Genomic DNA, 72089 nt, shown 5'->3' with positions numbered 1-72089 from the left:
AAAATGGTACCAATAAAAGCTTGAAGTCGTCCCGCAAAAAAGCCGTCATAAAACTGCATCGGCGTAAAAATAAAACAATTATGGCTCTTTAAGCATGGCGACACAAAAACAAATAATTTTGAAAAGAAAGTGTTTTTACTGTGTAAAATTAGTAAAACATACAAAATCTATATAAATTTTGTATCGCCACAATCGTAATGACCCACTGAATAAAGTTGTTATGTTGTTTATACCACACAGTAAACGGCGTAAATCTAAGACGCAAAAAAGTGTGGCGAAATTTATGTTTTTTTTCCATTACCCCCCCCAAAAAGTTAATAAAAGCTAATCAATAAATAATATGTACCTCAAAGTGGTGCTATTAAAAAATGAAACTTGTCCCGCAAAAAACAAGGCCTTATACATGTCGATGCAAAAATAAAAACGTTATAGCTCTTGGAATGCGATGATGGAAAAACGCAAAAAATAGCCTGGTCATTAAGGTCTAAAATAGGCTGGTCACTAAGGAGTTAAAATAAAAAAGTAATGTAAAATAATAATAATAAAAAAAAATTACTATTTTAATATAAAGTTATTTCACCTGGAGGGAGAACGCTGTAAAAGAAAGATCTAAAAAAATGCCCGAATTTTGGTCACCTGAGCCCCCTAAAAAAATGGAATAAATATTGATTAAAAATGTGTATGTACCCAATGAAAAATACATCACTCTGCAAAAACAAGCTCTCGCACCGCTCCGTCAATGGAAAAATTAAAATGTTACGGCTCTCAGAAAATTCCGACACAAAACAAATTCTTTTAGTTTTTTTACAGTAGTACATAATAAAAAACATATATAAATATGATATGGCTGTTATCGTATTGACCCACAGAATAAAGCAAAGATTTCGTTTTTCCTGCACGAGAAACGCCGTAAAAATGAAATCCACAAAATATTGAAGGAAACACAGTTTTCGTTCCCATTCCGCCCAAATATTTTTTTCAGTTTCCCAGTTACATGGTACTAATAATGAAAAACTACAACTCATCCTGCAAATATCAAGCCCTCATACAGCTATGTGGACGGAAAAGTAAAAAAGTTATGGAAGTTTTTGGAAGGCGGCGAAGAAAAAAACAAAAATGGCTGCGGTGGCAAGAAGTTAAGGGGTTAAACGACAGTCAATCTTGGAATACTGAGAGGAAATGGTCTCACTAACCCTATTAGTTAATTATCTGTCCTACAGATGGCTCTCCCGGTAATCCTCTTTGCAGTCACCTTAATCCATTTCAAAGTGACCACTCAGAAAGAATCAGATTCCTTTTTTCATGTGGATCAGTAAAAGAAGGGACCAGCGCCAGAACCGGGGAGCGTCACCGGAGCCGGACAATGGCTCGCTGAAAGGTTCTGTTCTGGATCCTGGGGATAAATTTTGTCGCATGTTCCCTTGAGAATGGGCTGAGAATTACAAAATTGGAGAACTCGGGTTGAACGTCTGTGAATTGGACTACTGGACAAAGGGGGACTAATTCACTGATGCAACTGTAACCAGGTATTATCACAGATAAATGACATTGTGTTATAAGGAGTATTTCAGTGTAAATAAAGCGGAATTATAATGACTTTCTCATAGATTTTGTGTTTTGATAAGATCTCTGCTTGCGATTAGTTGCTAGAAACATTCAAGGTTAACATTTATAGGATGAAAACCAGAGCTGGACTTGGATCAGAGCACTCTCTTGTAACAAACCCTGCAGCTGTGTGAACAGAATAGGATCGCAACAGGTTTTCTGGAACTCATGAATGTTTCATTTCTCTGGCAGCAAGCAGAGATCTTGAAAACCGAGGAATTGATGCACAAAATATATTAGAAAGTTCAAGATAATTCCTTTACGCGATGAATAAGGTGTATTTTCATAAAACCCTTTAAGTTTGCATCTTCTTGCAGATATATTGGGGCGGATTTATCGTTGTATTTATTCTAGCTTTTTCACTTTTTCCGACACGTTCGTTCATTTGTAGAAAATGAGACGAGGCATCAGTCATGCAGAACGAAACGCATTTATCCCAGCTTTTTTACTTAGAGCCTTGATCAGCAGGGTGTTTACCATGGTGGCAATATTGTTGCATGGTGCAACACACACACACACACACACACACACACACGCACACGCACACACACACCGTCGCACACTATAATACCCCCATAGTTCCCCCACACAATATAAAACTATCATAGTGTAACCCACACAACACATTGTATAATGCCACCACAGTGCCCCCACACAGTATAATGCCCCCATAGTGCCCCTACACAAAGTATAATGCCCCATAGTGTCCCCTACACACAGTATATAACTACTACTAACTACTAATTTTTCTTTATAGGGATTGGAACGCCATTTTCACAAATAGAGCTCCAAATCCCATGCTTCACTTCACACAGGAGATAATCAAACTGTGGCTGCCTGCAGCCACCACTAGGGGTTGGTCAGTGAACAAGGATTCATACAGGTATTAGGCTGGGTTCACACGAGCACATTAACGTCCGTAATGGACGGACGTATTTCGTCCGGAAGTCCAGGACCGAACTCCGTGCAGGGAGCCGGGCTCCTAGCATCATAGTTATGTACGACGCTAGGAGTCCCTGCCTCTCTGCAGGACAACTGTCCCGTACTGTAATCATGTTTTCAGTACGGGACAGTAGTTCCACGGAGAGGCAGGGACTCCTAGCATCGTACATAACTATGATGCTAGGAGCCCGGCTCCCTGCACGGAGTTCGGTCCTAGACTTCCGGCCGAAATACGTCCGTCCATTACGGACGTTAATGTGCTCGTGTGAACCCAGCCTTATTGTACTCAATAGAAGCTGTAAAAATCTCGACGCAGTGAGCTCCCCCTAGTGGTGACATTTCTCTTGATTCTAGACAGACTATGATTGTGTGGCAGGAAGCAGGAGAACCAGTTCTGTCCCGGACCCCATCCCACTACGGGCCCCATAGCAGAAACTAAGTTACACCACAGATTTTATTCAATAACCTCACATATCAAAACTTTGATGGAGAATAGGTGACCTTTACTGTCCATCGCAACCAATCAAATTTCAGCATTTATTTTCAAAACTGCACTGGAAAGATACATGTTGACCCAGGTTGGTTGCAACAAGACCTAAGAAACATGTGGCCCTCTGATTACATAGTTAATGGGCGGAAAATATTCATACCTCATCGGAGTTCCACTTTTCTTACTCAGAAACAGCAGTGGATACAGAAAAAGGCAAAAAACAGCCTTAGGCCTTATTCACACGAGCGTATTTCCCGTCCGTGTTGCGCGCGTTAAAACAACGGACGTCACACAGACCTATGTAATTCAATGGGGCCATTCAGACATCCGCGTGTCCGCTGCGTGAAACTCGCTGCATGTCCTATACCTGTGCATTTTTTGCGCATTACACACCCATTGAAGTCAATGGGTGCGTGAAAATCATGAACAGCACACGGACGCACATCCTTGTGCTGTCCGTGATTCACGCAACCGGTGCTAAAGAAATAATGAGAAAAAGAAAAACACCTCCTTCAGTTTTTTTGCTGACGTAAAAAACGTGTGAGATACGGATGACATACGCACGTAAAAAATGCAGACATGCACCGTACACGGATGTCACACGGAACTGCAATGGAGGAAAAACGCTGCGTTTTTTACGTGCCCAAAACGAAACACGTTCGTGTGAATAAGGCCTGAGGGTATGTTAACACGGCCTATTTTCAGATGTTTTTCGGGCTGTAAACCCCCCGAAAAATGGCTGAAAAAACAGGGGCTGAACCATTCCAAACATCTGCCCATTGATTTCAATAGGAAAAACGGCGTTCCGTTCCCACGGGGCGGTTTTTACGCGGCCGTTTTTAAAAACGCAGCGTAAAAAAGCGCAGTAAAAAAGAAGTGCAGGTCACTTCTTGAGCCGTTTTTCGAGCCGTTTTTCTTTGTGTCAATAGAAAAACAGCTCCAAAAACGTCCGTAAAAAAACGCATCAAAAAACGATTGATGCTGAAAAAACGGCTGAAAATCAGAGGCTGTTCTCCCTTGACAACAGCTCCGTATCTTACAGCCGTTTTTAGTCTAGCGTGTGAACATAGCCTTAAACTCTATAGTCCAATCTTTATAGAGCCAGGCAGCCTGTTCTGGACATATGCCAATGCTATAGTGTGTGAATAGTAGACAAATTCTAATTTACTTTTTCGGATAAATCTACAAATGAGACTGATAAATAAAACAAGAATTTGGTAGGTTGCTACGGGTAGCGTCACTATTTTGATTTACATTGGGTATCTTCCATCTTTTGAGTGCAACTGTTTCTGCAATGCTGTGGATGATATGAAGTTGCATGTAACTTTTTACAATTCACATGATGGTTGTTCCATGTCGCAGGCGGTGTCCCATATATGATATGATGATATAACATGTTTGTAATTCTTATAAAACAAAGAATGAAGAAAAGAACTCCACCTCATTGACAATGACTTGACCTTAATCCCCGGGGGAGCAGATGACCTGATTAACACTGATGTCTTCTGGGAAGAAGGATTAGCACTGGAAGCAGCTTCTGCGGCAGGGCAGAGGTGTAGCTCGGCTTTTCTTCACTCGGGGCAAAGATTCACTTACCAAATAATACCTCCTCCACACACTGACTACTTATTACAACCACATAGTGACTGAATATTACCACCATACAGTGACCATATAGTGGTAGATAACAGTTCTACACAGGCGCTCTGCAGACCATATAAGTGACTACAGTACAGTTACATCCAGTGACTTACAGGTGACTGGAGTCGGTAACTTTCCATTTTTTTCTCCATCCAGCCCAGACATCCATGATGACTTCTTCCAGCCATGGCGCATCTCTGCAAAATAGGCTGCAGGGACATTATGGCTCCTCACTTTTCAGCAACTTCCCCTCCTTCTCCGCAATCTCAACATTTATACTGGCCTAGATGTAATAGTACACTACACAGTAAAAATGCCCCCTTTGGTGCCCCATTTTGTCATCCACACAGTAATAGTGTTACTGTTAATGCCCCCTTTGGTGCCCCATTTTGTCATCCACACAGTAATAGTGTTACTGTTAATGCCCCCTTTGGTGCCCCATTTTGTGATCCACACCGTAATAGTGTCAACTTTGTGCCCCCACACAGTAATAATGCCCCTTTTTGTGCCCCCACAGTAATAGTGCTCTCTTTGTGGTCCACCCCCGTAATAATGTCCCCTTTGTGCCCCCACACAGTAATAGTACCCCCTTTGTGACCTCACACAGTAATAGTGTCCCCTTTTTCCCTATCCCGGTAATAATGCCCCCTTTGCGCCCCCGCACAGTAGTAGTGCGCCCACACAGTAATAGTGCCATTTTTGTGCCCCCATGCAGTAATAGTGCCCCACAGTAACAATGCCTCCTTTATGCCCCCACGGTAATATTGCATCCTTTGTGCCCCCCACTCAGTAATAGCGCCCCACCACAGTAGTAATGTTACCTCTTTCTGCCCCATACAGCAATATTCTTTTTGTGCCTATCATAAAATTAAAAAAAACTTTACCTCACCTAACCCTGTTCCCACGTTGAGCAGCAGGGTCCTTCTTCTGAGGTCTGCAACCCGGCACAGGCAACGCGATGCAGTGACATCATTGCGCCACCTGCGGCTGCTGACTTGTAAGTGTGCTGGCATTTCCGGTACACTCACAATTCAGATTGGTAAGTGTCCTATGCGCTGCATATTAATGCCAGCCCGGCACCCCCTACCACTCAATGCTTACTGCTCCTGGGGCACATGCCCTTCTCACCTCCCCCCCAGCTACACTCTTGAACCATGGAACCATACCTTGAAGTATCATGGACATGGCCAGTAAGATACGCTGCTCTTCTGCGTCACCCTGTCTATATCTGGCTATACGAATTTCCTATTCTATTCTACCGCGGGTACAATGTTATCATTCCTTCCTGGCAACAGCACTATTAGCAGCGCTCCATGTATGGGAAATTATAAAGTGATATCAAATTCATACAACATCCTCCCAGCCTGCCAAGCTATAAACACAAACCGAGGTTCAAATGGGGACAGATCCTGATTAACTGAGACTTGATGTAATTCAAGCCGAAACCACTTATCTTCTTCATTTGGAAAACATTCCACCAAAATATCCCCCACCCCCAACCAGCAACAAAATGTTTTACACTAAAAGTTACAGGACTTGAAGTGTCCGTTACATTTACTTACAAAAAAAAAAGTTTTGGGTTTAACAAAAAAATTGTCCTTCCCCATCTCAATTTGTGTGGTGGTGCATGACATGACCCAGTTTGGCCGGCCCAAACACCGAGCAAAGAGAAAAAAGTGGAGTGTAGTGAAAAGATAATGTTCCCGGCCCTAGCCCTGCATCGAAATACTCAGGCCATGGCAAGCCCAAAGACTTGTTGGCACCCTTCCTGGCCCCCAGCACCGGGGGTATATGGTTTCAGTAGCTACACTTGAAATAATTATTTCAACTCAAATAAATAGTATCAAAAAGTTAACCCCTTTACATATGTCCTATTAGCGCATATAAACATAGAAGGAGGTGCCCCTTCCGAGACCCCCTCTATGAGTCAAACCAAGGAGCCACCAAGCAAGAGCAGCTGCTGCTCGGGCAGACCTGGCCCATCCATGTAACAGTTGATCGCCGGGGCGGCTGTCTTTAGAGGAGGGGCTGTCTTCATGAGACAGACCCTCTAACCATATTCTGTCTAGTTTTATTGCAGCTACAATTTTAGAGGGAGTCAAGCAGATACAAGGAAGACACAGTCTATGTCTTCTCTGCCTCCCTCAATATTCAGATCTTTAATAATGACCTGGAGGTTGTTTGTCATGACCAGTCTGTTATGGGCCTCATTGACCAAGCCATTTTTCAGTTTTTTTCATCGTTGTATTTCGAAAGGCATAACTTTATTATTAATACCGCTGACATAACCGTGTGCAGTTTTTTTGTTTTATTCTTGCAGGAAGTTATATTTGATTAATGGCACCATTTCGGGGTACATGTAATTTATTGGTAAAAACTTATTTGTATATACAAAAACAGCAATTTCCCTATTGTTTTTTGCCTCTTAAATGTTTTGTCCACTTTAAGTAAATTAATGTTGTTTTTTGTATAATAAAAAGTTATACAATTTTCCAATATACTTCCAATATACTTCCTGTATTAATTCCTCATGACTTTCAAGAACTCTGCTTGTTGTCATTTAGTAGAAACATTCATTATTTACTTCCAGTAGATAAAATTTTGTCCATGATCATGTGATGGACACACACAGGTGCACGACTCGTTAGAAGACACGGCTCTGATACACATACTGTAACGAGCCCTGCACCTGTATGTCCTTTACATGACCATGTAACGAGCCGTGCACCTTGTGTGTCCATCACATGACCATTTAATGAGCCGTGCACCTGTGTCTATCACATGACCATGTAACGAGCCGTGCACCTGTGTGTCCATCACATGACCATGTAACGAGCCGTGCACCCTGTGTGTCCATCACATGACCATGTAACGATCCCAGCACCTGTGTGTCCATCACATGACCATGTAACGAGCTGTGCACCTGTTTGTCCATCACATGACCATGTAATGATCCCAGTACCTGTGTGTCCATCACATGACCATGTAATGATCCCAGCACCTGTGTGTCCATCACATGACCATGTAACGAGCTGTGCACCTGTTTGTCCATCACATGACCATGTAATGATCCCAGTACCTGTGTGTCCATCACATGGCCATGTAACGATCCCAGCACCTGTGTGTCCATCACATGACAATGTAACGAGCCGTGCACCTGTGTCCATCACATGACCATGTTACGAACCGTGCACCTGTATGTCCATCACATGACCATGTAACGAGCCGTGCACCTGTGTGTCCATCACATGACCATGGACAGAATTGTATCCACTGGAAGTAAACAATAAGGGCACGTTCACACGTGGCGGAATTGCTATCGAATTCCGCTGCGGACAGTCTACACTGCAAATCCGCAGCGGACAGTCTGTCCATAGGTTTCCACACCTTTTTTATTATCTTCGGCAGGCGTTGCGGACAAATCCGCTGCGGACCATAAGCCTTTTAAAAGACAGCAGGATGTACTCTTCACCTGAATCTGCACCGAATAATCCACAGCATTTTACTTCACATTTTAGGCAAAGGCGCAACGGAATCTGCAATGCGGATTATGTGCGGCATTGATGCGGACAGTGTCTGCAGAAATACGCCACGTCTGGCCATGCCCTAAATGTTCCTATTGAATGACAACAAGCAAAATTGTATTTCTTTTAATTATACAAAGAAAATAAGATTAATGTAATGGCAGGGGGTAGGGAGACGGACAAGTGAGCCCTAATCTACCCGCCACTCTGTCCCTGCCTACTTGCAACGACCCGCCCTAGGCGACGGGGTACAACTGGGCGGCGGTCCCTGCGCTCAGTAAGTGCACGACAAACACGACAAACATACAAGGAACACAAGCAAGGAAAAGGGGCCGTTGCCCACGGCAACACCGTGAGCAACCAGAGTAGTGAACGAGCCGAGTCAAGCCAGGAGTGTGCGAGGTACAAAACGAAAAGCAGAAGAGTAGTCGGTAAGCCAGGGTCTGTAAGGAGCAGGATCAAAAAATAGCAGGAGCTGTAGCTGGGCCAGGAAACCACAAGGAGGGAAACACAAGCAATAACAAGCACCGAGGGACAGGAAGTGCAGGCTTAAATAGACCGAGGGCGGGAGCTAGCTGAGTCTGGCCAGGTTACGATAGGCTCTCCCACTCCTAAGCCTGCCAGCCTGAATGGTGGAAGCAGGAGTCAGTCTCAGGGATGTATTCTCAGGTGCTGACTGATTAGTTCTGGGAGTTAACCCCGCTGTGCCTGGCAGATCCTTTACAGTACCCCCCCCTTTTATGAGGGGCCACCGGACCCTTTCTAAGTGGACCTGGCTTACTGGGGAAACGCAGGTGGAACCTCCTGACCAATACCCCAGCGTGAACATCCCGGGCGGGTACCCAAGTCCTCTCCTCGGGCCCGTATCCTCTCCAATGGACCAGGTACTGGAGGGAGCCTTGGACCATCTTGCTGTCCACAATCCTGGCCACCTCGAATTCCACCCCCTCCGGGGTGAGGATGGGAACAGGAGGTCTCCTCGAGGGAGCCAAGGACGGGGAGCAGCGTTTGAGGAGGGAGGCATGAAACACGTCGTGTATCCGAAAAGACGGGGGTAACTCCAGCCGGAAGGAGACAGGATTGAGGACCTCAATGACCTTATACGGCCCAATAAACCGGGGAGCAAACTTCTTGGACGGAACCTTGAGACGCAAGTTCCTAGACGACAACCACACCAGATCCCCGACCATAAACAGGGGGTTAGCAGAACGTTTTTTATCAGCCTGAGTTTTTTGTACGCTCTGGGACACCTCTAGGTTTTTCTGAACCTGGGCCCAGACTGTGCACAGTTCCCGATGAACGACCTCTACCTCAGGATTGTTGGAACTACCAGGTGAAACGGAGGAGAACCGTGGATTAAACCCAAAATTACAAAAAAAAGGAGAGACCCCTGACGAGTTACTGACCCGGTTATTAAGGGAAAATTCGGCGAGGGGAATGAAAGAGACCCAATCAAATTGACAGTCAGAGACAAAACACCTTAAGTATTGTTCTAGAGATTGATTAGTCCTCTCCGTTTGGCCATTGGTTTCAGGATGGAAGGCAGAGGAGAAGGACAGATCAATCCCCAACTTCATACAGAAGGCTCTCCAAAACAATGAAACAAATTGTACCCCTCTGTCAGAAACAATATTGACAGGGACCCCATGGAGACGCAGGATGTGTTTGACAAACAAGGTAGCCAACGTTTTGGCGTTGGGTAGTTTCTTGAGGGGCACAAAGTGGCACATCTTACTGAAGCGGTCCACCACCACCCACACCACCGACTTGCCTTGAGATGGAGGCAAATCGGTGATAAAATCCATGGAGATATGTGTCCAAGGTCTCTGGGGAATGGGCAACGAACGCAGTAAGCCCGCTGGTCGGGACCTGGGAGTCTTGGACCTAGCACAAACCTCACAAGCGGCGACGTAGGCCTTAACGTCTTTAGGCAACCCAGGCCACCAATAATTTCTGGTAATGAGGTGTTTGGTACCCAGGATGCCTGGATGGCCAGATAGTGCGGAGTCATGATTTTCCCTAAGTACCCTTAGCCGGAATTGCAGGGGAACAAACAGCTTGTTCTCAGGAAGGTTCCCGGGAGCTGCACCTTGATCAGCAGCAATTTCAGAGACTAAATCAGAATCGATCGAGGAAATGATTATACCTGGAGGCAAAATACAAGCAGGATCTTCCTCCGAAGGAGGGCTGGCCATGAAGCTACGCGACAGTGCATCAGCCTTAATATTTTTAGACCCAGCCCTATAGGTAACCAAAAAATTGAATCTGGTAAAAAATAACGCCCATCGAGCTTGTCTCGGGTTTAGCCTCCGGGCAGATTCTAGGAAAACCAGATTCTTGTGGTCGGTAAGGACCGTTACCTGGTGCCTAGCCCCCTCCAGGAAGTGGCGCCACTCTTCAAATGCCCATTTAATGGCTAAGAGTTCGCGGTTGCCAATATCATAGTTACTTTCAGTTGGCGAAAACTTCCTGGAGAAGTAGGCACAGGGGCGGAGATGGGTGAGGGAGCTGGTACCCTGGGACAAGACAGCCCCCACTCCCACCTCGGATGCGTCAACTTCCACGATAAATGGCTCCATTTGGTTGGGCTGAACCAGCATCGGGGCCGAGACAAAGCACTTCTTAAGGACCTCAAAAGCCTGGACAGCCTCAGGAGGCCAGTGGAGGAGATCAGCACCTTTGCGAGTGAGGTCCGTAAGGGGCTTAGCGATGACCGAGAAGTTAGCAATAAATCTCCTGTAATAATTAGCGAACCCCAAAAAACACTGTAACGCCTTCAGGGAGGCAGGTTGGACCCATTCCGCCACAGCCTGAACCTTGGCGGGGTCCATGCGGAATTCATGAGGAGTGAGGATTTGACCCAAAAATGGAATCTCCTGTACCCCAAACACACATTTTTCGGTTTTGGCAAACAGTTTATTTTCCCGAAGGACCTGGAGCACCTTCCTGACATGCTCCACGTGGGAGGACCAGTCCTTGGAAAACACCAGTATGTCATCAAGGTACACTACCAGAAAAATCCCCAGGTAATTTCTCAAAATCTCATTTATGAAATTCTGGAAGACCGCAGGGGCATTACACAACCCAAAGGGCATGACGAGGTATTCGAAATGGCCTTCGGGCGTGTTAAACGCAGTCTTCCACTCATCCCCCTCTTTGATGCGAATAAGGTTATACGCCCCCCGTAGATCCAATTTAGAAAACCATTGGGCCCCCTGAACCTGATTAAAGAGATCAGGAATCAAAGGAAGGGGATACTGGTTCCTTACCGTGACCTTATTCAGGCCACGGTAGTCAATGCATGGCCTAAGACCACCATCCTTCTTCCCCACGAAGAAGAAGCCAGCACCTACCGGAGAAGAAGAGGGACGAATGTAACCCTTGGCCAGGGATTCCTGGATATACACTCTCATAGCTTCACGTTCGGGACAAGAAAGATTAAATATCCTACCCTTAGGAAGCTTAGCTCCTGGTACCAATTCGATAGCGCAATCGTATTCTCTATGAGGAGGTAACACTTCGGAGGCCTCCCTAGAGAAAACATCAGCGAAGTCCTGAACAAACTCGGGTAGCGTATTCGCCTCCTTAGGGGGAGAAATAGAATTAACAGAAAAACATGACGTACAACATTCATTACCCCATTTGGTAAGCTCCCCAGTATTCCAGTCAAACGTAGGATTATGCAACTGCAACCAGGGAAGACCTAGAACCAAATCGTACGATAATCCCTGCATCAACGGTACAGAGCATTGCTCCAAATGCATGGAGCCAACAAGGAGTTCAAAAACAGGGGTATGCTGTGTAAAATAACCATTAGCAAGAGGAGTTGCGTCGATACCCACTACCGGGACAGGTTTAGGCAAATCAATAAGAGGCATAGCAAGGGACATAGCAAATTCCACAGACATGATATTAGTAGAGGACCCTGAATCCACGAAGGCACTGCCGGTAGCAGACCTACCACCAAAAGAGACCTGAAAGGGAAGCAAGATCTTAGTACGTTTCATATTTACTGGAAATACCTGTGCGCCCAAGTGACCTCCCCGATGATCACTTAGACGCGGAAGTTCTCTGGCTGCAACCTTACGCTTAGGACAGTTGTTCACTTGATGCTTGTCGTCCCCACAGTAGAAGCAGAGACCATTCTTCCTGCGGAATTCTCTACGTTGTTGGGGGGACACGGAGGCCCCGAGTTGCATAGGTATCTCTGAATCTTTCGGGGAGGAACGAAGCAACGGAGCTTCGGGAGGCATCATGGGGGAGTCGGAGGAGAAAACACATAAACGTTCACGTTGTCGTTCCCTGAGACGTCGGTCAAGTCGTATCGCTAAAGCCATAACCTGGTCTAGGGAGTCGGAAGAGGGATAGCTAACTAGCAGGTCTTTCAGGGCATTCGACAGACCCAACCTAAACTGGCACCTTAAGGCAGGGTCATTCCACCGAGAAGCTACGCACCACTTCCGAAAGTCAGAGCAATACTCCTCAACAGGTCTCTTACCCTGACTTAAGGTCACCAGCTGACTCTCGGCAAAGGCAGTCCTGTCAGTCTCTTCATAAATAAGTCCGAGAGCAGAAAAGAAACAATCAACGGAGGAAAGTTCAGGGGCGTCAGGAGCCAAGGAGAAGGCCCACTCTTGGGGCCTTTCCTGGAGCCGGGACATAATTATACCCACCCGCTGGCTCTCAGAACCTGAGGAATGAGGCTTTAAACGAAAGTAAAGCCTACAACTCTCCCGAAAGGAGAGAAAAGCCCTCCGGTCCCCTGAGAACCGGTCGGGCAACTTGAGGTGGGGTTCAAGAGGTGCGGTGAGGGGAACTACCAGGGTAGCATCAGGCTGGTTGACCCTCTGAGCCAGGGCCTGGACCTGTAGGGAGAGACCCTGCATTTGCTGAGCCTGGGTCTCACGGGGATCCATAGTGGTGTCAGGGACCAGGGGTAGACTAGGTATGGGCTTGTTATTATGTACCTGCCTACTTGCAACTCTCGGCAAAAGCTGTAGCTGGGCCAGGAAACCACAAGGAGGGAAACACAAGCAATAACAAGCACCGAGGGACAGGAAGTGCAGGCTTAAATAGACCGAGGGCGGGAGCTAGCTGAGTCTGGCCAGGTTACGATAGGCTCTCCCACTCCTAAGCCTGCCAGCCTGAATGGTGGAAGCAGGAGTCAGTCTCAGGGATGTATTCTCAGGTGCTGACTGATTAGTTCTGGGAGTTAACCCCGCTGTGCCTGGCAGATCCTTTACAATTAATTTGCTGAAAGCGGACAGCCCCATTAAATTTACATTGTTTATCATGTGATAGGAATAACATAATAGCTTCACACCAAAATTCTACCAAATTTATATTGTTTTTTTTCTCTTTTACTGCACAATAAAACACATTTCTTTAAAAAAAAAGTTTTTTTGTGTCGCCATAAGATTTTTATTTTTCCACCGATGTAGCTATATGATGGTTTATTTTTTGTGGTACAGCTTGTAGTTCTTATTATTTTACAACTTTTTTTATTGTTATTATTTTTCAATTTTTTTTACTTGGGATTATTCATTTTTTTATTATAAACTTTATTGATCTATTTTTATACTTTTTTTTTTTAGTCCCACTATGGGACTTCACTATGCAGCTGTTTGATGGTTTTTATAATACACTGCAACACTTCTGTATTATGCTTGCCAGTGTAAAGCTACCTCCGGCAGGGCCTAATACGCATACGGTGTTGGCAGACCTGGGTGTATTTATTAGGCCCCCGGCTGACATGGCAACCATCAGCGCCCCGTAAAATTGTATCTTGGGGGTGCCAAGGAGGTGGCAGAGGGAGACTCTACCTCTGAAACCACTTAGATGCCGCAGTCGCTATTGGGCTATTCGGCCAGAATCAGAGGCACCTTTGGACAGCCCGGCACCTGCACCCCGTGTTGGGCTTATAACACAGTGCAGTTAAAAGTCAGTTCTGTGGCATAAGAATCCTTAATGATCATCGTGAAAAGACATACGGGCAGTGAATAAGGGGTTAAATCAGTGTTAGCTGCCTAAGGCAATGCAGGGAAGACACAGATCCTATTTAACATGAGATAGTTATGGCAAACACTTAAGATGTAAAGTTTCTTGTTGTAAACTTCTCCCTCTCCTTCCATGAGTTCGGTATCCAATAGTTCCACTTGTCACTTAAATTAAATCTATGACCGCCTCAAATTTGGACATTTGATGCCTCTATGGAGCTCATGTAATGTGTCGGAGCCCATGTAATGTGTCGGAGCTCATGTAATGCGTCGGAGCTCATGTAACGTCTCGGAGCTCGTGTAACGTGTCGGAGCTCGTGTAACGTGTCGGAGCTCGTGTAACGTGTCGGAGCTCGTGTAACGTCTCGGAGCTCGTGTAACGTGTCGGAGCTCGTGTAACGTGTCGGAGCTCGTGTAACGTGTCGGAGCTCGTGTAAAGTGTCGGAGCTCGTGTAATGTGTCGGAGCCGTGTAATGTGTCGGAGCTCGTGTAATGTGTCGGAGCTCGTGTAATGTGTCGGAGCTCGTGTAATGTGTCGGAGCTCGTGTAATGTGTCGGAGCTCGTGTAATGTGTCGGAGCTCGTGTAATGTGTCGGAGCTCGTGTAATGTGTCGGAGCTCGTGTAATGTGTCGGAGCTCGTGTAATGTGTCGGAGCTCGTGTAATGTGTCGGAGCCCGTGTAATGTGTCGGAGCCCGTGTAATGTGTCGGAGCCCGTGTAATGTGTCGGAGCCCGTGTAATGTGTCGGAGCCCGTGTAATGTGTCGGAGCCCGTGTAATGTGTCGGAGCTCGTGTAATGTGTCGGAGCTCGTGTAATGTGTCGGAGCTCGTGTAATGTCTCGGAGCTCGTGTAATGTGTCGGAGCTCGTGTAATGTGTCCGAGCTCGTGTAATGTGTCCGAGCTCGTGTAATGTGTCCGAGCTCGTGTAATGTGTCCGAGCTCGTGTAATGTGTCCGAGCTCGTGTAATGTGTCCGAGCTCGTGTAATGTGTCCGAGCTCGTGTAATGTGTCCGAGCTCGTGTAATGTGTCCGAGCTCGTGTAATGTGTCCGAGCTCGTGTAATGTGTCCGAGCTCGTGTAATGTGTCCGAGCTCGTGTAATGTGTCCGAGCTCGTGTAATGTGTCCGAGCTCGTGTAATGTGTCCGAGCTCGTGTAATGTGTCCGAGCTCGTGTAATGTGTCCGAGCTCGTGTAATGTGTCGGAGCTCGTGTAATGTGTCGGAGCTCGTGTAATGTGTCGGAGCTCGTGTAATGTGTCCGAGCTCGTGTAATGTGTCCGAGCTCGTGTAATGTGTCCGAGCTCGTGTAATGTGTCCGAGCTCGTGTAATGTGTCCGAGCTCGTGTAATGTGTCCGAGCTCGTGTAATGTGTCCGAGCTCGTGTAATGTGTCCGAGCTCGTGTAATGTGTCCGAGCTCGTGTAATGTGTCCGAGCTCGTGTAATGTGTCCGAGCTCGTGTAATGTGTCCGAGCTCGTGTAATGTGTCCGAGCTCGTGTAATGTGTCCGAGCTCGTGTAATGTGTCCGAGCTCGTGTAATGTGTCCGAGCTCGTGTAATGTGTCCGAGCTCGTGTAATGTGTCGGAGCCCGTGTAATGTGTCGGAGCCCGTGTAATGTGTCGGAGCCCGTGTAATGTGTCGGAGCCCGTGTAATGTGTCGGAGCCCGTGTAATGTGTCGGAGCCCGTGTAATGTGTCGGAGCCCGTGTAATGTGTCCGAGCTCGTGTAATGTGTCCGAGCTCGTGTAATGTGTCCGAGCTCGTGTAATGTGTCCGAGCTCGTGTAATGTGTCGGAGCTCGTGTAATGTGTCGGAGCTCGTGTAATGTGTCGGAGCTCGTGTAATGTGTCGGAGCTCGTGTAATGTCTCGGACCTCGTGTAATGTCTCGGAGCTCGTGTAATGTGTCGGAGCTCGTGTAATGTGTCGGAGCTCGTGTAATGTGTCGGAGCCGTGTAATGTGTCGGAGCTCGTGTAATGTGTCGGAGCTCGTGTAATGTGTCGGAGCTCGTGTAATGTGTCGGAGCTCGTGTAATGTGTCGGAGCTCGTGTAATGTGTCGGAGCTCGTGTAATGTGTCGGAGCCCGTGTAATGTGTCGGAGGCCGTGTAATGTGTCGGAGCTCGTGCAATGTGTCGGAGCTCGTGTAATGTGTCGGAGCTCGTGTAATGTGTCCGAGCTCGTGTAATGTGTCAGAGCTCGTGTAATGTGTCAGAGCTCGTGTAATGTGTCCGAGCTCGTGTAATGTGTCCGAGCTCGTGTAATGTGTCCGAGCTCGTGTAATGTGTCGAAGCTCGTGTAATGTGTCGGAGCTCGTGTAATGTGTCGGAGCTCGTGTAATGTGTCGGAGCTCGTGTAATGTGTCGGAGCCGTGTAATGTGTCGGAGCTCGTGTAATGTGTCGGAGCTCGTGTAATGTGTCGGAGCTCGTGTAATGTGTCGGAGCCGTGTAATGTGTCGGAGCTCGTGTAATGTGTCGGAGCTCGTGTAATGTGTCGGAGCTCGTGTAATGTGTCGGAGCTCGTGTAATGTGTCGGAGCTCGTGTAATGTGTCGGAGCTCGTGTAATGTGTCGGAGCTCATGTTCCTTCCTTCCTTCCTGTCACAATTGTTAGGTATGGTTACGAACAATGAACAATCCTTCCTCCTTCTCTTTCTTTCTTTCTTTCTTTCTTTCTTTCTTTCTTTCTTTCTTTCTTTATCGTTAAGTATGGGGACGATCGCTCATCCCCATGAATTTGCATCATGTCGACAGCACGTCTGTCTGTCTGTCTGTCTATACACTAGGAACAATATTGTTTTCTTTTATGAGTATTTTCAAGTTGGGAAGAAAATATATTCAGTTTTGATCATCTAAAAATTGTATATAATATATACAGAAGTTGGTTTTGCAGACTTAAATCTTATTCTGGAGACCTTTCTCTATTGACTCACAGATTATAGGTTTGTCTCCGCTAAATCCTAAACCTGAACTGATAAGGGCAGTAAAAAAGTCCCCCCGGGTTAAATGTATTACAGATTCATCATAATAAGTGACTGTGCTCATCACGGTAATAATCCCTTATCAAACAGTGATGAATTTCATCGGCTGCTGTGGATAGATAGGGTTTGGTTATAAGTCAGCGAGCTTCGTCATTGCGTGAAACCTGTGATAGATGGGAGAATGTTTCCATTTGAGAATTGAATTGACATATTGTAGGTGTTTATATCAGGGGATTTACTTCTCCAGGTGTTCCCAGAGACAAAGCAACCTATAAAATAAAATTATGTTATTTCCCCCAAATAGGCGTAACTCGTCTTGTCCCTATAATTCATTTTACAGGGACATTTATATCAGTTTTAAAGGAATCACATGGTCCCCCCTAAAGACCAAGGTTTCCCATTCAATATATCCCATGGTATGGTAAAACATATTTAACCTCCAAATACAAGCCAGAGTACACATTTTGGAATAGACTCTGGTCATTGCCAAGACCAGCCTCTTCTGCAGGGATTTTATACTGATCGTCTATTTAGCAGTTTTGGAGGGTAGGGTGCTCTGTTACTGTGATGGGGGCACTGTGGCTGTGATATGGGCATTCTGGCTGTAATAGGGGCAATTTGGATGTGGTGTGGTCATTCTGGCTGTGATGGGAGCACTGTGGCTGTGATGGGGGCTCTGTCATTGTGATGGGGCACTGTGATTGTGATGGAGGCACTGTGGCTGTGATGGGGCATTCTGGCTGTAATAGGGGCATTTTGGGTGTGTTGTGGTCATTCTGGCTGTGATGGGAGCACTGTGGCTGTGGTGGGGCTCTGTTACTGTGACGGGGCACTGTTGCTGTGATATGGGCATTCTGGCTGTAACAGGGGCTCTGTGGCTGTAATAGGGGTATTCTGGCTGTAATGGGTGCTCTGTGGCTGCCATGTGGACATTCTGGTTGTGATGGGGACACTGGCTGTGAAGAAGGTACTGTGTCCTATGTGTGCTGCAGCTACTTTATCCCTAATGACTTTTCTCAAAAATGGACAGTTTTATATAAAAAGTTGCACTGCAGTTAATACATATAACAATACCACATTACATTACTATAATAATAGCGCTAGGTTTAAACTTAACGGAAATTTGCGAGTTTATTCCATGTGCTTATTTTAACAATCCAGTTATCCAGTTTAAGTGTCACTAAATGCAGTCTGGCTGCTCAGTTGGCAGCGTTTGGCAGACACCAGAATATCAAGATTGGGCAGCCCCTTTTTAGATACTGCCACAGTGCCCTCTGTAGATAATGCCACAGTGCCCTCCTTGTAGGTAGTGCAACAAAGACCTCCTTGTACGTACTGCCACACAGCCCCCCTCCAAGGTAGTGCCACACAGCCCCCAGTGTTTAGCAGACATAGGAACGTCAAGATTGGGCAGTCCCTTTTTAGATAGTGCCTCAGTGCCCTTTGTAGATGGTGCCACAGTGCCCTCTGTAGATAATGCCACAGTGCCCTCTGTAGATAATTCCACAGTGCCCTCTATAGATAATGCCACAGTGCCCTCTGTAGATAATGCCGCAGTGCCCCCCTCCCAGGTAGTGCCACACAGTCCCCCTCCCAGGTAGTGCCACACAGCCCCCTCCCAGGTAGTGCCACGTGGCACCCTCCCAGGTTGTGCGAAACAGCCCCCTTCCCAGGTTGTGCGAAACAGCCACCCTCCCAGGTTGTGCCACACAGACCAGCTCCCGGGCAGTGCCACACAGACCTCCACCCGGGTAATGCCACACAGACCCCCTCCCTGGTAGTGTGCGACACAGACCCCCTCCCTGGGAGTGCCACACAGCCTCCCTCCCTGGCATTGCCATACAGCCCCCTCTCTGGTAATGCCACACAGCCCTCCTCCCTGTAGGTAGCACCTTTGGGGCTCCCTCTAGGAGTGGAATCCCCAGTCAGAGCATTACCGACTCTCTGGCGGGGGATTCCTCTCTAGGAGGAGGCCTCGACATCACTGTCCATATATGGGTAGTCACTACCCAGAGTCGGCAAAGCACTGGCCGGGGATTCCGCTCCAGGAGAAGCCCCTGACGTCACTGTCCATATATAGACAGTAATGTCAGGGGCTCCCTCTAGGAGTGGAATCCCCGGCCAGAGTGTCAACAACGCTTTGGCTGGGAATTCCGCTTCAGGAGTCTCTGACGTCACTACCTATATATGGACATTGACGTCAGGGGCTTCTCTAGGAGCGGAATCCCCGACAAGAGGGTCGGCAACGCTCTGGCCGAGGATTCCACTCCTGAAGGAGCCATAATGGCTGCTAAGGCACCTCGGCTGCGGAGTGGGTCCGCGGCGGGTGCTGACGCCGGCCCTGCTCTATGTACAGGAGGGTGGGGGTGGCACTATCTACAGGGGGGTATGTAGCATTTTCTACAGGGTGGGGTGCGGCGCTACTCCTTCGGCCTGCTCTCTGGTGCTTCGGTGCACCCCTGAGACCCCTGATCTAGACAATGAAGATATTAATAGTTATCATTGTGTTAAATATGGGACACTATTGCAGCAACCTAGGGGATGTTGGGAGTAGTAGTCCTCTATCACAATCTGGTCACGTGGTTCACGATGGCAGGGTCCCTCCACTAGACCTCCCACACTACTAGGGCTGACACAGTGATGAGGGGGCTTGCACTTAGGTGATGGTGGTAGTTGTTCCCCCCGGGGCACTCTCTGTGTAGTGTCCCTTTGCTGATAGAAGGTGCCCTTGAAGTGTAGTGCAAATGATAGGCGGGAGACTGTAATGCAATATAACAGATAACTCTGGTTTCTTTACTTGTCAGGAAATGCAGAACACTTCTAAGATGGAGGTACACAATCTTACAAGGCAGTCATGGAGCAAGATTTCCCAAATTCCTCAAATAGTGATTCCTCTAGGTTGCAGTTCCCAACTGATTCGTACACAAATATCTTGTATTTTCTATAGTTTCTCTCAGTGAGTGCAGATATTCAAAGATGTGCAGCAATCAAATGTCAGGTGCCGATGTTGCTAAGCCAGGAAGTCTAAAGGCCCTATTACACAGGCCAATAATCGGGCAAACGAGTGTTCATATGTACGCTTGTTCCCGATCATTGCCCTGTGTAATCATGGCAACGATCATCTGATTAACGTGCAAACGCTCATTCATCAGCTGATCTGCTTTTTTAATGCAGAATTAAAAATCGTTGTCGGCAGCACGTCTCCCTGTGTAATCAGTGAGATGCGCTGCCGACATGATGAAAATGTATAGGGATGAGCGTTCATAGCAACGAGCGCTCGTCCCTATTCACTTCCAATCATTGCTCCGTGTGATAGGAGCAAATGAGCGCCAATCAACAAGCTGTCTCGTTTATCGGCGTTCGTGTACACAGCCCATGTCAGGCCGAGTAATAGTACCTTAAAGGGGTTGTCCACCTTCTGACAACTGGATAGGTCATCAGTATGTCATCGGTGCGGACACCGCACCAATAAGCCCCTCCGGTGGCCTGCGGGCACCAGATGTTGTGGCACATAATGCTGTGTATGGAGCCCGAAAGCAATTGGCTCCGTACATAGCATAGTGGCCGTGCTGCAGAACTGTAGGTCTGCTCCTATTCACTTGAATAGGAGCAGAGCTGCACTACTGCAGCTCGGTCGCTATTCTGTGGCCGGAGTCAACTGCTTCTGGCTTGTACGTCTGGTGCACGGAGGCACCAGACCAGCTGATCTGTGCAGGGCCCGGGTGTCGGACCCCCACAGATCATGTACTGATGACCTATCCAGTGGATAGGTCATCAGTTGTCAGAAGCTGGAAAACCCCTTTAAGGCCTAGCCTAAGCTGTGATGCCCTCACCCAGTAAAAATCTCCTCACAGGCTTGTCTCTAACTGAACTGAACTCACACTACACTGGACAGGAAGGGATCAAGCCCATGATAGTTGAGTTCTGCCCTCCTTCCAGAAGCATCTAAAGATACTCAATACAGAAGATAGGGACCTGCTCTAGCCACATCAATTCATGCCCAACACATTACAGTATTTCTCATAAGTAAAGGCAAACAGAGCAAACATTAATTTAAACCAGGTCACTGACTGGAATAAAGTTAAATTCATTCCTATAGATAAACAAATGACATATCACCTTTAGTAGTGTCCTAGTGGGACACTACACTATGCTTTAGTTTGATGATAGCATCCCGTTACATCTGATTTAGTGTACCAACTATAGGCACAGGCTTAATGTATAGCTGTCACCTTCCTCTGCATAATAATACCATCCTGACTTATGATAATCCCCTGTAAACCTCCTATATTTGTGACACGTTCTGTAAGGATAGTAGGGGTAATATTACTTCAGGGCAGTATGCAGCTGCAGAGAAATTTCAAATATAACTCTCACAATCTAGGGGTATGTGGACCCACTAGGCCGCTCCGCCGTAGCGCAGAGGCAGCTGGCCAAGTCAAAGTCTATGCAAGGTCTAAACAAAAGTTCGTAGGACAAGGGAACCTGAGACAGTTCAGACTGTGGCAGAGGCTTTGGCATGGATGTGGCTAGACCTGGCAGGTAGCGCCAGACGTGGCGGATGACACCAGACGTGGTGTATAACAGCAGATGTGGCAGGTGGCGCCAGACGTGGCGGATGACACCAGACGTGGTGTATAACAGCAGATGTGGCAGGTAGCACCAGACATGGCGAATGACACCAGACGTGGTGTATAACAGCAGATGTGGCAGGTAGCGCCAGACATGGCGGATGACACCAGACGTGGTGTATAACAGCAGACGACACAACACGACTCCAACACTAGAGAGGCTCAGAAACAAAACACAGCACGGGATACAGGATACTAGTAGCAGTGCACGGGAACACTGGGAGCAGGATAACACTAAGGGACACTTAGCAATACGAACATGGGTAGACAACAACAACGCTCAGGCAAGGAGTGGAAGGGCGGAGCATTTTTTATAGTCCAGGGTGATCTGGGGATAGGTTAGGGAAACTTTAGGGAGCGTACCCTATAGAACAGTCCAGGGCAGGTAGGCCGCGCCAGCTGGCGTCTCCGGGAAGGAAGATGCTGGCAGACGGCCAGGAGGTTGCGGTTGCAGCCGTTCACCGAAGGTGAGCTGTGGCGGTCTGCGGTCGCAGTTGTGGCAATAACCCAAGAAGGTGTACTGTGAGTCTTATTGTGACTTTATTAACCCTTTAAACAGGAAGTTCAGCACCAAAATCTGCACATCTGGTGGACCATAGAAAGTTTTTCTCTCGAGTCCTGGACAATAAAGCAGAGTTTTGAAACTTGATTATGCTGTCACACCTCTTAATAAATTTGGCTCATCTTAGACCCTCCTAAAGATAGATGTGTGCTACAATTTGTAGCATTTTCTGTTTTTAGTAAGAATAAATCTGTCGGAACGTTGTCAGCCTCCCGAATAACCCCAAGCACTTTTCTCTCGGCTTTTAAAAAATAACGAGTGGTGAGAAAAGTGACAATATGCAGTTCAAATATGGCGTGCACCAAAATTTGCCGCATTTTACACCACAAAATTGGTGCAAATTACTTGATGAATTACTCCCAAAGTGCCTACGGCTCAGCAGGGGCGCTGTGTGCTGCTGTATAGCCTCTGTGCACAAGGCTCTGCAAAAATTTGAAACCATCACAAGCAAATCTTCAACTTGTTTTTATTTGGCTCAGCCTCCTTATGTGTTAGAGAACCTCTTAGAAATTCACAGAAAACATGTATTTTCATGACTGTCATGTCATTTAGGTAATGATTAATATTAAGTCCCTCTTGGCATCTGCCCATTGGCTTACGTTTACAATGGAAGCCACACTGCAGTACAAGATCTGTCGTACAATGGATACCACCGGTATAGTGGGGTATGTCAGGTTCCGTTGTGTTATCAGTCGTGGTTTCCGTTGATAAGAAGGACAGTACTGCAGTGCAAATCTGACGGAATTTGCAATGGAGGCTCCAAACCAAATGTGAATGCAGCCTAACTAGGTACATTTTCATTAAAATGGCGTCACTCTATGTAAGTTAATTATTTGGCAAACATAACTGCAGATGAGCTCAGTAAAATATTCTCCTATATCTTCTAATTTTTGCGAACTAAACTATTCCCAGTAGAATATTAACATTTAGTAAAAAAGATTTCCTCATTATTTATCTTATTGGGAAGAATTGGTAACGGGTTTGTCTCATGAAGACAACCCCTTTCGTTATACCCTATTGAGAATTCTAGATGTGAATTCCCTTCTATGAGCCCGGACGGAGAGCCGCTCTGAACGCTCTCATTGGAATTTACCGGGGGTGCCTGGAATGCGACCTGGGGCGATCAGCTGACTGAATTCTGAAATTGAATTATTCTTCAAAAAGAACTATAAAAAAATTTGAAAAATTTGAAAAAAGGAGAAAAAAATTATTGAATTCATACTCACTCATGTTAAAAAGCCGCTGCTACATTCAATGTAAGCCACATAAGTATACCAGGACTGGAATGAAGTGTCAAGAGCAAAATGCATAAAATAAGCCAATCAAATACCTCGATACAGAAAAAGTGGAACATACAGACCAAGGGGTAACCCACTCCGACACGGGTTTCGCCCCGCTTCTTCTGGGGTTCTCATTCTGCAATGTTTGGGGCTGGTTTAAATATAACACTGGACCAATGAGGTGATACCAAGACACCTGCTATGAGGTTTGTTGTAACGGACAATGTGTATCTCAATAATTTATTTCTACATTTCCATGTGACACGTGAAAATAAGTTTTATTATCTGAACATTTTCGAAATTGATATGATAGTAATCACAATTCTTCTAAATTTCAGGTCCAGATTATCAATCAAAATGAATCCATCGGTAGCAGAAGGCTATTCGGTCTCTCCAACCAGTCCAGATCGGCCATTTCCACCAGTGGTTCGATCTCATGCAGTCTCAGAAGTGACCCCAGCAAAAAAAATAACCTTCTTTAGGAGCGGAGATCCTCAGTTCAGTGGAGTAAAGATGGCCATTAATCGTCGTAGTTTTAAAAGTTTCAGCGCCCTCATGGATGATCTTTCAAGCAAAGTTCCATTGCCATTTGGAGTTCGGACTATCACTACTCCTCGGGGTACACATAATATAAGCAGACTGGAGCAACTTCAAGATGGGGGAAGTTATATATGTTCTGACAAAAAATATGTACTACCCATTGCTGGACGTAAAGTGGGCACTCAGAGAGCCAGTCGTCCAGTCAGTGCCCGAAAGCAAGGTCAACATGAGGACCCGGCAGAGGAATACCCTGCAACTCACTTTCAACAGGTGCCGAAAGTAAGGAAGAAAATTGTGTTAGTAAAGAATGGGGATCCAACAATTAGACGATCTATCATCCTAAATCGTCGGAACGCTCGAAACTTCAGGACTTTTCTTGAGGATGCATCAGATGTCTTGCAATATACCGTGCGAAGGTTGTATACTGTGGATGGAAGAAGAGTAAGTAGTCCGTTGGCTTTATAAAGCAAATGGTTCTTCGCTACAAAATTGAGCATATATGGTACAATATTTCCAAAATCTAAAAAAATCGATAGCTTTATAGGGTTGCAACATTTTGAAATTGAAGAATATGACTTGAATCTCTTGTCCACTGAAAGTGGTGTGACATTAGGGGTTGCCGAATATTTGTTTGTGTGGAGAAAATACGTGGCGGTGTCCTTTGCGCTGTCCAGTGCTCCTCTGTGGGTTCTCCTTTATGCAGAAGATCTGCGATATGATGCTACTATCAATCCCTGGATTGGTCTTCAAGTAATATTAGTTATGTTCCTGCTTGCCTTACTACAATTTAGTTTGTTGTCAACATTGTTATTGGGTGCTATGATTTCGAGTTACACCTTTAGGGCTTATTCACACGAACAAGTGTCAAATTGTCCGTGAAAAACATCAGTTTTTCACAGCCGATATGCATCCGTGCGGGACCCAATTTCACAGATCCCACATAGACTTGAGTCTATGAGGGATCCATGAAATTGGGCAAAAATGAGACATGTCCTACTTTTTCACGTGCCGTTCTTATGTTCCGTTAAAAAAAATGGCTGTGTGAACAGCCCCATAGAAATACATTGATTTTAATGCAGCCATGTGACGGCTGTTAAAGTCGTTCGTGTGAATAACCACTTGGCTGAACTGGCTCCTGATGGTGCCCAAATGACCCTTAGCCTTGTAAGAAGATAGCAACATTATAAAATGGCGGTATACTTGTGTGATTACATATCATGATCATTGCACAATAATGTAATAATTGTAGACATAACTTTACAAATAACATCCTACATATCAGTCATTACCTACAATGGTATATGATGGATAGGATGGGCCTGGGGCATAGCTAGGCTTTCCTTCACAAGGGTCAAAGACTAAGGGCCCTTTTACACGGGTCAATTATCGGTATAACGAGCGTTCACAGAACGCTTGTCCCAATCATTGCCCAGTGTAAACATTCCACAGATAGATAGATATGAGATAGATATAAGATAGATAGATAGATAGATAGATAGATAGATAGACGAGTAGATTGACAGACAGACAGATAGAAAAGTTGATTGATAGACAGACAGACAGACAGACAGACAGACAGACAGACAGACAGACAGACAGACAGACAGATAGATAGATAGATAGATAGATAGATAGATAGATAGATAGATAGATAGATAGATAGATAGATAGATAGATAGATATGAGATAGATATGAGATAGATATGAGATAGATAGATAGATAGATAGATAGATAGATAGATAGATAGATAGATAGATAGATAGATAGATAGATAGATAGATATGAGATAGATAGATAGATAGATAGATAGATAGATAGACAGACGAGTAGATTGACAGACAGACAGATAGAAAAGTTGATTGATAGACAGACAGATAGATAGATAGACACAGACAGACAGACAGACAGATAGATAGATACACTGGCGGATTAAGTAGACCATAGGCCCTGGGCTGTTACCCATAGTTGGGCCCCCTTCTCCACCGCCGCCCTGTAACTATTGTTAACACTTCCTTTTTGTCCAGACATTAACAAATGGGTGTTACTACTCCCCTTGTCAAAAGGCTGTGTCCCCACATGCTGACAGTCTCCAACCATCGATGACAGTATCGCACCGTGTAGGGACACATTCTCCTGACAAGGGGAATAGTAACACTTATTTGTCTATCAGTCCTGGACTGCACAAAGACTTTGTGAAATACAAGGATTTCCTATAATAAACATGTCAGTAGAGATGACAGATTGTCTATAAATCTAGTGAATCACAGGTGACGACGTAGTTTTTTTCCTCTTCTCCATCCAGTCCAGACTTCATGAAGACTTCTCCTGGCCATGACCCATTTCTGCAGAATTTGCCACTCAGATGTCTTTGGCTCCTCACTTTTCCAACATTTCCACACCTATAAACAAAGATAATATTATCATGGTGCTACACACTGTGCCCCTAAATATAATAGCACCAAACACTGTGCCCCTAAATATTATAGCACCATAGACTGCGCCCCTGAATATAATTGTGTCAAACACTGTAGATAGCACCACACACAGCCCCCTGTAAATAGCGCTACGCAGTCCTCCCCCTCTATAAATAGCGTCACAAAGCCCTCCCCCTCTTGTATATATTGCTACACAGCAATCCCCCTTAGATATAGTGATACACAGCGCTCCCTTCTATAATGGTGCTATACAACAATCCCCCCTTGTATATTGTGCTACACAGCGTCTCCCCCCTTGGACCTGCAGCTCTTGTAATTGCTCAGTATAATGTCCCCCGTAGCTGCCCCCACAGTATATTGCCACCCATAGCTGCCCCCACAGTATAATGCCCTTCATAGCTGCCTCTACACAGTATAATGCCTCCATAGCTGCGACACAGTATAATGCCCCCATAGCCGCGACACAGCATAATGCCCCCATAGCCGCGACACCGTATAATGCCTCCATAGCTGTGACACAGTATAATGCCCCCATAGCTGCAACACAGTATAATGCCCCCATAGCTGCAACACAGTATAATGCCTCCATAGCTGCGACACAGTATAATGCCTCCATAGCTGTGACACAGTATAATGCCCCCATAGCTGTGACACAGTATAATGCCCCCATAGCTGCAACACAGTATAATGCCCCCATAGCTGCAACACAGTATAATGCCTCCATAGCTGTGACACAGTATAATGCCCCCATAGCTGTGACACAGTATAATGCCTCCATAGCTGCGACACAGTATAATATCCCCATAGCTGTGACACAGTATAATGTCCTCCATAGCTGCGACACAGTATAATGCCTCCATAGCTGCTACACAGTATAATGCCTCCATAGCTGCTACACAGTATAATTCCCCCATAGCTGCTACACAGTATAATGCCTCCATAGCCGCGACACAGTATAATGCCTCCATAGCTGTGACACAGTATAATGCCCCCATAGCTGCTACACAGTATAATGCCTCCATAGCCGCAACACAGTATAATGCCTCCATAGCTGCGACACAGTATAATGCCCCCATAGCTGCTACACAGTATAATGCCTCCATAGCTGCCTCTACACAGTATAATGCCCCCATAGCTGCGACACAGTATAATGCCTCCATAGCTGCCTCTACACAGTATAATGCCCCCGTAGCTGCGACACAGTATAATGTCCCCATAGCTGCGACACCGTATAATGTCCTCCATAGCTGTGACACAGTATAATGCCCCCATAGCTGCGACACAGTATAATGCCTCCATAGCTGCTACACAGTATAATGCCCCCATAGCTGTGACACAGTATAATGCCCCCATAGCTGTGAGACAGTATAATGCCTCCATAGCTGCGACACAGTATAATGTCCTCCATAGCTGTGACACAGTATAATGCCCCCATATCTGCCTCTACACAGTATAATGCCTCTATAGCTGCAACACAGTATAATGCCTCCATAGCTGCCTCTACACAGTATAATGACCTCATAGCTGTGACACAGTATAATGCCTCCATAGCTGCAACACAGTATAATGCCCCCATAGCTGCTACACAGTATAATGCCCCATAGCTGCGACACAGTATAATGCCCCCATAGCTGCGACACAGTATAATGCCCCCATAGCTGTGACACAATATAATGCCTCCATAGCTGCTACACAGTATAATGCCTCCATAGCTGCCTCTACACAGTATAATGCCTCCATAGCTGCTACACAGTATAATGCCCCCATAGCTGCGACACAGTATAATGCCCCCATAGCTGTGACACAGTATAATGCCTCCATAGCTGCGACACAGTATAATGCCTCCATAGCTGCGACACAGTATAATGTCCTCCATAGCTGTGACACAGTATAATGCCTCCATAGCTGCTACACAGTATAATGCCCCATAGCTGCAACACAGTATAATGCCCCCATAGCTGTGACACAGTATAATGCCCCCATAGCTGCGACACAGTATAATGCCCCATAGCTGTGACACAGTATAATGCCCCCATAGCTGTGACACAGTATAATGTCCCCATAGCTGCTACACAGTATAATGCCCCCATAGCTGCGACACAGTATAATGCCCCATAGCTGTGACACAGTATAATGCCCCATAGCTGTGACACAGTATAATGCCCCCATAGCTGTGACACAGTATAATGCCCCCATAGCTGCGACACAGTATAATGCCCCATAGCTGTGACACAGTATAATGCCCCCATAGCTGTGACACAGTATAATGCCCCCATAGCTGTGACACAGTATAATGTCCCCATAGCTGCTACACAGTATAATGCCCCCATAGCTGCGACACAATATAATGCCCCCATAGCTGTGACACAGTATAATGCCCCATAGATGTGACACAGTATAATGCCTCCATAGCTGCGACACAGTATAATGTCCTCCATAGCTGTGACACAGTATAATGTCTCCATAGCTGTGACACAGTATAATGCCTCCATAGCTGCGACACAGTATAATGCCTCCATAGCTGCTACACAGTATAATGCCTCCATAGCTGTGACACAGTATAATGCCCCATAGCTGCTACACAGTATAATGTCCTCCATAGCTGTGACACAGTATAATGTCTCCATAGCTGCGACACAGTATAATGCCTCCATAGCTGCTACACAGTATAATGCCTCCATAGCTGCTACACAGTATAATGTCCTCCATAGCTGTGACACAGTATAGTGCCCCCATAGCTGCGACACAGTATAATGCCCCCATAGCTGCGACACAGTATGCCTCCATAGCTGCTACACAGTATAATGCCCCCATAGCTGCGACACAGTATAATGCCCCCATATCTGTGACACAGTATAATGCCTCCATAGCTGCGACACAGTATAATGTCCTCCATAGCCGCAACACAGTATAATGCCTCCATAGCTGCTACACAGTATAATGTCCCCATAGCTGTGACACAGTATAATGCCTCCATAGCTGCTACACAGTATAATGTCCCCATAGCTGTGACACAGTATAATGCCCCCATAGATGTGACACAGTATAATGCCCCCATAGCTGCAACACAGTATAATGCCTCCATAGCTGCTACACAGTATAATGTCCTCCATAGCTGTGACACAGTATAGTGCCCCCATAGCTGTGACACAGTATAATGCCCCCATAGCTGCGACACAGTATGCCTCCATAGCTGCTACACAGTATAATGCCCCCATAGCTGTGACACAGTATAATGCCCCCATATCTGTGACACAGTATAATGCCTCCATAGCTGCGACACAGTATAATGTCCTCCATAGCCGCAACACAGTATAATGCCTCCATAGCTGCGACACAGTATAATGTCCTCCATAGCCGCAACACAGTATAATGCCTCCATAGCTGCTACACAGTATAATGTCCCCATAGCTGTGACACAGTATAATGCCTCCATAGCTGCTACACAGTATAATGTCCCCATAGCTGTGACACAGTATAATGCCCCATAGCTGTGACACAGTATAATGCCTCCATAACTGCCTCCACACGGTATAATGCACCCATAGCTGTGACACAGTATAATGCCCCCATAGCCGCAACACAGTATAATGCCTCCATAGCTGCCTCTACACAGTATAATGCCTCCATAGCTGCCTCTACACAGTATAATGCCTCCATAGATGTGACACAGTATAATGCCCCCATAGCCGCAACACAGTATAATGCCCCCATAGCCGCAACACAGTATAATGCCCCCATAGCCGCAACACAGTATAATGCCCCCATAGCTGCTACACAGTATAATGCCTCCATAGCCGCAACACAGTATAATGCCTCCATAGCTGCAACACAGTATAATGCCTCCATAGCTGCCTCTACACAGTATAATGTCCCTCATAGCTGCCTCCACACAGTATAATGTCTCCATAGCTGCGACACAGTATAATGCCTCCATAGCTGCGACACAGTATAATTCCCCCATAGCTGCTACACAGTATAATGCCTCCATAGCTGCCTCTACACAGTATAATACTCCATAGCTGCGACACAGTATAATGCCTCCATAGCCGCAACACAGTATAATGCCTCCATAGCTGCCTCTACACAGTATAATGTCCCTCATAGCTGCCTCCACACAGTATAATGTCTCCATAGCTGCGACACAGTATAATGCCTCCATAGCTGCTACACAGTATAATGCCTCCATAGCTGCTACACAGTATAATGCCTCCATAGCTGCCTCTACACAGTATAATGCCTCCATAGCCGCAACACAGTATAATGCCTCCATAGCTGCCTCCACACAGTATAATGCCCCCATAGCTGCGACACAGTATAATGCCTCCATAGCTGCCTCTACACAGTATAATGACCCTCATAGCTGCCTCCACACAGTATAATGCCCCCATAGCTGCGACACAGTATAATCCCTCCATAGCTGCTACACAGTATAATGCCTCCATAGCTGCGACACAGTATAATGTCCTCCATAGCTGTGACACAGTATAATGTCTCCATAGCTGTGACACAGTATAATGCCTCCATAGCTGCTACACAGTATAATGCCTCCATAGCTGCGACACAGTATAATGCCTCCATAGCTGCTACACAGTATAATGCCTCCATAGCTGCTACACAGTATAATGTCCTCCATAGCTGTGACACAGTATAGTGCCCCCATAGCTGCGACACAGTATAATGCCCCCATAGCTGCGACACAGTATGCCTCCATAGCTGCTACACAGTATAATGCCCCCATAGCTGCGACACAGTATAATGCCCCCATATCTGTGACACAGTATAATGCCTCCATAGCTGCGACACAGTATAATGTCGTCCATAGCCGCAACACAGTATAATGCCTCCATAGCTGCTACACAGTATAATGCCCCATAGCTGTGACACAGTATAATGCCTCCATAGCTGCTACACAGTATAATGTCCCCATAGCTGTGACACAGTATAATGCCCCATAGCTGTGACACAGTATAATGCCTCCATAACTGCCTCCACACGGTATAATGCACCCATAGCTGTGACACAGTATAATGCCCCCATAGCCGCAACACAGTATAATGCCTCCATAGCTGCCTCTACACAGTATAATGCCTCCATAGATGTGACACAGTATAATGCCCCCATAGATGTGACACAGTATAATGCCCCCATAGCCGCAACACAGTATAATGCCCCCATAGCCGCAACACAGTATAATGCCCCCATAGCCGCAACACAGTATAATGCCCCCATAGCTGCTACACAGTATAATGCCTCCATAGCCGCAACACAGTATAATGCCTCCATAGCTGCAACACAGTATAATGCCTCCATAGCTGCCTCTACACAGTATAATGTCCCTCATAGCTGCCTCCACACAGTATAATGTCTCCATAGCTGCGACACAGTATAATGCCTCCATAGCTGCGACACAGTATAATTCCCCCATAGCTGCTACACAGTATAATGCCTCCATAGCTGCCTCTACACAGTATAATGCTCCATAGCTGCGACACAGTATAATGCCTCCATAGCCGCAACACAGTATAATGCCTCCATAGCTGCCTCTACACAGTATAATGTCCCTCATAGCTGCCTCCACACAGTATAATGTCTCCATAGCTGCGACACAGTATAATGCCTCCATAGCTGCTACACAGTATAATGCCTCCATAGCTGCCTCTACACAGTATAATGCTCCATAGCTGCGACACAGTATAATGCCTCCATAGCCGCAACACAGTATAATGCCTCCATAGCTGCCTCCACACAGTATAATGCCCCCATAGCTGCGACACAGTATAATGCCTCCATAGCTGCCTCTACACAGTATAATGACCCTCATAGCTGCCTCCACACAGTATAATGCCCCCATAGCTGCGACACAGTATAATCCCTCCATAGCTGCTACACAGTATAATGTCCCTCATAGCTGCCTCCACACAGTATAATGCCCCCATAGCTGCGACACAGTATAATGCCTCCATAGCTGCCTCTACACAGTATAATGACCCTCATAGCTGCCTCCACACAGTATAATGCCCCCATAGCTGCGACACAGTATAATGCCTCCATAGCTGCCTCTACACAGTATAATGACCTCATAGCTGCCTCCACACAGTATAATGCCTCCATAGCCGCAACACAGTATAATGCCCCCATAGATGTGACACAGTATAATGCCCCATAGATGTGACACAGTATAATGCCCCATAACTGCTACATAGTATAATGCCCCATAGATGTGAAACAGTATAATGCCCCATAACTGCTACACAGTATAATGCCCCATAGCTGCTACATAGTATAATGCCCCATAGATGTGACACAGTATAATGCCCCATAACTGCTACACAGTATAATGCCCCATAGCTGCTACATAGTATAATGCCCCATAGCTGCGACACAGTATAATGCCCCCATAGATGTGACACAGTATAATGCCCCATAGATGTGACACAGTATAATGCCTCCATAGCTGTGACACAGTATAATGCCCCCATAGCTGCAACACAGTATAATGCCCCCATAGCTGCAACACAGTATAATGCCTCCATAGCTGCGACACAGTATAATGCCTCCATAGCTGTGACACAGTATAATGCCCCCATAGCTGTGACACAGTATAATGCCCCCATAGCTGCAACACAGTATAATGCCCCCATAGCTGCAACACAGTATAATGCCTCCATAGCTGTGACACAGTATAATGCCCCCATAGCTGTGACACAGTATAATGCCTCCATAGCTGCGACACAGTATAATATCCCCATAGCTGTGACACAGTATAATGTCCTCCATAGCTGCGACACAGTATAATGCCTCCATAGCTGCTACACAGTATAATGCCTCCATAGCTGCTACACAGTATAATTCCCCCATAGCTGCTACACAGTATAATGCCTCCATAGCCGCGACACAGTATAATGCCTCCATAGCTGTGACACAGTATAATGCCCCCATAGCTGCTACACAGTATAATGCCTCCATAGCCGCAACACAGTATAATGCCTCCATAGCTGCGACACAGTATAATGCCCCCATAGCTGCTACACAGTATAATGCCTCCATAGCTGCCTCTACACAGTATAATGCCCCCATAGCTGCGACACAGTATAATGCCTCCATAGCTGCCTCTACACAGTATAATGCCCCCGTAGCTGCGACACAGTATAATGTCCCCATAGCTGCGACACCGTATAATGTCCTCCATAGCTGTGACACAGTATAATGCCCCCATAGCTGCGACACAGTATAATGCCTCCATAGCTGCTACACAGTATAATGCCCCCATAGCTGTGACACAGTATAATGCCCCCATAGCTGTGACACAGTATAATGCCTCCATAGCTGCGACACAGTATAATGTCTCCATAGCTGCGACACAGTATAATGTCCTCCATAGCCGCAACACAGTATAATGCCTCCATAGCTGCTACACAGTATAATGTCCCCATAGCTGTGACACAGTATAATGCCTCCATAGCTGCTACACAGTATAATGTCCCCATAGCTGTGACACAGTATAATGCCCCATAGCTGTGACACAGTATAATGCCTCCATAACTGCCTCCACACGGTATAATGCACCCATAGCTGTGACACAGTATAATGCCCCCATAGCCGCAACACAGTATAATGCCTCCATAGCTGCCTCTACACAGTATAATGCCTCCATAGCTGCCTCTACACAGTATAATGCCTCCATAGATGTGACACAGTATAATGCCCCCATAGCCGCAACACAGTATAATGCCCCCATAGCCGCAACACAGTATAATGCCCCCATAGCCGCAACACAGTATAATGCCCCCATAGCTGCGACACAGTATAATGCCTCCATAGCTGCTACACAGTATAATGCCCCCATAGCTGCTACACAGTATAATGCCTCCATAGCCGCAACACAGTATAATGCCTCCATAGCTGCAACACAGTATAATGCCTCCATAGCTGCCTCTACACAGTATAATGTCCCTCATAGCTGCCTCCACACAGTATAATGTCTCCATAGCTGCGACACAGTATAATGCCTCCATAGCTGCGACACAGTATAATTCCCCCATAGCTGTGACACAGTATAATGCCTCCATAGCTGCCTCTACACAGTATAATGCTCCATAGCTGCGACACAGTATAATGCCTCCATAGCCGCAACACAGTATAATGCCTCCATAGCTGCCTCTACACAGTATAATGTCCCTCATAGCTGCCTCCACACAGTATAATGTCTCCATAGCTGCGACACAGTATAATGCCTCCATAGCTGCTACACAGTATAATGCCTCCATAGCTGCCTCTACACAGTATAATGACCCTCATAGCTGCCTCCACACAGTATAATGCCCCCATAGCTGCGACACAGTATAATGCCTCCATAGCTGCCTCTACACAGTATAATGACCTCATAGCTGCCTCCACACAGTATAATGCCTCCATAGCCGCAACACAGTATAATGCCCCCATAGATGTGACACAGTATAATGCCCCATAGATGTGACACAGTATAATGCCCCATAACTGCTACATAGTATAATGCCCCATAACTGCTACACAGTATAATGTCCTCCATAGCTGTGACACAGTATAATGCCCCATAGCTGCTACATAGTATAATGCCCCATAGATGTGACACAGTATAATGCCCCATAACTGCTACACAGTATAATGCCCCATAGATGTGACACAGTATAATGCCCCCATAGCTGCTACATAGTATAATGCCCCATAGCTGTGACACAGTATAATGCCCCATAGATGTGACACAGTATAATGCCCCATAAATGTGACACAGTATAATGCCCCATAGATGTGACACAGTATAATGCCTCCATATGTGCGTACCTAATAAATAAAAAAAAACATAATTACTTACCTATCCCGGTTCCCACGACGGTGGGGGATGCTTCTCCTCCTCTGCACTGTCCCGTGAGTGACTCCGTGCAGACAGGCGCAGATTCAGTTGGAAGCGGGCAGCGCGGCAGCTAGCCACGCTGCATAGTTTTTTAAGATTGTTTGCGGTTCGGGTCGCCCGAGATATGAGATAGATAGATAGATAGATAGATAGATAGATAGATATGAGATAGATAGATAGATAGATAGATAGATAGATAGATAGATAGATAGATAGATAGATAGATAGATAGATATGAGATAGATAGATAGATAGATAGATAGATAGATAGATATGAGATAGATAGATAGATAGATAGATAGATAGATAGATAGATAGATAGATAGATAGATAGATAGATAGATAGATAGATATGAGATAGATAGATAGATATGGGATAGATAAATAGATAGATAGATAGATAGATAGATAGATATGAGATAGATAGATAGATAGATAGATAGATAGATAGATAGATAGATAGATAGATAGATAGATAGATAGATAGATAGATAGATAGATAGATAGATAGATAGATAGATATGAGATAGATAGATAGATAGATAGATAGATAGATAGATAGATAGATAGATAGATAGATAGATAGATAGATAGATAGATAGATAGATAGATATGAGATAGATAGATAGATAGATAGATAGATAGATAGATAGATAGATAGATAGATAGATAGATAGATAGATAGATAGATAGATATGAGAAACATAGACAGATCAATGAATATGAGATGGATAGATGTGAAGTAGATAGATACAAGGTAGATACATTTATATATATTAGATAGATGATAGGTAGAGGAATTATTGTGGCATATGTATAGGTATATATGTATAGGTGTATATGTATAGGTGTATCCGTCTGCCACTAAAAGTAAGCATGTCCGAGAAACCATTGCTATCGTGTGACTACTCATCATGCTGCTCAGAAGGGACGAGGAAGACGGCTGCATTATCAGATTAAACATAATTAACTTTTAATCAGGCTTTACTCTGTCGGGGCTTGGCCTAGTCACATTTACTTTAAAGTGGCTGAATTATTTATTTTCATACTGAGTTTTTGTGGCGGGTTTTACTCAGTCTTGTATTTTGTTGTTCTCCATAAAGCCTATGTAGGGCTGTGTGCATGAAGCTTGAGACTGGCTGGGGAACCTTAAACATAGTAGGAGCTGGTACTTTCCGAAGAATTGGGACTAGTTGTGTGGGGGAACAATTTTTTTAATGTCAATGGGAAGCTGTGACTCAATGGGGGATATTCATTAATACTGACTTAAAGGAGTTTTCCAATAATTATTATTTATCACCTATCCAAAGGGTAGGTGATAAATATCTGATCGCTAGGAGTCCGACCACTGGGAAGCCCACCGATCATGAAAACAGGCTTACCTTGGCCTTCTGGGAGCCCCGTAGGAATTGAGCGGTAGTGCGCATGCTCGGCAACGGCTCCATTCATTTCTGTGGGGCTGCCGAGCACCATCTTTGGCAGCCCCATAGAAATGAGGGAAAATGCGTATGGTTATTTTTCATTTTTTTTGTATTAGAAAGTGCATCTAACCCCAGGGCCACCAACATGTAGGGGTCTCCACTGCCCCTTTCCTAACACAAACTGACCACATCAGGGACCTTGAGGCTTAGAAGTGTACAAACTTTCTTAGCAGCTGAAATGCTTCCCTATCTACTCTGTACAAATTGAAATGGTGGTTAAAGACCTTGTTCACATCTGCATCAGAGGCAGGTGGGTGTTCATCGTTCATCGTGCACCGGACTTGTACTGAATACTCTGTTATTCCTCATGGAAATGTTTAAATAAATTGACAACTGGGTGTTACTTGTCAATGAGGTGTGACTCTGTTTAATTGTCATGAGGAATGGTGACGCCCAGTTGTCAATTTATTTATACATTTCCAGGTGGAATAACTGGAATGGCAAAACGCAGAGTACTTAGAATGGGTACGGCAGATTATTTACTAAAACAGGCATGTCAAGAGAGTAGACAGATCCTCTTTAAAGCTGGTAATAGACACAAACATTAAAAGGTATGTTCACCTTTCGACATCATTCTACAGTTTATATATAGACTTATTCTAAATAAAAAGTGAAATCAGTTTGTACACATATTGTATTATGTGTATTGTTCTGAATCTGAGTTAAGGCCTGTATTATAGTCCAGAGCTGTACTCACAATTCTGCTGGTTGTTATTGGAAACAGTCAGCAAACTTGCTATCAGACCCTATATATAAATTTAATTCAGTCACTTTTTCCTACCTTAGATTACTGTACAGTGCCTGTTGTAATGATTACACTTTTCAGAATGCAAATCATCAGACCAAGCTCAGTGCAGTCACTGAACAAGCAGGGAATACAAGAGGATTTCAGCTCTGAAGCCTGCCGAATTGTCAATGCAGCACTTACACATAGACTTTGCAATAATGTATTAAACAAAAAATTCACAGCTATGCCATTTTCCTCTGTGGAATAAGTAAGTACTTCTATCTGGTATTGCCACCATTGCAGAAACAACAACAAAGTACATTTACCAATGCCTTAAAAACTTACAATGTGATTTATGTACTCCAGATCAGGCACAAATTATTAGAACAAGGTTAGAGAGGATCTTGGAGGAACATATCCTATTTAGACCATAGAACAGTGATTCCCAACCTTTTAGCATTGGGGAACCCCTCGAAAAAATTTCAAAAGACGAATTATTTTTTTTTAACTTAATGTTCAGAAGTGCTACTTTTGCGGACTGCAATGTTCCAGATTTAAATGACGTAAAGTTATTTCTTGACACCTGATTTAAAAACCACGTACAGCCCAAAATGTTTACAAACATTTTCCCTGCCCCCTTATATAGGCCAGGCCCTCAACACATCAGTGTAATGCCCTTGAATCACGAGTAGTACACATGAACCCTTCATCAGACTCCAAAATTAATTCTGATCCCAGATGTCAGACCCCAAAATTAATTCAAACACCAGACCAAAAAATTTATGAAAACCTCTGATATCAGACCCCAAAATTAATTTAGACATCAGAACCAAAATTAATTCGGACCCCAGATCTCAGACCCCCAAATTAATTAAGACCCCAAATTTCTGAACACAAGATAATTCAGATCCCAGATTTTAACGTACTTCTTACTTCTTCTTTGTGACAGCTCCCACAGCAGCCCTTGCAGCTGATCTATAGTTAACTCACTAGCCTGGGCTATTCAGCGGTCACTTCTCTAGCAGTTGTTCAGACATGGAGTAGCAGTGTTGGCGAGAGCAGTGGGACTCAGTTCACATGAGAAGATCGGGAGCCTGACTGCAGCAGACTGAGGAAACAGCATAGCAAGAAAGCACACCCCTCTATCTCCTACTGAACGACATAATCCAGGTTTTGCACTGTGTAAATCACCGAACAGCACCGGCGCATGCATAGTGCAAACAAGCACAAAACCGGTCCGTAATCACAGTGGGATTTTTTTTCTGCGACCTGGAGCAGAAAACCTGTTGTGGTCCTGCGGAACCCCAGTTGAAAAAGACTGCCTTAGACATTGAGTTTTATTTGCTCTTTGTGAAATCTGTGGTATGAACATGTTTAGGTTCAAAGAGCTGTTTGAGGCCTTCAGAATGAAGGTCATAGTTGCCTATGAGTCTAAAACGGCCCTGCTCGTGAGGACCTACCATCTATAAAGGAAAGGGTAAGAGACAGTAGGTGAGGATAGAAACTGCTTATATAGTTGGGTAGTGGAGACAGTTTTTTTTGCAAATTATGACTTTTTTGAAAAGAGGTGGATTTTCTGGGTTCTTTTGAACGTTTGAAGGGTGCGAGAGAGTCTATTGTCTTGGGTAGCAAGTTCTATAGTATGACGAATGTACAGAAGAAATGAGGCGATGATGTGAGGATGAGACAAGAAGAGAGCAGAGAAGAAGGTCTTGCGATAATCAGAGATTGTGCACGGGGAGGTATCGGGGGATTAGGGCAGAGATGTACGGAGGGACAGGTTGTGGACTGCCATGTAGGTCATTTTCAGCATTTTTAAACGTTTTCGCTAGGGAATGGGTAACCAGTGAACGGATAGGTAGGGAGGAAAAAGCAGATTCGAGAATTGTCTTTAAGTTGGAGTTGGCAGAGGAGAATGACCTCATTCCACTTTACGTAAGATCATCTACACATGAAAAAGATTTTAAGGATCTGCACCAGACCAGGCAGTTCAGGAAAGGGCAACCTAAGAGCAGAATTTGATCCCAGGACCTACAGGTAGCTCTCACCAATACCAATGTCAACGTACGCGAGTCAATCATTAGAAAGAGGCAGCTCAAATAAGATCTACCTGGGAGTTGTGTCAGGAGAAAAACGTTGCAGTTCAGAAAAAACATCAGTGCAAGACTATAGTTTGGATAACACCAGAACGTCTGGAACAATGAGCTCTGGATAGTTAAAGACAGTAGAGTTATTTACCCACCGTACCAAAAAAGATGTTTGGCAAAAAACCATAGACAGAATTTCTTCAGAAGAACCTGATATCAACTGTAAAGCAAGGTGGTAAAAATGTTAATGTTTAAGATGCTGCATCAGGGCAAAGAAATTCTTCATTGTACCAAGAAGTGTCTAAGGGTATGGCAGATACATCGATGACCTCCTACTCATATGGGAGGGAGATGTATCTGCCATACAAGACTTTCTTACCTACCTTAACAATAATGAATTCAATTTGAGATTCACACATAAAATAGGCAGGAACAACATCAATTTCCTAGATTTAAACATAGTTGCTACAATTAATGAAGTAATACATTCTGAAATATATCAAAAACCTATTTCAGGAAACACCATATTACACGCCAGTTCGAACCATCCAAAACATACGATTACATCTATACCGGTAGGCGAACTCACAAGAGCCAAAAGGAATTGTAGTACAACACAGAGTTTTGAGAAAGAACAATCAAACATGAGTAAAAAACTAGCCAAAAGGGGGTATAAGAATTGGATGTTGAACAGGGCCAAAGAAATTGTTAGGACCAAGGATAGACACACTCTATTAATGGACAAAGAGTATGTAGCGACCAATACCAATAAACCAACCAAAGCAATTCCTACATTAAGTTTGCAATACAGCAATCAATTCTCCACTATCAGAAGTATGGTACAAAAGTACATTCCACTATTATATGATGATGACAAACTAGTAGATATATTAAAACAAGGATGCAGAATTGTAGCACGAAGAGGTCTAACAATAGGGAACACATTGTCCCCCTCACTACTACCATCAAACACTACTAAAGCCACATGGTTGGAGCAATTGGGTTTCTACAAGTGTGGATCCCACCCTTGTAAAATATGCAATTACACGAGAATAGTCCAAAAATTTGAAAACTCTAGTGGACAACAGAGTCATCCCATTAAATCATACATTAATTGCAATAGCGATTTTGTAATATATATAATAGAATGTACCAGCTGTAACCTGAAATATGTAGGAAGTACCACCAGGAAATACAAAACAAGAATCTTAGAACATCTTGGTTACATTAGGAACCCGGCAATTGTCAACATATCGAATGCCGCACGACATTTTATTACGTGTCATGACAGAAATACCACATATCTAAAAACATATGCCATCGAAAAAATTAAACACACGGCTCGTGGGGGAAATCTTAAAAAATTACTCCTAACACGAGAAGCCTTTTGGATATTTAATTTACAAACCAGGTTTCCGCACGGACTTAATTTAAAAAGAGAGCTAATGTTCCTATATTAACCAAAAATTAATAATGGATAAATAAATTTCCTATGGGAAAAATATATTGGAAAAACCAAATTGAAACAATACATACCTCATAATCCATAGCCAGACGAAATTTGAGTGTCATTGGTTTTCAATCGGAGTGGGAGTGTTTTGCGGGAGAGGGTGTACATAATAGGAAGTCTTTCCATCCTGCTCGATTGTAGATGTTCCATTGGAAAAAAGAATAAAAATGAATGTAATCTGTCATACAAAATCTAGAGGTTACAGCTAAAACAAGTTGGCAATGTAGTCAATATATGTTGTAGCATATGAGATACAAGTTAATTCTCAAATTCATGTTTTCAATAGTAGGATTGTCAAATCCCATATCTTTTTATCTAATATAGATTCAGTTTATATAACTTCATACCGCATGATAAACATACTATAAACTTGAAAATCTACACATATATAATATGTTCAATTAAAAATAACAGCTACTCATCAATAATTATTTCATATTGATCGAATTATGTCAACATTAAATGATAAACTATATAAAAAGGTTAATATATATGCACAGGAAATATTCAGGCAGTAACATTGATTATAGTAAAGATATGCATTGTAACACAGCTATATATAATTGCGTTTAGCAATGAATTCTATCTTATATGGCTGTGTAAATATGACACAGTAATGTTCTGTACAGAAATTAATTTATATGCATATATAGAGATTTTTTCCACTATCTTACAATGAATACCACAGCGAGGTACTATAGAAATAAAAAATATCAAAATATTTTATATTCTTAGATGTAATATTCATGATATACTCATTTATTTTACTATGTTAATTATCTTCAGATCCCAGCACACTATTTGCTGGTATTCGTAAAGTCTAATTTTATATGTTTTCCTTCTGTCTTATGTTTTGACTTTTCTATTTAGATCGGTTTGTTTTTACATACAATTGTCTAATTTCGAAACAAGATGTAACATCGGTATTAATTCAGCACCCATTCACACACAGATACTAAGCCCTATTTCTATTTATTGTGGAAAGCTTGAACCACGGTTTCTCATGCGGTTCTGAAGTAAGCCAGTATATTTTCCCCTTTCTTACATCAGGGCTCTTTTAAATAGTAAGATAATACAGCAAAGGGAAAATATAGCAACTAAGCCAATGTTGCTCGCATAACAATTCTTTTTTGCAATAATAATAGAATAATAAGTCAGATTTTTGTACTTTGTATACAAACTGACACATAATGATTTAAAAGATAAGACAAATTTTCCTGTGTTTTAGAAACACACAAGCTGTTCGCAATCATTTAATTCAGCTGGCCTCCTAGCTCCACCTAGTATAACACAGTATATAAGTTCATATCCATGGGCCCCAGTGTGTGAATGGATGCCATGATTAAGAGCACCAGTCGTGCTTGAAACGCGTAGGCGCTGAATACCTACAAAATACTGCCTTGATGCCTGAATGCACCTGATATCGAATTTTAAATTTTTGATACAAATAAAAGTGGGACCGAGATCCTTTTTAAATCACATACCTGCAGCGCTGGATCAAATTCTTTCCTAATCCACTATTGTTTGCCGCGGACCGTCGCGGAGATCCGGGCGAGGCGAAGGTGTCGGGTGCTGGAACGGTGAGCTGGAGGCTTCCTCCCCTTTACTTTAGTCATTACGGTCATATCTCTCGTGCTCACCTACACATATATCAAGAGTAACTATATGCAATATATATTGTTCAGCGAACAACAAATGATTACAGTTACCACACAAGGCAGCATATGTTCATTCTTTGTTTTATACATATAACCATCAAATAAGGAAAACAAATGAAAGTTATCTGGCTACAATTCAAGATATTAAAGTGGAATTAATTATATCGATCAATATGTCACACAACCAGCAGAGTTCAAGAGCTGAACTGGCAGCCTCGGTTTTTCTTGATAATAGTGATCACCACAACATGGATCTCTCATTACAAAACCAATTCAGAGAGTTGGAAAAAGTGTCGACGCAAGAGACCAAAATATGGTGGGATCTCACCACATTACGCAATTATCTTACCAAGAAAATGATTCCCCGAGGACTGCGTTTAAGAAAAACGCCAACGTTTGCTTATTCTCCCAACTTTACAGCGGAGTGGAATAACATATTATCGCAGTGTTCCTTAAGTTTGATGAATCTTATTGTGGAACAGGAAGAGCTAAAATTGGTAGAATTACAAGTGGATATCAAAACTCTCAAAGAGGAAATCCAAAAATCCTCCACCCTACCAGACTACAGAAAGTTGGAAATAAGAACATCACAATATTTGGAACAACTGGATAAATCGATTGCCGAGACTAAAAAAAGCAAATTCACGAGAGATATGAATGACTATGCCAAAAATGAAGTATACAACTGGAATCATCGGGATTATAGCAGACCAGGAACAAGATCCATCCTGAAAAAACCGAGAAAATTTAAAAGACGCAATGTGAGTCCCCATAGAGTAAGCTTCAGTTCAACAGAAATGGAAACTTCGGATGAAGCCATAGGAGGATTGGACGTGGATTTTCCAGCAAGCCATTATGCACAAAGATCCAACTACAGAGAAATATCAAACATGTCAAAAAACGGGGAAAAAGGGGGGGCAGGAAACACAAATCCAGCGGTAAATTACCCACCTCGGAAATTGAGGAATCAGAAGTACTAAACATGGACGTTATCAACTTGTCCTCTACTGTACTCACAAAGGCCCAAATAGAGGTACTGACGCTGGGTCTTAATTTCGTGCCGACCAGAGATTTTGACATCTTTACTACACTATTGGACATTAACAAGTTCATTAGGAACCTTACAATAAGGAGACATTTTTCATCTCAAGTGGAAACGGACACACTTTCGGCACTATCAGATGTCCCCCTTATAAAGAAAAACTCGAATGAATACCGACAATTCATGTTTCAAGAACAGTTGACGCTTATAAATCTGGAAGAACTTGCAGATAACACTGTAAAAGAACCAATTTCAAAATTGAACAATTTCACAACATCCAACTCAGCATATTATCCTATCAATTCAAGGACTGAGTCTATGGACAAATTTCAAGCCATTATAGAAAAAGAATTATTACACTTACAAGAATCTACTAGAGGGGGCCAACATAGACACAACTTATCCATTGCACATAAAAAAGCCATCAAGTCACTACAAGACAACAGGAATTTAGTTGTACGTATGTCCGACAAAGGGGGTAGCGTGACAGTATTGGATACGGATATATATGTCCAACAAATTATGGAGCTTCTTATGGATACAGAGACTTATCTAAAATTAGATCATAACCCAACCCAAATCTATCAGTTAGAACTAAAAGATCTACTAAACATTGGTTTAGATAATGGGGTTATCTCCAAAAAAGAATTAGATTATATACTTACCGAGCATCCCATTATACCCATATTTCACGCCCTACCCAAAACTCACAAGGGTATAGTCCCACCACCTATGCGACCTATAGTGTCGGGCATAGGGTCTCTCACAGAGAGGCTCTCAGAATGGCTCGATCTGTTATTACAGCCTCTTGTGCAGAGGGTCCCTGGTCATCTTAGGGACACGAAAGACGTCCTCCAGATATTTTCCAACAAAGTATGGGAACAGGATTATTCTTGGTTAAGTTGCGATGTGATCGCATTATATACAAGTATACCACATACAATTGCGGTCAAAGCTCTCAATTTTCACTTACTCAAATATGGCACATATGACAAGCATTTACAGGATTTCGCGAGAAATTCCCTTGTCTTCCTTATGTCCCATAACTACTTCAAATTCAATGGCCAGTACTATCTCCAAAAACGTGGAGTCTCCATGGGAGCCAAATTTTCACCATCAGTAGCCAACCTCGTTATGGCCTGGTGGGAAGAAATTACCATCTTTTCTATGTCCAATCCCTTCAACAAATACATACATTGGTATGGCAGATACATCGATGACCTCCTACTCATATGGGAGGGAGATGTATCTGCCATACAAGACTTTCTTACCTACCTTAACAATAATGAATTCAATTTGAGATTCACACATAAAATAGGCAGGAACAACATCAATTTCCTAGATTTAAACATAGTTGCTACAATTAATGAAGTAATACATTCTGAAATATATCAAAAACCTATTTCAGGAAACACCATATTACACGCCAGTTCGAACCATCCAAAACATACGATTACATCTATACCGGTAGGCGAACTCACAAGAGCCAAAAGGAATTGTAGTACAACACAGAGTTTTGAGAAAGAACAATCAAACATGAGTAAAAAACTAGCCAAAAGGGGGTATAAGAATTGGATGTTGAACAGGGCCAAAGAAATTGTTAGGACCAAGGATAGACACACTCTATTAATGGACAAAGAGTATGTAGCGACCAATACCAATAAACCAACCAAAGCAATTCCTACATTAAGTTTGCAATACAGCAATCAATTCTCCACTATCAGAAGTATGGTACAAAAGTACATTCCACTATTATATGATGATGACAAACTAGTAGATATATTAAAACAAGGATGCAGAATTGTAGCACGAAGAGGTCTAACAATAGGGAACACATTGTCCCCCTCACTACTACCATCAAACACTACTAAAGCCACATGGTTGGAGCAATTGGGTTTCTACAAGTGTGGATCCCACCCTTGTAAAATATGCAATTACACGAGAATAGTCCAAAAATTTGAAAACTCTAGTGGACAACAGAGTCATCCCATTAAATCATACATTAATTGCAATAGCGATTTTGTAATATATATAATAGAATGTACCAGCTGTAACCTGAAATATGTAGGAAGTACCACCAGGAAATACAAAACAAGAATCTTAGAACATCTTGGTTACATTAGGAACCCGGCAATTGTCAACATATCGAATGCCGCACGACATTTTATTACGTGTCATGACAGAAATACCACATATCTAAAAACATATGCCATCGAAAAAATTAAACACACGGCTCGTGGGGGAAATCTTAAAAAATTACTCCTAACACGAGAAGCCTTTTGGATATTTAATTTACAAACCAGGTTTCCGCACGGACTTAATTTAAAAAGAGAGCTAATGTTCCTATATTAACCAAAAATTAATAATGGATAAATAAATTTCCTATGGGAAAAATATATTGAAAAACCAAATTGAAACAATACATACCTCATAATCCATAGCCAGACGAAATTTGAGTGTCATTGGTTTTCAATCGGAGTGGGAGTGTTTTGCGGGAGAGGGTGTACATAATAGGAAGTCTTTCCATCCTGCTCGATTGTAGATGTTCCATTGGAAAAAAGAATAAAAATGAATGTAATCTGTCATACAAAATCTAGAGGTTACAGCTAAAACAAGTTGGCAATGTAGTCAATATATGTTGTAGCATATGAGATACAAGTTAATTCTCAAATTCATGTTTTCAATAGTAGGATTGTCAAATCCCATATCTTTTTATCTAATATAGATTCAGTTTATATAACTTCATACCGCATGATAAACATACTATAAACTTGAAAATCTACACATATATAATATGTTCAATTAAAAATAACAGCTACTCATCAATAATTATTTCATATTGATCGAATTATGTCAACATTAAATGATAAACTATATAAAAAGGTTAATATATATGCACAGGAAATATTCAGGCAGTAACATTGATTATAGTAAAGATATGCATTGTAACACAGCTATATATAATTGCGTTTAGCAATGAATTCTATCTTATATGGCTGTGTAAATATGACACAGTAATGTTCTGTACAGAAATTAATTTATATGCATATATAGAGATTTTTTCCACTATCTTACAATGAATACCACAGCGAGGTACTATAGAAATAAAAAATATCAAAATATTTTATATTCTTAGATGTAATATTCATGATATACTCATTTATTTTACTATGTTAATTATCTTCAGATCCCAGCACACTATTTGCTGGTATTCGTAAAGTCTAATTTTATATGTTTTCCTTCTGTCTTATGTTTTGACTTTTCTATTTAGATCGGTTTGTTTTTACATACAATTGTCTAATTTCGAAACAAGATGTAACATCGGTATTAATTCAGCACCCATTCACACACAGATACTAAGCCCTATTTCTATTTATTGTGGAAAGCTTGAACCACGGTTTCTCATGCGGTTCTGAAGTAAGCCAGTATATTTTCCCCTTTCTTACATCAGGGCTCTTTTAAATAGTAAGATAATACAGCAAAGGGAAAATATAGCAACTAAGCCAATGTTGCTCGCATAACAATTCTTTTTTGCAATAATAATAGAATAATAAGTCAGATTTTTGTACTTTGTATACAAACTGACACATAATGATTTAAAAGATAAGACAAATTTTCCTGTGTTTTAGAAACACACAAGCTGTTCGCAATCATTTAATTCAGCTGGCCTCCTAGCTCCACCTAGTATAACACAGTATATAAGTTCATATCCATGGGCCCCAGTGTGTGAATGGATGCCATGATTAAGAGCACCAGTCGTGCTTGAAACGCGTAGGCGCTGAATACCTACAAAATACTGCCTTGATGCCTGAATGCACCTGATATCGAATTTTAAATTTTTGATACAAATAAAAGTGGGACCGAGATCCTTTTTAAATCACATACCTGCAGCGCTGGATCAAATTCTTTCCTAATCCAAGAAGATTGAAGCTTGGCCATAAGTGAACCTTGCGACAGGGCAATGACCCTAAAAATACCAGTAAATCCACCAAGGAATGGCCGGAAAAAATAATAATTGAAGGTTCTTGAAAGGTCAAGTCAAAGTCCAGATCTAATGGGTCGTGCACAAAACGAACCCCTCAGACAACACACAACTGAAAAGATTCTCCATGCAGGAGTGGAAAAATATCTCTCCTAGTCAATGTAAGGCCTCACTCACACGAGCGTGGCGTTTTGCGTGAGCAAAAACCACTTAACAGCTCCGTGGGGCATCAGCGTATGATGCGCGGCTGCGTGCTTTTCGCGCAGCCGCCATCATTATGACACTCCATTTGGATGTTTGTAAACAGAAAAGCACGTGGTGCTTTTCTGTTTACATTCATCCTTTTGACAGCTGTTGCGCGAATCACGCAGCTCGCACGGAAGTGCTTCCGTGCGGTATGCATGGTTTTCACGCACCCATTGACTTCAATGGGTGCGTGTTTCGCCCAAAACGCCGAAAGAACGGACATGTCGTGACTGTTTTTCAGCTGACTCACGCTGAGTAAAAATCACGGACATGTCTGCACGGCCCCATAGACTAATATAGGTCCGTGCAACGCGTGTGCAAATCACGCGCGTTGCACGGACGTTTTTCCCGTTCATCTGAATAAAGCCTTAAAGACTTGTAGACAGTTATTCCGGAGTTAGTTTCTGCCAAAGTAGGCAAAACCAGGGCTACGAGCCAAGGATATACTTACTTTTGCCGCAGAAGGAAATTGCATCTCTCTAAATTTTTGGGTTTCATAAATGATTGTTTTGTCTATTTGTGTTTTTTCCGTACACTTCCATCACCTTTATCTTTATATTCTTTTTGAATGAAGATCAAATATTGATACGTCCACATATGTTAAAAAAGTTAAAAAAACTTTCCATGGAGTGTCCTTACTTTTTTGCTTGACTGTATTTTCCCATATTGTAAAGGATAAGATTATTAGAATTCATAAATTGTAAAGTAATATACTGCATACTGTTTGCCGGAGTTTATACACATAGTACTTGTGCTCTGTACTCAACAGATTGATAATATACAAGCAGTTCTGCAGTCCTCCAGCATCCTCATATGTGCAGGGAAAGAGCCTTTTAAACCCATCCAAACAGAAAATATGCGTAAAAGTACAACTGAAAAGCTTCCGGGCCTCCGATCTCATCCAAGCAACAACACCGAGATCATGGACAATAAAAGAAATGGTAAGTGACTGCATAGTGGAAGTAGCACTTAAAGAGACTCTGTCACCACATTATAAGTGCCCTGTCTCCTACATAATGTGATCGGCGCTGTAATGTAGAGAACAGCAGTGGTTTTTATTTTGAAAAACGATCATTTTTGAGCAAGTTATGAGCAATTTTAAATTTATGCTAATTAGTTTCTTAATAGACAACTGGGCGTGTTTTTACTTTTTACCAACTGGGCTTGTGAAAAGAAGTGTATGACGCTGACCAATCAGCGACCAATCAGCGACCAATCAGCGTCATACTCATCTAACATTATTCCAGCCCATTGTTACAGTGTGATTGTGCAGTGAAAGAAGCTGGGCTGGAACAATGAGAAGTGTATGACGCTGATTGGTCACTGATTGGTCACTGATTGGTCACTGATTGGTCAGCGTCATACACTTCTCTGTACAAACCCCAGTTGGTAAAAAGTAAAAACACGCCCAGTTGGGTATTAAGAAACTAATTAGCATAAATCTAAAATCGCTCATAACTTGCTCAAAAATGATCGTTTTTCAAAATAAAAACCACTGCTGTTATCTACATTACAGCGCCGATCACATTATGTAGGAGATAGGGCACTTATAATCTGGTGACAGAGCCTCTTTAACAGAACTATGAGATAATGTGAAGTTTAACATTTTTTGCATTGTAATTACAGCTTACCTCGGGAAAACTTGACTGTGCCCCTGAGTCCTTAAACACAGGAATTGTGTGCAGCTCAACTATTTGTCCACCAGACTTCTCGCCTCTTCAGTTTCAGGGACAGGAAGTAGCTGTCTGACAGCTATAGCGTCAGCCATAATAGCTCTCAAAGACCTAAATTCCTAGTTATTGTCTCCTCCACCTACCTCTCGTAGGTTCCCTCTAAGTCAATCACAGTAATACCACCCCCTTCATTCCTCTCTCTGGGCAAAGACATGCTTAATTAAATCTATGCCTTTAGCGTGTAATACATGACCTGATATCAGAGACCATATTTCTTTGTCAGGATGTTACTCACACACCAGAACATATTTTCTGCCCTAAAATATAGCCTATAAATTTACAGGGCATTTTTTTTTTAGTTGAAAAATAGGGCGAAATGGCAAATAAAGGTCATTTGTGAGAGACAGTAATGAGGGAGGAAGTAGCTAACTTCTACACTTTCCATTGCAATAAAAATTAATATGGCTGACTGTATGAGGTATAACTGCAGGGAAAGAAAGGTAAAACTTGGGATTTTTTATTTTTTTACCAATTATCGTCGCAGTTTTATTGTATCTGCCGAGACACAAAACCTAAAAAGTTTTTTTCAACGCTGTGCAAATAATCCAAAATAATGATCTAAATTTAGCTGATTCCTTCAGCATTCAGCTTCTAACAAAGACAATGTTATGACAATGTTGTCATAGGTCATGTACACATACAGCAGGAAACTTCCGCACATGAAATGGCCAAAAATCCACAGCAAAACCCACGTGTTACATGCAGATTTAGCAGAGGATTTGGCTGCAGTATTCACTCTTTGTATTATCATTTTATATTCACATGTATTGGACTGTATTATTACCGATTTTCAGTCTTCACTTATTGAAGTTGATGGTGGTGTTTTTGGACAAAATTAGGATTTGATACAAAAATGCTAGGAATAAAGCTTTGGTAGAGCAACTGCACCAAAACTACACTGGATTAACCCAGCCTTAGGGCTTATTCAGACGGACGCGTGTGAACTCGGACGTGAAAACGGCCTTGTTTCACGTCCGAGCCGCACCTGTGCGGGACCTGTTTTCACAGATCCCTTATAGACTTGAGTCCATTGAGGGATCCGTGAAAACTGACAAAAATAGGACATCTCCTATTTTTTCACCGACCCTTCACACAGTCTGTTTAAACAATGGCCGTCTGAATAGCCCCATGGAATTGCCATGTACATGAGACCTAAGCAGTGCAGTTTAATGCCTAAAGTTAGTGCCCACCACAATCTCAGTTTTTCATTGGACAAAAGTAAAAATGTTAACTGTCGCATCGCGGCTTGCAACTGTTTTGCCCATAGAGCAACATTGTAATCCCACATTTTTACTGTGACCTGCAACCGACGCCGTAATCTAGGACTAGGGTAACATGGCGACATCTGGACAAACGCAAGTCAGTAAAATCAAGGGAAACCCGCGATATGACCTCAATGGTTTGTGAATCTTAGTAATCCGAGAAACACCTGTACCTGATACCAATCTGTATCCAGCGTCTCTATATAACAGTCAATAAAGTTTAAACATTTCCATTTCATAACCACTAAGAATATAGTAAAAGTTTTAAGGTGAAACGAAAGTTTTTACAAGTCTGGTCGTTTATCTTTGATGTCATGAGCTTCATAATCCCGTTGTTACTTAACACATCAGCAGCCTTTCTATTATTTACAAAGTCAAAATTCATAAAATATACAAAAAAGTCACAGAATAAAAAATAAAACACCAATTTAGATTTGTTAATTAGAGATCCAAGTAGCAGAAAATGATCATCCTTTTGGTTTTGATAATACTAAATTAGCATTTCGTCCATGTGTGAATATAAAGTCCTATTACTGTGCAATATAGTTAAATGCTACATAAAAAACAAAAATCATAGACTGACAGTGAGATCTGGAGTCTGGGAGATCAAGTTCGGATTTACTTCCAGGAAGGTTTACAGAAGAACACCATCTTTTACTGTCTATTCCCTGAGCTTCCCCATCTTCAGATAATCCAAGTGAACTGAAATAGTGTTTGATCCCGGGCAGGAATTAGCTTGTGGAAATGAACATCAAAGTTAGTAGGGCCAGAAAAGAGAGGAGGACGGTCGTGAGAACTCAACCGGGCGAAGAACGGCATGAAGATGCTCAATCTCTTAAAAAGTTTTCCCATAAGCTACAGTGACTTCTGAGCATCTTGCAAGAAATCAGTTAAGGTGTAAAGGCCTTGTGGGAAGGTGAAGCAGATGACCTATGATATAGCTGGAAATCTTCCGGATTCTCATGGCTATGACCTAAGAAAAATAAAAAAATATGACAATTTTATTTTTTCTTTAAGGTCACAGGCCCAAAGCTGAATGCTGCACGACTGACGGATTCCAAGGTCAATACGTCCCCTTTCGATTCCTATCAGGTGCAGCACTGTCATGACCTTGTATCCAAATCACTAAATACATTGATGTTTACACTGATAACGGCCACTATAAAGCCAGGTAGGATGTATATATTCTTGTATTTGGTGATTTGGATCCATACAAGGTCTTTACTGACAACAATGCACATGTTATAAATCAGAGGGGGACATGTCATCCAAATATCTCAGTAGTGCAGCATCAGGCTTTGGGCCTGTAAGTGGAAGCAATCAGATTTCAGCATAGAAGTAAGATATTAAAAGCATTTTTACATCTGTAATGTACATTAAAGAAAACCTGTCAGCAGGTCTATTTGAGGCCTCAAAACTGCTAACCGGTTGATATAGGGGAGGGGGAGGTTATTTTAAATGTATCTTTTTTCTCGGTCATGCAAGTTGCATGACCAAGAAACCGATGTTTGATTCCCTCAGCGCAGCGGTCGCAGGAGTCACGCTTTGCTCTGAGAGACAGCTCTAACAGCCAATCAGGGGACCGCTAGAACTGTCACTCAGAGAGGCGGGGCTTGCAGTGGGCAGGGCAGGAGCATTTGCATTTGCACATCAAGTCCCGCCTCAGTGGCGATCGGCACGCTCGGTGAGTTAAATATCATTTTCTTGGCCCTGCAACTTGCATGACTGAGATAAAAAGGTAAGTTTAAAAGCCGTTCCCCTCCCCTATATCACCCTGTCAGCAGTTTTAAAACATCAAAAGTGCTGACAGGTTCCCTCTAAAGGGTATTTTCATTAATTTTCTTCTTGTACACCCCTTTTGATTATATGAAGACCTCCTGTGTGAACACTTGTATTTCAAACACAAACTACATCCCCCACCCCAGAGGAACCAAAAATGAAACAAGCAGCAACACCAAGAGAGACAATGGGGACAATGGTGCTCTTGATATTCATCACTTCAAATGATATATTAACAGTATAACTGCCTTAAAGAAACCACAGTTGCTCAACAGATCCTAAAAAAAGCCTAACTTTTTCTTTTTACCTAAGCAAGAAAATTTAGCATCAGCATGTTAAAGCTACACTCCGGCCAAAACCGATATACTGTGTAATTCCTAGTTCCGAGCGTAACAAAAATATCTGTAGTGTTTCTTTAAAAAATTGTATATGTTAACAAACTTGTTGATCAATTATAATATTGAGGCATCTTAAATGAATGTGTTTCTACTAGATATGCTTTACATAACATTATAGTTCTATTTTCTATATGGAACTAACATATAATTTTTTTGTTTATGTATGTTTGTACAGCAAACTTTGGACTAAAAGCCAAAAAGAGTGTGATTCACCCTCGGTCAGCATCAAGCAACAAGACGAGGCTCTCACTGTCTTCTGAAAAATCATATCCAAATGGCTTGAATATGTCACCAGTGAACAGCGGCTTTGGCTCTTATCCCAATATGTGTCCTCATGGAAAATCAGAAGACACCGGACACTCCTTACTCAGCGACGACATTGAAAAAAAGGTTCATGTAAACAAAGATGGCAGCCTTTCAGTACAGATGAAGGTTCGGTTTCGTCTGCTTAATGAAGAAACTCTACAATGGTCCACACAAATAAAAAAGTCAAGTACAATCGGTAAAGCAAAGTGTGAACAACTTTGTTTATATGACGAAAATGATAAGAAAGAAGAGATGAACACTGAAATCTTTTCAGAGACAGATGAATCCTTCTATCCATGTGATGCTGACTCATATAGCTCTAAGCTTAATGATGTGGGCATAGAGGACATGTATTGTAGTAATTGCGGCATGCAATGTCAAGAGTATGATATCTGGAAAAACCCCATGCATGTCAACCACCAAGAGGACTACGTGAAAACAGCTACATGGCAAACCAGGTCATCTACTTCAAGTACATCCTCGCAACACAGATTGGTGTGTGATAAAAAGACATCCATTGATAGTCCACATTCTATGTCTTCTGAAGAGTATGCCGAACATGTCGTACACAAGTCTTCCCAATATTCAGAAACCAAAGAAAATGGAGATACAATGGTTACATATTCAACAGTTAGTCAGTGTACAAGTCGTAGCGGTCGGTCAACCGTTGCCTCAAATGTAGATGCAATTTCAGATACTGAGCAAACAAAAAGAGTCCCGAGCCAACCCAAGTCAAGTTCAAGCTTAAAGAGTCAAGGTTCAATGCAAAAACAACAGCATTTTGAAGAGCAACATAGCCAGAGAAGTCAAAGTGGTAGCTTAGGAGACTATACCAATGGATTGCCCTCTCCTTGTTCTGATGGTGAAAATTGTAGCCGAAGAGAAAGTGTTGTTTCACAGTCATCATTACATTCTCGAAAGCGTCAGAGTAGAATGGTGAAGAGAAATAGCACAAACACAAAAAGCTTGGCATCAAACCAAAGCTATAATGAAGAAGAAGAAGAAACAACACACCAACTTAGTTGTAAGGGGTCATTGAAGAATATGCAAGATATATCAGCAGAAATGGGAAACTCAGAAGATCCATGTGAAGGTGAACTTGCAGAAGATACAAAGAGCTCACATGATAATGAAATGCAGGTTGAACATACTGGAAATATATCATCCAATGATCTTATAAAATCTAGTCTTGCTGATTATGATAAGCGTTCAACAGGAACATTTTCCAAATCTCCAACTAAATCAAGATCCTCCTCTAAAAAAAGTGTGAAAATAAATGGTTATGATGAAAATGATACTGCATGTAACTCTACTTGCTCGTCTTCCATTTCAATACAAAACAGTGAGAGTATACTGATCAAACAAGAAAGTATGGAAACTTGTGAGAACACTATGAATGAAGGGAAACCCACCCTTTCTCAATCCAAGAGAAAATCCTTCAAAGAAAGTCAGGGACAGAGCTTTCATTCTACAAGTTCACGTCAGTCAATGTCATCGATATCTGAACTAGTGCAACTGAACTGTTTACAAAATGATCAACAAATTCTGAACCATCAGGAAAGTTGCAATGGATCATCAATCTGTACCGACAAATCAGAAGAACAAAAAGCAGGTATTGTAAATGAAGATGGTGAACCTTGTCTTCCCATTTCACGGGCATCAAGTAAATGTCTTAGCACAAAAGTCAATTGTGCCAGCTGTCAGGAAAATGAACACGTTTTCAATACTAGCTCTAGAGTTTCATCAATATCGGAAAAGAAGAGCATACTTAAAAGTTCCTCTGAAAAGTGTGACCAGAACTCTTCACAGGATAGTGCGAAAGAAATGTCACAAGAGGAGGAGACATTAAATGACGAGGTTACAAACTCAAGTAGTCAAACAGCAGCTCCTTTAACAAATTGTATACATAGCCCATCACCTCCCGAAGGAAAACCAACCCATAAACATTTAAGGTCAGCACAGTTTAAAATATCTAGCTCTAGTATATCCAGTGACCTCATGAAAACTGTGAATGGGGAAAAGACCAGTAACTCGAGAGCTTCAACACCAGGATCGAAGGGAATGCAAGCATCTAGAGCTAGTACAGAGACCGGCAAAAAGACAAAAACTGTAACATGTCATAATAGTACAGAAGACATTCAAAGCACCAAAAAACGTAAAAATAGTTCTAGCTCTTCGAAGAGAAAACATAAGGGAGAATCTTTAGATGCAGATAACAATATAGACAGTCAACTTATTCCATCTGCATTACCAAATGTGACCCCAGAGGAAGTAGTAAATGAGTGGCTGAGGAAGATTCCCTCACAAACAATGGTTGTTGAGTATGAAGTAGAAGAATGCCAGAAAAAGACAAGGACAGAGATAGGAATCGAAGCATCAAAAACAGACATTTATAAAGAACAAGAAGACGAGGATTTGCATAAGGATCCTGTAGACGATGAGAACAACAGCAATGAGGCTAAAGAAGTGATATCTGAAGCTGTACATTGTCTTAATACTGCAAATGAGATTCAGGACATAAATACTCCTAATAGGAAAGAAAATGAGGAATCTGTTTTATTAAGTAAGATAGAAGCAAATAATGTTAAAAATGAGGTAGTATCAAAAGAATCTGTTTGTGGCAAAAATTCACTTCCAATCAATATACAAACGTCAGTGCAAATAATGAAAGCATTGCTAAGTCCGTCACAAGAGTCGAAATTTGATCGTTCAAACAGTTTACCGGAAGTATCACAGACCATGGGAAGAAAGCTCAGCAATTCTGCCACAGTTCTGATATCATGTCTAGCTAGTCTGCAACTCCTAGATGAAGGTCAAACAGATATCGCGAAAAAAACAAACGACTTAAAAAAAAACAAGTACATTGAATTGTTCAACATCTTACAGGCTTTATGGGCAGCAGGTCCAACGAACAAGAGTATCACAAACGCTAAATCTGGAAAACACTACTCTAGAGAGGATGAATTAACACCCGTTTCATCTTCAGGAGTTGACCTTAATAGTGGTTTTGAAGGATCTGGTGATGGAAGCATAACCGGTAGAGGGGACCACATGGTGGCAACTGAACGGGCAGAACTGTCTACAGTATCGAAGGAAGTAGAATGTGCTACTGTAAATGTTCAATGTTGTGAACAGAAAAGAGTTGTTTCCGGAAATCACGATGTAGCAAATGGACAAGAAACTACAAATGAGGTTGATGAAGCTAGCTTTCATGAGGTTAAATCGTGCATTATGGATGAAAACATGAATGAGAAGAAGTTAGACAGCAGGGAAAATATATTTGAAAAAGAAAAAATACAAGAAACAAGTGCACATGGACAGTATAGTTCAGTCAATAATGTAAATGTTGAGTGTATAGAAACGATGGAAGAACATAGGATTTCAAATAATGACAACATGAATATCCTTAGCCATAGTGAAGAACCAAAATCCAATGAGTCCAACTCGCAGGACACCAACAACATAAATTCTCCAAGTGACTGTCAGTCAACCATCCTTTCTACATCTGATTCAAATGGGAAAGATGAGGATAAACCAGGGCATGATGCTAATCCAGTTTGGGTATTGAAACTGCTAAAAAAAATTGAGAAAGAATTTATGACTCATTATGTTGATGCCATGAATGAGTTCAAAGTCAGGTGGAATTTGGTAGACAATGAAAATCTTGATGAAATGATTGCTGAACTTAAAAATGAAGTAGGTCAAAGAATCCAAAGGAGTATTTCAAATGAACTCAAGACAATAAAAGTTCAGAAGGGAACTAAGGTGCCTAGGCCTCCGGGTGAAGGTACACGACGCAACTCTTCTTTGCAAGCAGAAGAACGTCGAAGACGTTTACAAACAATGCACAGAGTATCCATCCGTCGTTATGCTAATGGAGAGAACAAAGGTGTGGGTACAAATGACATATCATGTGAAACCGATGAAGAAGACCTAACTTTCAGTGCTTCATTTGGAGATGATGGCAGTGGACAACCCAATGATGACTTCTGCCCATGTGAAAAATGTATAAAGCAGAAAAGAGCATTCAAATTGGCTAAATCACAAGAAGTTGCTGTTAATGCCCCAATTATTAAAGCATTTGACCTTCAACAGATTTTGAAACTGAAGCGGGAGAACGATGTCCCTAAAAATGATGTAAGTGAAGGTACAGTCCTTCCAATACTAAAGGAACATAGCAAAGAAGCTGGATCAAGTATAGGGCATGACTGTGCTGTTGAGAATGAAGAAGCCCCCAATGAAGTAGACACTCCTTCTAAAGCTGGAAAAGGAACTGATGAAGAGAAATCAGACATTTCAAGTGAAGAAAGTGATGGTCATAGTCAAGAAGTCAAGTCAGTAGTGGATGAATGTGAGGTCAAGTCAGTAATGAATGAATGTGAGGTCAAGTCAGTAATGGATGAATCTGAGGTCAAGTCAGCAATGAACGAATGTGAGGTCAAGTCAGTAATGGATGAATGTGAAGGCTGTGACTTCAGTGATTTTCTGTCTAATTCCACACTTCATGAAAATGAAACTGAACCATTGGAAAGTAAAGAGCGTGATGAAGATATTAAATCTACAGAAGATTTGGAGGATGAATTGGAAAGTTCTTATTCTGATGTGTTGGAGAAAAATTCTGCCACTGTAAAAGAGGTGAGCATGGAATGTCCTGTAGATGATGGAAATACCTCACTATGTGAAGATACAGAGAAAGATGATGAAGAACATAGTTCTGAAGGCCTAACCGTGGATCAACAATTAACAAGTAATCTAGAGGAATCCAACGAGACTGAAGAACCTGAAGGTGAGCTAAATAAGAGAGCTGAAGATCCTAATGAAACAGATGAACTTTCGGAAGATGAGGACCACCATGTCGAAAATGAAACTATCCCAGTCATCAACACTGAGGAAGATGTCCAAGAAGAAGATGACACTGAGACTATTAAGACCACTGGCTCATGTTTACACAAAGCTTATCTGGGTCAAGCCTCCCTCATAACACAAAATGGTTCTGTTGAAGATGCAGAAGCAGAATACAAGGAAATAGATAATATAGAAGAAACTTCACCAAATGGGCAGTCAAACAGTTCAGGCAGTAAAAACTCACAGATGTATCCCAATAGTCCCTCTGAAGATGAAGATTCACCTCGCGAAAGTCCTGTTGGTGTGCCTAAAAATGAAACTGTTGGCCAGGTGGATATAAACAACGCAAAAAGCTTTGAAGAAGGTGACAATAAATCAAAAAAGGGTATGGATGAAGACCTCATTGACGAAGACGACTTGGACTTCTAAAAACATTCATGACTTTCACTATTAAACATATTATGGAAGTTACATATAGATTATCTCTCTAATTCTTATAAACACTGATATCTGTTAATCGAGTCGCCAAAACCCCTTTGGTTTTGAGGCACCGGTAAATAGTGCCAGGACGTAGGACCTGCTCTACTGTGTTCTACTTTGTCTATGCTGTGCAATAGAAAGTCTACAAGATGGCATGAGTGTAACATAATTATCCTTAAAGAGTCGGTTCATCTCTAAAAGCGTTTTACATAAAGACATAATCTACGTAGGAATTGAGTAACTTTGCAAATACATTGTATTACCCTTTTCGCACTTGTCTTGAGTAACAGCCTGTATCACTGCACATTCTTATTACAGTTGCATGCTACATCTGCTGAGCTTCAAACGCTCTATATTACCTTCTTGTTCGGTGTCTATACATGGCCTCCCTGGTTATTTGCATTTCATAAAGTTTATACTTTACACCATGCTGTGCATAGACATCTTATTTAGGAAAAATCTATCCCTACCAGAATGCATTGCAGCAGAGAGCATTATTATTACAGATAAGCTGTTAGGGGGTGTCAAGATGTCAACTGGTTCTAGTAGCAACCAGCAGCAATTTGCAGCTCTGGGGTATAACAGAAGCTGTAACTACATGAGTACAGGAAGGAATTTGAAAAGTTACTCAAATGTTATATGTAGAATATCTATCTATCTATCTATCTATCTATCTCATATCTATCTATCTCATATCTATCTATCTCATATCTATCTATCTCATATCTATCTATCTATCTCATATCTATCTATCTATCTCATATCTATCTATCTATCTATCTATCTCATATCTATCTATCTCATATCTATCTATCTCATATCTATCTATCTCATATCTATCTATCTCATATCTATCTATCTCATATCTATCTATCTCATATCTATCTCATATCTATCTATCTCATATCTATCTATCTCATATCTATCTATCTCATATCTATCTATCTCATATCTATCTATCTCATATCTATCTATCTCATATCTATCTATCTCATATCTATCTATCTATCTCATATCTATCTATCTATCTCATATCTATCTATCTCATATCTATCTATCTCATATCTATCTATCTATCTATCTATCTATCTATCTATCTATCTATCTATCTATCTATCTCATATCTATCTCATATCTATCTCATATCTATCTCATATCTATCTATCTCATATCTATCTATCTCATATCTATCTATCTCATATCTATCTATCTCATATCTATCTATCTCATATCTATCTATCTCATATCTATCTATCTCATATCTATCTATCTATCTCATATCTATCTATCTCATATCTATCTATCTATCTCATATCTATCTATCTATCTCATATCTATCTATCTCATATCTATCTATCTCATATCTATCTATCTCATATCTATCTATCTCATATCTATCTATCTCATATCTATCTATCTCATATCTATCTATCTATCTCATATCTATCTATCTATCTCATATCTATCTATCTATCTCATATCTATCTATCTATCTATCTATCTATCTATCTATCTATCTATCTATCTATCTATCTATCTATCTATCTATCTATCTATCTATCTATCCTGAAATGATTGTGTGTAACTGAACCCATGCTTTATAATATGTAGTCATTGTTACATATATTAACTATTTGCACCATACATTGAATATGTAAATAACTGTTAGAAAATGTAGAATGTACAAATGGAAAAAAGATTGGAGTGTCTACTGAGTCTTTAAGCGTCACCGTATTCATTTGTGTTTTTTTGTTAATAATTTGACTTGATATTTTCTTGCTGTTACTGATCTGTTTTCCTAATGATTACACCAAACACTGTCCCTCTATAATATATTCAGGGCTGATGTGGCTGGATAATAACCTAGACTGAAAAACAGATTTACATGGAACAATGGACTTGTTGATCCACAGTCACTGGTGCTAGAACAAGCTGATTTCAACTTCCCGGGAGAAGCGAGCATGCAGCCAGTGATAAAGCAGATCTGGGATGTAAGAAGTATTATGTAAACTCTTATCACTGAGGAGGATGTAAGTGATGTAAAGTTACTGTGGCGTCAACGGATGCACTTTACTGTATCGCACGCAAAATGTGACATGTACTTGCTGTATAATGTAAAAAGTAATATTAATTGTAATTTATGGAAAATAATTAAAAAAATATATATTTTAATCATTATTTTATTAATAGCACTAGACATAATTGTTACAATGAGATAGATGAATTAGATACATAGACGGATAGATATTAGATAGATCGATAAATAGATAGATAAAAATAGATCTAAGATATATAAATAGATTAATATGAACTAGATAGTTATGAGATTAATAATAAATAGATATGAAACCTATAAAAAGATTAGACGGATATGCGAAAGCTAAATGAATCAATGTGAATTAGATAGATATGATATTGATAGATATTCGTTACATAGAATATTTTAGATATATCACTATTTATATAGATCAACAAGAATTAGGTTGATATGAGATAGATAAATATATATATAGGTGATAGATAGATAGATAGATAGATAGATAGATAGATAGATAGATAGATAGATAGATAGATAGATAGATAGATAGATAGATATGAGATAGATAGATAGATAGATAGATAGATAGATAGATAGATGATAGATAGATAGATATGAGATAGATAGATATGAGATAGATAGATAGATAGATAGATAGATAGATAGATATGAGAGATAGATAGATAGATAGATAGATAGATAGATAGATAGATAGATAGATAGATAGATAGATAGATAGATAGATAGATAGATAGATATGAGATAGATAGATAGATAGATGATAGATAGATAGATAGATAGATAGATAGATAGATAGATAGATAGATGATAGATAGATAGATAGATAGATAGATAGATAGATATGAGATAGATAGATAGATAGATGATAGATAGATGATAGATAGATGATAGATAGATAGATAGATAGATAGATAGATAGATAGATAGATAGATAGATAGATAGATGATAGATAGATGATAGATAGATGATAGATAGACACATATGAGACAGTTTGATATGATATATATATATATATATATATATATATATATATGATATACAGTAGATAGATTTTCTGTTTTTAGGACTTTTGAATTATCAGTTTCATGTGTCAGAAAATCATTAGGTAGTGGAGGTTCTGAATGAATGGAGAGAAGGCAGCAGAGATTTCCATAACTCCCATTGATTTTAATAGAGATATATCTGCATGCTCCACAATACCTCTATGTAAATGAGTATTAGGACACGCTCATTTGGGACACTGCTGGGGGGTCCCCGCCCCCGGATCATTGCCAATGTGACCTTCTGACATGAGAATGTCCAAAAAATCTCAAAGGAGAATGTCCACAAAGTTGAAATTGTATATGACAGTGAACCGGATGCAGATTTTGGATGTACAAATGAAGCTCAGTGGATTCATTCTTTATTTTGTAAACAGGTACTTTTTATTTTAAAAATTAGGAAAGTTACAATGAACACCAACCGCTTGCCCTGTAAAGGTGTGTACACATTTATAACTATCTTCTTTTATTGGTTCCATGCATCTGAAATAAAAACGATAGCAATTTTGCAAATAGTGCTGATTAAAAATGTTCTACCGTTTTGTGTACAGTACTGTGCAAATGTTTTAGGCAGTTTATCAATTAATAAAACACAAAGTGAATTAACATAAGAGAAATCTAAAGCAATATTTGTTATGACCACCCTTTGTCTTCAAAACAGCATCAATTCTTCTAGGTACACTTGCACAAAGTCATGGATTTTGTAGGTTTATAGTCAGGTGTATGATTAGCCAATTATACCAAAAAGGTGATCTTGATCACCATTTTCATATGTAGGTTGAAACACAGTCATTACTTTAACAAGTGTGTAAACAGCTGTGTAAGAGGCTTAAAACTGGGTGAGGAACAGCCAAACTCTGCTACAAAGGTGCGGTTGTGGAAGACAGTTTCATGCCACAGGCCCCCCATGGCAAAAGTGAGCACAGCAACAAGATACAAGGTAGTTATACTACATCAGCAAGGTCTTTACCAGGCAAAGATTTCAAAACAGACTAGGGATTCAAGATGTGCTGTTCATGCACTTTTGAAGAAACACAAAGAAACAGGCAACGTCAACTCCTCTAGACTCAGCCATGCAAACTTACTTCCCTTCGAAATAGTAAGATGTCCAGCAGTGCCGTCAGCTCAGAACTGGCAGAAACCAGTGGAACCCAGGTACACCCATCTTCTGTTAAGAGAAGTCTGGCCAGAAGTGGTCTTCATGGAAGAATTGCAGCTAAAAATCCATACCTTCGATGTGGAAACAATGCCAAGTGACTCAACTATGCATGAAAATATAGGAACTGGGGTGCAGAAAAATGGCAGCTGGTGCTCTGGACTGATGAGTCAAAATTTGAAATATTTGGCTGTAACAGAAGGCAGTTTGTTCGCCGAAGGGTTGGAGAATGGTACAATAATGAGTGTCTACAGGCAACAGTAAAGCATGGTGGAGGTTCCTTGCAAGTTTGGGGCTGCATTTCAGCACATGGAATTGGGGATTTGGTCAGGATTAATGGTGTCCTGAATGCTGAGAAATACAGGCAGATACTTATCTATCATGCAATGCCATCAGGCATCTGATTGGCTCCAAATTTATTCTGCAGCAGGACTATAACTCCAAACATACAGACAATGTCATTAATAACTCCCTTCAGCATAAAGAAGAATGATATGTCCCCCACAGAACCCTTATCTTAGCATCATCGTTTCTGTCTGGGATTACATGATGAGACATAGGGTTTTGAGGAAGCGACATCCACAGAAGATCTGTGCTTAGTTCTCCAAGATGTTCGGAACAACCTGCCTGCCTAGTTCCTTCACAAACTGTGTGCAAGTACCTAGAAGAATTGATGCTGTTTTGAAGGAAAAAGGTAGTCACACCAAATATTTATTAGATTTCTCTTCTGTTCGTTCACTTTGCATTTTGTTAATTGATAAAAAACGACTATTAATTTTTCACATTTTTAAAGCATTCTTACTTTGCAGCATTTTTCCGCAACTGACTAAAATTATTCACAGTACAGTCTATGCAAGCCTGTGTGTCTTTTTGGTTACAGACTACAAAAAACCTGAGTAGTCTGATCATGCAGTCAGATGTTACTCCCTTTCCATCTGTTCCCTTCTTGCTATCCTTCAGAATGTATGTAGGTACAAAAAGGAGATTTTTCATAAAGATTTTTAACAAACTTGCTTCTTTTATTATTTTAGAAAAAAATTGCTTGCAAAAGTGCTCATACTCTTTCAGAATAATAGCTCTTCTCCGCCACAAAGTCAGTGGATAACTATAGATTTAAAGGCTTTTTCCGGGACTTAAACATTGATGGTCTAACTTTAGGATAGGCCATTCATGTTTGTTTGGGGAAGTCAGACACACACAATCCCTGCCAATCAACAGATTGAAGCCGTCTGCAAAAGTAATGAATGGGCTCGTTGGAGTGCCTTAGCACCCTTCATTCTAGTGACCACCAGGGGTCCTGGAGGTCAAAGCTCCATAAACATTAATGGTCTAGCCCAGCGGTCTCAAACTCGGCCGGGTAAGTGGGCCACATATAGAAAAAATGTGAAGTTGACGGGCCGCATTACTTTCAAATTTGATACATTACAAAATTATTGTTAATTAATTTGTTATTTGAACTACTATAACACTATATTACTATAAAACTACATTACTATAATAATAGCACTAGGTTTAAACTTACCGGAAATTTGCGAGATTTCTCCACGTGCTTATTTCAACAATCCACATTTACAGTTTAAGTGTCGCTAAATGCAGTCCGGCAGCTCACTTGGCAGCGTTTGGCAGACACACAAATGTCAAAATTAGGCAGTTCCTTTTTAGATCGTGCCACAGTGCCCTCTGTAGATGCTGCCACAGTGCCCTCTGTAGATGCTGCCACAGTGCCCTCTGTAGATGCTGCCACAGTGCCCTCTGTAGATGCTGCCACAGTGCCCTCTATAGATAATGCCACACACACCCCTTGTAGATAGTACCACAGACACCCCCAGTAGATAGCTCCATTGGTGCTCCCTCTAGGAGTGGAATCCCCAACCAGAGCATTGCCGACGCTTTGGCCAGGGATTCCTCTGCTGGAGGAGCCCCTGATGTCACTGTTCATACACAGTGATGTCAGGGGATCCTCCTGGACCGGAATGTGATGTCAGGGACAAACCCGGAGCCGGTGTCCCAGAGCGGAGCACTAGTATAGGCTCTGCTCTGGAACTCTGGGGAAGCAACTGACATCAGTGTCCATATATGGACAGTGATGTCAGGGGCTTGCCCAGAGCTGGAGTCCCGGAGCAGAGCCGCTTCTTGGGATTCCAGCTCTGCTTCTGACATCACTGTTCATATATGGACAGAGATGTCAGGGGCAACCCCAGAGCTGGAGACCCGGGCAGAGCGCTACTAGCACTCCTACTGGGACTCCAGCTGTGCTCCTGACATCACTGTCCAGTTCTGGGGAAGCCCTAGACATCACTGTCCATATGTGGACAGCGATGTCAGGGGATTTCAGAGTCCCGGAGCAGAGCCTATGCTAGCACTCTGCCCGAGACTCCGCACTGGGGAAGACCCTGACAAAACTGTCCATATATGGACAGCGATGTCAGGGAATTCCAGTGTTCCGGAGCAGAGCCTATGCTAGCGCTCTGTTTGGGACTCCGCTCTCGGGAAGCCCCAGACATTGCGTGTCCATTCATGGACAGCGATGTCAGGGGATTCCACAGAGTCCCGGAGCAGAGCCTATGCTAGCGCTCTGCCCGGGACTCCGGTCTGGGGAAGACCCTGACAAAAACTGTCCATATATGGACAGCAATGTGAGGGATTTCCACAGAGTCCGGGAGCAGAGCCGATACTAGCGCTCTGCCCGGGACTCCGCTCTGGGGAAGACCCTGATATCGCGTGTCCATTCATGGACAGCGATGTCAGGGAATTCCACAGAGTACCAGAGCAGAGCCGATACCGTGGGCCGCAGATGACAGCCTCAGGGGCCGCATGTGGCCCGCGGGCCGCGTGCTTGAGACCCCTGGTCTAGCCTAAGGATAGGTCATTCATTTTTAATTTCCACATAACCCTTTTAAAGAGGTTGCCTGCTTTATACAATCCCTACTTATTATAAAAGTACCTTAACAATAAATAGATTACAAAGTGTCCCCCTGCTGGGAACCCCAGCGATCAGATATAATCTTTCGGGAAACTTGGCAATAAGTGTAAAGGGGGTTTTACACAGGACGATTATTGGGCAGATGAGCGTTCATATAACCCTCGTTGCCCATAATTGCCCTGTGTAGACATGGGAACGATCAGAAGATCACCAACAAATGCTCGATCATCTGCTGGTCGTATAGTTTTAAAAAAGTTAAATATTATCGTTGTCGGCAGCGCATCTCCCTGTGAAAACAGGGAGATGCGCTGCCGACATGATAATAATGTATGGGGACGAACTATCGGAGTAACGACCGCTCGTCCCCATCCATAGCTCCGGGTGACAGGAGCAAGCAAGCGCCGATGTCTCATTGATATCTCTGTAGATTCCCCTGCGGCACCACCACAGGTGAAATAAAGCATTACACAGTGCACATTTATATCAATGGATTGTCTGTGTAATGCAGGACAGGACAGGTCCTCCAGAGTGAGGGACACTCTTTGTAACTGTTGTCCACTCTGACCATTAGAGGACTCCCCTCTATTAACTCTGATTTCCTTAATAGGGTATAGGAAAATGGGTTTTCTAGACTGGACAACCCCTTTAATAATGTATAACAACAAATATTTTTATCCACTTTAATTTCCATTTTGCTGTCCTTGCAATTTTTGTTTTTAATATCCATCAAATGACTAATGAAAAGTCTAGTGATGTCCAAATGTGAAGACCCTAATGAAGTAACCTCTGTAAGAAAGAACTATAGCCGGTCACGTTTGCTACACAGAATAGAACAATAACCATAATTGGAGATGTTAAGTATTTCCTATAACTACGACCTTGATCACCCCCCAAAAAATGTTAATAACATATTGTGATCGTTTCCTGTTGTTGTGAGTCACTGGGCTCTGAGGACATCTCAGGTTTGGCAAATGAGTTTACTAAAATACATTGTTGAGATTAAGCTATGGTGACTAAATAATAGATGACAAGGAAGTCCATGTTACTGTAAGGTTAGGACTGAGACATGCTGTATTTTCAGTTTGATCAAAAGACAAAATCTTAATTTTCCACATCACCTTGGTCAATAGAAAAATTGCTTAGAACAGCTGCTATAGACATCAGAGGCGTAAATATAGGGGGTGCAAAGGTAGCAGTCGCATCCGGGCACTGGTGCCTGAGGGGGCCAGAAGGTCTATCTGCTACAAAAAAAGACACCATTATTATAAATGGCACATTGTAGGTGGAGCTCAAAGACAGAGTCTGCACTGGGTCCTAGGAGCTTCAAGTTACTCATTTAATAGACAAACTGATAAATAATAAATATCTTATCGTAAAAAATGTCAGTTAGCGAAAATGACTATGCTTCCAGGGAGTCTCTGCCTGGATGCGGCAGCCAGCAACTGGCTCACCAGTCAGGGGTGGTGCTGGGGAGCCTTGTTCTTGAGAAATTTGCGGGTCCCAGAGCTGGTACCCACATTTATCAGTTATTTATGGCATAGAATGTGGAATTGCCATAAATGTCTAAGATGGGTATTCCCCTTTAAAGCTAAAATTACCTTTGAGCCATAAGAAGAAGCAGCCTAGACATTTCCCAACTCTCCAAGACAGAAAAAGAAAACAACAACATTATATCCAGGAGGCCTTGCAAGCGTCAGGTGTAAAGTCCGTGGACGCTGACTACGAACTCCTCCCATCGACACCCTCCTCTCCAGAGATGCCTTCCTGTTCCACAGTGACCACTAGGGTGCGTTCATAAGCTCAGTCCAGCCTTAAGGAGCCAGAGCGCACACATGTGTGAGATTGAGCTGATTGCTCCCAGATGATCCTGGACTATAAGAAGGGCCCTGCCTCTTCCTTCATTGCCTGAGCGTTGTTTGTATCTACTCGTGTCTGTCTTTGCAAATTGTTCCTTGAGTGTTTTCCAGTTCCAGTATTCCCGTTCCTGCTACCTGTATCCTGTTTCCCGTACTACCGTGTTCCTGTGCTGTACTGAGTTGGAGTCGTGTTGTGTCGCCTACTACACCCGCTGTGTTTCTCCGCACCTGTTGTCTGCCTGCTGCCAGAGTTCCATCCGAGCCTAAACCATCGCTACTGTCTGAATTGCCACAGGTACCTTTATCCGAACAATAGACATTGACTTTGTACCCTGTTTCGCCAGCTGCTATACCGCTACAGCGGAACGGCCAAGTGAGTTCACATACCCACAGATCGTGACATCAGGGACCAGAACTAGCCTCCTGCTGGCAAAGCTTCGGGAAATTTTAAATCTCCTTGTTACCACGCAAGCTTATACCAGGTGCCAAGATAACGTGGCCCTCTAAAATGAGAGGCCAAAGTGTTAGAGGAAGGTGGGAATCCTGATGGCCACACATATCCCCTTCCTTGAAAGCAGAGAGATTCACATAAGGGAATAACATCCTAACAATCTTTGTGACATAAAAAGTGGTCAAATTAACTCATGGTCACACACAAAAATAAATAAGTCCCATAAGACTACAGAAAATGTTTTGTGTTCTTACTTTAAAAATTAATAAAAACAGAATTTTAAAAAAAAAGAAGTGAGAAAATAAAGTCTGTTTACTCATCAGTTGGCTACCACCCCTAGTAAATTTTTGAGCACCCTCTGGGTTACCACTTCAAGGCTCCATCTGTACCGCAAACTTTCAAACTACTCAAATGGCAGTCCAACAAAGAATTGCCCCTGCACCAGATTGCCGAAATAGTTTTGACTTTAATCTATCAACGATTGCACATATAGTGGAGTTGATATTTCAGCCATGCAATGGCCTTTCTCAAATTCATATAACCCCACCACCAAACACACAAGTATATATCTATATGCATGAAGGAAACACAAAAGCATATATACCCATATCAACGATGATCACTCACTGACTAGAAATAACACCCTAAAGAGAGAGTCTTTGAAACACCAATACTAAATAAAAGGTGTACATTTTATTGAATACAAAAACATAAAATGCATATTTAAAATCGTTTTAAAAAATGATTGCCACAGTGCGATAGATGATACCAGGCAGCAACGAGCTCAAACAAACATAAATGCTGGACTGGTAGGGCCAAAGCATGAAAATATATCAATTGGAAGTGTTTTAGAAGGGTAAGAAGGAGGAAAGAGGGGGGTAATACAGTCCCATTTGCCCCACAAATTATTGTATCTGTAATAATAATAGAACAATACCAAAAGTCTACCCAAGTAACTGTTGTCCAACCGAGATACATATATAACAGCCATAGACGAATAATAGCAGCTTACCACCCTGGCATCACACCCTGACACGCATTTCGGCTGAAAGCCTTCGTCTGGGGGGTCAAATATCACATTGTCAAATAGCACATCCAAGATGTAGCAGATCAGAATGATGCATAAGTGCCCAGTCCTAGGGGAGTCTAGATAATTGCGTTAAGTGGTTAAAAACATTCTACTGTATATTCCACTTGAACAGCAATCGGAATAGACAGTGGAGGAAATAAGTATTTGATCCCTTGCTGATTTTGTAAGTTTGCCCACTGTCAAAGTCATGAACAGTCTAGAATTTTTAGGCTAGGTTAATTTTACCAGTGAGAGATAGATTATATATAAAAAAAAAAAAAAAAATCACTTTGGCAAAATTATATGTATTTATTTGCATTGTGCACAGAGAAATAAGTATTTGATCCCCTACCAACCATTAAGAGTTCAGCCTCCTCCAGACCAGTTACACGCTCCAAATCAACTTGGTGCCTGCATTATAGACAGCTCTTACATGGTCACCTGTATAAAAGACTCCTGTCCACAGACTCAATTAATCAGTCTGACTCTAACCTCTACAACATGGGCAAGACCAAAGAGCTTTCTAAGGATGTCAGGGACAAGATCATAGACCTGCACAAGGCTGGAATGGGCTACAAAACCATAAGTAAGACGCTGGGTGAGAAGGAGACAACTGTTGGTGCAATAGTAAGAAAATGGAAGACATACAAAATGACTGTCAATCGACATCGATCTGGGGCTCCATGCAAAATCTCACCTCGTTGGGTATCCTTGATCCTGAGGAAGGTGAGAGCTCAGCCAAAAACTACACGGGGGGAACTTGTTAATGATCTCAAGGCAGCTGGGACCACAGTCACCAAGAAAACCATTGGTAACACATTACACCGTAATGGATTAAAATCCTGCAGTGCCCGCAAGGTCCCCCTGCTCAAGAAGGCACATGTACAGGCCCGTCTGAAGTTTGCAAATGAACATCTGGATGATTCTGAGAGTGATTGGGAGAAGGTGCTGTGGTCAGATGAGACTAAAATTGAGCTCTTTGGCATTAACTCAACACGCCGTTTTTGGAGGAAGAGAAATGCTGCCTATGACCCAAAGAACACCGTCCCCACTGTCAAGCATGGAGGTGGAAACATTATGTTTTGGGGGTGTTTCTCTGCTAAGGGCACAGGACTACTTCACCGCATCAATGGGAGAATGGATGGAGCCATGTACCGTCAAATCCTGAGTGACAACCTCCTTCCCTCCACCAGGACATTAAAAATGGCTCGTGGCTGGGTCTTCCAGCACGACAATTACCCGAAACATACAGCCAAGGCAACAAAGGAGTGGCTCAAAAAGAAGCACATTAAGGTCATGGAGTGGCCTAGCCAGTCTCCAGACCTTAATCCCATCGAAAACTTATGGAGGGAGCTGAAGATCCGAGTTGCCAAGCGACAGCCTCGAAATCTTAATGATTTACAGATGATCTGCAAAGAGGAGTGGGCCGAAATTCCATCTAACATGTGTGCAAACCTCATCATCAACTACTAAAAATGTCTGACTGCTGTGCTTGCCAACAAGGGTTTTGCCACCAAGTATTAAGTCTTGTTTGCCAAAGGGATCAAATACTTATTTCTCTGTGCACAATGCAAATAAATATATATAATTTTGACAATGTGATTTTTTTTTTTTTTTTTAATATAATCTATCTCTCAGTGGTAAAATTAACCTAGCCTAAAAATTCTAGACTGTTCATGTCTTTGACAGTGGGCAAACTTACAAAATCAGCAAGGGATCAAATACTTATTTCCTTCACTGTATACAGGCTGCCCATGATATCCAATGCAGAGTAATCATTTGGAACACAAATTGCAACAGTATATTTATATATCAGGCAAATGCTTAGTACTTACAGCAATCTATACAAAGTTGACTATGACTAGGCGCAACCGTTCCACCCGACCAATGAACACATCAACAATGTGAGATCTAAAATGAATGAAAAATGAAAATAATAAATCAGTCCAACAAAACATACCATTATATAAGCTACATTACATCATAATCAATATTCATCCCATGAGGCGCAACAGAGTAACATTTTTTATTACAATACATGTCCCTACGTTTCAATAATGTAACTAAGGCGGGGCACTCCATCTATCACTTGAAATTTCAACTGGCTTATATTATTACATGCCTCTAGAAAAAGTTTTGCAATGGGGTATATCATTTTTTTTTAGTCTAATAGAGTTTTTGTGTTGGCCTATACTTGTATTAATGGATTTGTAGTCTCGCCCACATACTGTAACTAAATCTGAGTTGCAAGTGTAATAATTTCTCACCCAGAATTTTGTTATGTTCTTGAATGAGAAAATACGTCCCCATTATTGACACTATTACAATTAAAATATGTTAAGGATGAGAATGTACAACATTTTGGCTTAGACAGAAACCTTTGTTTTGGTTCCTACGTCTAGAGGAAAAAAGGTTTCACCACCGTCACAGACGAGGATTCTTTACTGTAAAAGCAGTGACACTATGGAACTCTCTGCCACACG

The 72089-nt window shown here is 42.2% G+C and overlaps 1 protein-coding gene across 1 annotated transcript; it reads left to right on the top strand.

The window, feature by feature from the left end:
• The first annotated feature begins 23997 nt into the window (after positions 1-23997).
• Positions 23998-59069, top strand: RP1L1 (RP1 like 1). The gene is made up of 3 exons (XM_075863804.1): positions 23998-24627; positions 49018-49189; positions 53596-59069. Exons 1-3 carry the CDS (start codon positions 24004-24006, stop codon positions 58998-59000), a joined length of 6201 nt encoding a protein of 2066 aa, XP_075719919.1. The 5' UTR covers positions 23998-24003; the 3' UTR covers positions 59001-59069.
• Positions 59070-72089: the final 13020 nt, after the last annotated feature.

Source organism: Rhinoderma darwinii, chromosome 4 (genome assembly GCF_050947455.1).
Source record: "Rhinoderma darwinii isolate aRhiDar2 chromosome 4, aRhiDar2.hap1, whole genome shotgun sequence".
Lineage (NCBI taxonomy): Eukaryota > Metazoa > Chordata > Amphibia > Anura > Rhinodermatidae > Rhinoderma > Rhinoderma darwinii.
Note: the sequence above shows the minus strand (reverse complement) of the source record. Positions and strands in the feature narration are given on the sequence as shown.

Excerpts from the sequence above, each read along its gene's own strand:
- RP1L1 (XM_075863804.1), top strand. The coding sequence starts at position 24,004 with ATGAATCCATCGGTAGCAGAAGGCTATTCGGTCTCTCCAACCAGTCCA. Across the intron at positions 24,628-49,017 it reads ATACTGTGGATGGAAGAAGA|ATTGATAATATACAAGCAGT; the intron begins GTAAGTAGTCCG and ends TGTACTCAACAG. Across the intron at positions 49,190-53,595 it reads CATGGACAATAAAAGAAATG|CAAACTTTGGACTAAAAGCC; the intron begins GTAAGTGACTGC and ends ATGTTTGTACAG.